This window comes from Lathyrus oleraceus, chromosome 6 (genome assembly GCF_024323335.1).
Source record: "Lathyrus oleraceus cultivar Zhongwan6 chromosome 6, CAAS_Psat_ZW6_1.0, whole genome shotgun sequence".
Classification (NCBI taxonomy): domain Eukaryota; kingdom Viridiplantae; phylum Streptophyta; class Magnoliopsida; order Fabales; family Fabaceae; genus Lathyrus; species Lathyrus oleraceus.
This window is the reverse complement of record NC_066584.1, coordinates 269711975-269784063: the sequence shown is the minus strand read 5'-3', so window position 1 is coordinate 269784063 and position 72089 is coordinate 269711975. Positions and strand designations below refer to the sequence as shown.

The window sequence follows — 72089 nt, the reverse complement described above, 5'->3', positions numbered from 1 at the left end:
AGAGTGAAAGACTACATTGTGGTAACTTGTTTGAGTTTAAATGATGCTCAGAACTACCTTGTCCAGATGGTGATCAGAATTTGATGAAGCTTGATCTGGTTAGAGCACTTCAGAAGGTCTCAGAGCTTGGGAATTATTGTAAAAGTTTTAGAGGATGTCGATGGAGCTAATGGAATCAAGAAATTGGATTGAAACAGGTTGAAACTCAAAACACTATAGTTGAATTTTCAGGAAAAATTTCAAGTTGCAGCAGGGGTTTCTTGGCTCTCCAAACCTTGCAAATGAAGGCAATAGCTTCCTCTATTTATAGGGAATGTGTTTGGATCCAAATATGTGTCAGATGATGCAGAATTCATGCAAAACGAATTTGATCAAAGTTTGTGAAAAGTGTGACTTGAAACTCATCAAAACTCTGTCAAATGATGTGTTTTAAGTGTCAATTAACTTCTGGAGACTTGTTAAAACATGTCTAGGACCAAAACACTTTCTAATTTGGCTTGGAATTAAGATTAATCATGATTAAATTTTGGGCAATGGTGATTTTTTCAGTTTCAAGTCACCATGTTCAACTCAATGGGGCATCCTACTCAAGAGGCTTTGTGATCACATTCTTTTTGCAATGTATTAACATCATAGCCAAGATTACAATGTGCCGAGAAAGGTTACATTTGGATGTTTGAGCATAAAGTTATGGCATGTTGAAGTTGACATGAAAAACTGGTTATGTAACTTAGAAAAATTTGATTGTTTCATGGTTGAAAATGACATATAATGTCCCAATGAATTCCATTACCTTCCATGCATATTCCTACCTTGGTCCTTGAAGAAAACTTGTAGAAGGTATCACCAATGGCATTATGCAAAAGGAATCAGCTTCATATGTTGAAAATTGAGGAAGTTATGATCCTTGAAAGTTAGGAAAAAGTTACTTAAAAATAGGTTAAATTTCACTAAGTCCACAAATGACCTATAATGTCTCCAAACTTTTTATGATCCTCCAAGCATAATTGGTTGTCATGTAAATATAAATTGTAGAGGATTTTGAGAAGAATCATATGTAAAAAGGGTCATTCAAAAATGTTGAGAATTGAAGGAGTTGTTATCTTTGGAACTTTGACTTCAAATTATTGACTTTTAGGTCTAACTTCTGGGAACAAGCTTGTGTATTTGTACTCTTCTTGCATTTCAAAGCACATGGGTAATCATATGAACTCAAAATAAGGTGTCCTTAATTTTATCTTAATTAAACTTCTTAAATCTAGAAGTTGCTTGTTGAAGAAGGCATGGAAATAAACACATGAACCTTTGACTTTCCTTGAGAAGTAAGAAACTAAACTTTTAGATGCTCTTGATTTGAAAATCGCTACCTTGAACAATAAACTTAAGGGAAATAAGACATATTTTTGGTATTTTGATTAGTGGTTAGATAAACAATGAATCAAATAAACACAAAGGTAAAACAAAGAGGTGATTGGTGATCCCTAAAAAAGAAAACCCAAAGATGGATAAGGGGAAGGACCAAAATGTGACCTTGCTTGTGTGAAAAAATGCAGATGACATGTGGGATCTTAGGGTTAAAAATTAGGGTATGACAGATAGCCATATTTAAGTTTCTTCAGTTTGGAGGTATGAAGGTTGAAATCTTCGTCTCAACAAGATTGAAGAGACTTAAATATCAAAGACCCGATTTTTGGCCCTAAGATACCGTAAGATGTCTATGATATGATATGAATGCAAACAAAGATCTATGTGTGGAATATAGAGCCATGAGAGACAAAGAACTGCTAGAGAAAAAAAGAGACTGAAATCTCGCAGGGGAAAGACAAATTCTAAAGGGGTATCTAGCTGGGTACATACAAAGTTATGCAGGGGGAAAAGGAAGAGCTCGAAAATAACCGATGCATGGTTAGAAAACGAACTAAAGATCCAACGGGAAAGACTTATCAAATCAAGACTTCACCAGGGAAAGGTAATCAACAAATGGGGAAAACTCCGACTCCGTTAGGAGAGGAATATCACCTAACTATCATCTGAGTGATAGATTAACAAAGGTAATAAATCAAGGAGAACGATCACCAACTACCAGCAAAGTGATAACTTAGCAAAGGTAACCATTCAAAGGTAAAAGGAATATTACCTACTATCATCCGAGTGATAGCTTAACAAAGGTAATAAATCAAGAAGATTTATTACCAACTACCAGCCAAGTGGTAACTTAAAAAAGGTAACCAATCAAAGGTAAAAGGAATGTTACCTACTATCAGCTGAGTGATAGCTTAACAAAGGTAATAAATAAAGGAGAATGATTACCAACTACCAGCCAAGTGATAACTTAAAAAAGGTAACCTATCAAAGGTAAAAGGAATATTACCTACTATTAGCCGAGTGATAGCTTAACAAAGGTGATAAACCAAAACATAATGATTACCAACTACCAGTCAAGTGATAGCTTAACAAAGGTAATCAGTCAAAGGGGTACCAAAGTTCAGACCAGGAATGAACTGGAGAGAAGCGGTCAAAGAGGACTCAATCCAAAGAGGTTATGAACTCAACTGGAGATTGATTTCGTCCAGATAATGAACTGGAGAGGAAAACTGAAACAAAAATCTTCCACGAGGATCAGGCTCCTCGGGGAATTATAAAGGATAAACTATTTCTACTTAAGGTCGACACTCTAGTGGAGAGAGGACGCACACACTCAGCAGGGAGAGAAGTTTTAGAGAGTGGTGAGGAATTATTGCAAAAATGAAAAACGCCCAAATAAACGCCATGATGTTATGCACAGGCGTATGTTATGCTGACAAAACAAAAGCAAAGGCGCGAGACTGATAACACAGTACAACCATATACTCGGCTAATCTCAACAAGATGAAGATGCTGGCAGAGATTCATTAGGGATCACACCGCTCTTGCAATATGATGTTGGGGTGACTGTTATAAAAAAAGATTTGGTCTGGGGAAGAACTGAACTCCGATCTTCATGATCTTACCATCCTTGGGATTGCCATTAACCTTCCTCTTTTATATTCATAAGTCGAGGAAAATACATATCTTTTTTTTTGTAAATTTTCAAAAATATGATTATTTAATTGTTTTTGTTTAAAAAGTTATCATAAAAAATAAATGAAATTTCATAGACTGGAACAAATATAAGAATAGCAAACAAATGGGTAAAAGGCTCAAATTTTATTGATAGAATGATAGTCCGCAAATGGAATGACTCCAGGGATCATTACAAAGTTGGAAAATGGTAAATACATGGAAACTGCTACATTGAAATATAATGACCATTATTCTCCCTAACAACTTTGAATTCCTCTATGCTCAAAACTTCGGTCGAGGATGACTGAATGAGAATCTTAGATAGACAGTTTTGCTTCAAACGATCATGTCTGGTCTGATGCACTTACCTGCTGTATTCCCTAAATTTTTCCTAGATTTCCTTTTCAAGTTTAATCTACCGGGATGATTGTTTTCTATTTTATGTCTTTAACTATTGCCTGGACCTTCCTTTCGGGTTTTCAATCCACTGAGACACTCAATTTTTCTTAAGTCTCCCTTTTGGGTTTCCAACTTAGCGAGCTGTTCTTTTATTTTTTTCTAGGCGAAGTATTTCTTGACTGCATCGGCATTCACATGATGAGGGAGCTCCTCACCATCCATAGTTGTAAGAATCACTGCACCACCATAGAAATCTCTCTTAAAAACATATGGGCTTTCATAATTAGGAGTCCAATTGCCCCTAGAATCAATGTTGAAAGACAAGATCAAGATCTTCAGGAGCTTAAGATCAACTTCTCTGAATACACGAGGTCTAACATTCTTGTCAAATTCTTTCTTCATTTTATTTTTATATAACTGACCATGACACAAGGTTGTCATTCTCTTCTCTTTAATCAAATTCAACTGATCATATATGCTCTGACACCATTCAGCCTCAGATAAACTAGATTCCATCAGGACTTACATTGATGGGATCTCAACCTCTACAGGGAGCACTGCCTCCATGCCATACACAAGAGAGAAAGGGGTTACCCCTATTGAAGTGAGAATTGACATACAGTACCGTACAAAGCAAATATAAGCATCTCATGCCAATCTTTATACGTCACAACCATATTATGAATGATCTTCTTAATGTTCTTATTTGCGGCTTTAACAACCTCATTCATCTTGGTTCTATAAGGAGAAGAGTTACGATGTTCAATCTTGAAGTCATCACGAATCTCTTTCATCATTTTGTTATTCAAGTTGGACCCATTATCAATAATAGTCTTACTTGGAACACCATATCGACAAATAATCTAATTCTTGATAAATCGGACTACAACCTGCTTGGTCACATTAGCATAAAATGTTGCTTCAATCCACTTGGTGAAGTAATCAATAGCCACCAAGATGAAACGATGTCCATTCGAAGCTCTGGGTTCAATCAAACCAATCAAATAAATTCCCCACATAGAGAAAGGCTCTGGAGATGAAATAATATTGAGAAGCGTCGGAGGCACATGAATCTTATCAGCATAAATCTGACATTTATGGAACTTCTTCACATATTTACAGAAATCAGATCCCATTGTCAACCAATAGTAACATATCCTTAACATATTTTTAGCCATTGCATGTCTATTGGCATGAGTACCAAAGGATCCTTCATGAACTTCTCGCATTAACATGTCAGCTTTGTGTCTATCCATGCATCTGAGCAAAACCATGTCTAAATTTCTCTTGTCATATCTTCATTGAGAAAGAAATTACCAGTCAGTCTTCTAAAAGTCTTCTTATCTTTGTTGGATGCCCCAAGCAGGTATTCTTGACTTTGGAGGAAACATTTAATATCACAATACCAGGGTTTATCATCTGTAACTTCTAATGTTGCAAACACATGAGCAGGTCTGTCAAGGCGCATAATTGTGATACTGGGCAAGTGATTCCAACAATTTACTTTATACTTAGAAGACAGAGTAGCTAGAGCGTACGCCATCAGATTCTCATCACGAGGTATATGATGAAACTTTATTTTGTTAAAGAGGCTTGACAACCTCCTTGCATAATCTTTGTAAGGAATCAGGCCAGGATGACGCGTATCCTATTCTCCTTTAATTTGATTAACCACCAAGGCTGAATCTTCGTACACATCTAGGATCTTAATTCTCAAATCAATGGCTTCTTCGAGACCCACGATACAAGCTTCATATTCTACCATATTATTCGTAAAATCAAACATCAACATTGTAGTAAAAGGGATATGAGAACCCTTAGGAGTAATAATGGTTTCCCCAATTCCATTATCATAAGCATTAATAGCTCCATCAAACACTAAACCCCATCGGGATCCAGGAACTAGTCCTTCTTCAGGCAATGGTTCATCATGATCTTTAGCTTTCAAGTACATAACATCTTCGCCAGGGAAGTCAAACCTAATGGATTGATAATCATCGATCGGCTATCGAGCCAAATGATCTGCGAGAATACTTCCTTTAATTGCTTTCTGAGAACGATACTCAATATCGTATTCAGATAATAACATCTACCAAAGAGAAATCCTTCTAGTTAAAGAAGGCTTTTCAAAGATATACTTGATTGGATCCATTTTAGATATCAACCAAGTGGTATGATTGATCATATAATGGCGTAAACGTTTGGCAACCCATGCTTAACCACAACAAGTCTTTTCAAGGATGGAGTACCGAGACTCACAGTCTATAAAGTTCTTACTCAGATAGTAGATGGCACACTCCTTTCTACCAGTTACATCTTGTTGTCCAAGCACACAACCCATGGACTCTTCTAATACGGTTAAATACATAATCAAAGGTCTTCCTTCCACTTGAGGATAAAAGATAGGAGGTTCAAGAAGATACTCCTTGATGTTGTCAATAGTTTTTTGGCAGTCCTTTATCCAAACAAAACCTTGATCTTTGTGGAGAAGTTTGAAAATTGGACCACATGTGGCAGTCATGTGAGATATGAATCTGGATATATAATTCAGACACCCAAGGAACCCGCTGACTTTGTTTTCTGTCTTTGGCGCAGACATTTCTTGAATAGCTCTAACTTTATCATGATCTACTTCAATACCTTTCTGGTTGACAATGAAACCCAACAACTTTCATGAACGGACACCAAAAGTACATTTATTAGGATTCAACCAGAGTTTAAACTTCCTCAACCGCTGAAACAGCTTCAACAAATATTCAACATGATCTTCTTTACTCTTCGACTTAAAAATCATATCATCAACATAAACTTATATCTCTTTGTGCATCATGTCATGGAAAAGAGTAGTCATGGCTCTTTGGTACGTTGCACCAGCATTCTTTAAACCTAAAGGTATTGCTCTATAGCAGAATGTTCCCCACGGTTTAATAAATGTTGTCTTTTCCATGTCTTCGAGCACCATCTTGATCTGATTATAATTGGAGAATCCATCCATGAAGGAGAACATATTGAACTTAGCCGTATTATCTACCAACATGTCAGGTGTGGCATAGGAAAATCAACATTCAAGATAGGTTTGTTTAAGTCTTTATAATCAACACACATCCAAACTTTATCATCTTTATTTGGAATGGGTAAAATGTTAGCCACCCACAGAGGATACTCAGGAGTAACAAGGAAACCAACATCAATCTGCTTTTGCACCTCTTCTTTATTCTTGACAGCTATATCAGGGTGAGTTCTTCTTAACTTCTGCTTAACCGGCGAACATTTTGCCTTCAACGACAAACGATGCTCTACAATATCAGTATCAAGACCTGGCATATCCTGATAAGACCAAGCAAACACATCCACATAATCTCTATGAAGCTCTACCATCCTCTTCTTAACATCAAGACAAACCAGTGCCCCAATCTTGAATTCTTTCTTGTTACCTTTAGAACCCAGATTAATCACTTCTGTAACACCCCAAAATTTGCCCTCCTTATTCACGCATTCAGTTTTAGGTCATTTAACATTAGATACATTGCATTTCATCATGTCAATCGGGATTAGCTCCAAGAAGCTTGAACATCATCCAGGACACTTTGTGGATTCTATTTAGATGATCAATCAACACAAGGGAAAGACTTGAGTTACTTCCAACAGGGGTCTATTCGTCAGTCAAAACGTTAATCTTGAAGGAGCAAAGGTTTGCTCATGAGTTGTCATGCTCGCTAGGCGAAGCCCACGTGTTATGCAAAAAAAAAAACAAAAAACGAAAAAGAAAAAAATTAAATAAATAAATAAATAAAAGAAAAAATCTCAGACTTGGACCTCTCTCAAAAGCCCACTAAGCTACTAATATTAGGCTATAAATACTAGAGTTTTCATTGAAACAAAACCTGGAGAGAAACTTAGACAGAGAGAATGAGAATTAATCTGCAGCAACCTCCAGGCAACTCTGAAAGGTTCATTCTGACTCACACACTTTCAACTCAAGCAAACCCTAACATTGGTTTGCAAATCCAGCCGTGCCATTTGATTTCAACCGATCTCTCCAATCAGGTTTGCCCTTATTCCCATTACCTTTGTGCTTTGAAGTTGAATACTCTGAATGTTTGAGGTATGATGGATGAATTTCATTAGGTTTTTGCCCACGGGTTCATAATTATGTATGAATGTATAAATAATGCCTTGAATGCTTAATCGTTTAATTTCTGAAGTGTATGCCACAGGGTTCGAGGTTTCTGAAACCATACTGTTATCCATGAAAAATCCAAAACCCGCAGGCTCTCGCTAGCACCTTCGCTAGGCGAGCACGCAGCGACGCTTCGCCAAGCCTTCGCTAGGCGAGATAGTAGCGGTCGTGATAGTAGCATTTGTTTTTTTTTCTGTTTTGCTCTAATCTGACTTACGTTTGTCATAACATGTTTTCTCCTAATCCTTATCGTGTTTCACTAACCCTTTTGTTGAGTTTTTGTGAAGGCTCACATGACTTTTGCAGGGATAGCTCGCTGGATATTCCCCTTTGCTTGTGGGATACCATTTGGGAGATTTATTCTGATTGCCTTGTTGGCACGTTTACTTTATACATGTTTGTTTTGTATGTGTTCGTATCCCCACAGGTAGCGCGGTTCCTTTGTCAAGGACTGCCTTTTTGCATGAGCATCCCTAACCCTACCAACTCATTGATTTTTCTTCTCCTGAGAACACGTTAACTCCTTCTACTACAGGCGAGTAAGTCTCCAAAGGTCGAGCATCCGGTAGATTGCGTAGTAACGTCATTCGTCCAAAACCCAATCCATAACCCCGTAGTTAGCCGAACTACGGCTTGCTCTGATTCTCATTCCATATGAGATACGTAGGCATAAGACGCGATGTCTTAGCGAGCACAATTACCCTTAACCCCTAGGTAGACGAGCTACGAAGACTCTGATTCTCATATTCAGATGAGATACGTATGCAGTGGATGCGACATCCATGCGAGTCATTTTCTTTTGACCCCTTTTTTTTAGTAAATAACACATTAGATAAACCCACACCCTTTAGACAAGAACTACAAAAGTGGATCCCGTAGAGTACTACGGATGCGTAGGGGTGCTAATACATTCCCTTCGCATAATCGACTCTCGAACCCAAGATTTGGTTGCGAGACCCTGTCTTGTTCTTTCCTTTTTCTAGGTTTACTTCGAGCGTTTCCTTTCCCTCCTTTGGGATAAATAACGCACGGTGGCGACTCTCCTGTCTTTCTTCGCCGGTTGTTTTTTTTTGCATTCCATTTTTCAAGTTGCGACAGCTGGCGACTCTGGTGGGGACCCGGTTTCCCTAAGCGAGTCCCTCCTAGCTTTTGTAGGTTATTTATTTATTGGGTGTTTATTCTTTTGTACAGTTATTTATCTTTCAGCATTTACCTGCTTTATTGCATTGTGTACATATGACTGTCGTATATGCTGGTTCTGTTTGTGAGATGAGTTCTATACTCGAACTCGAGTGCACTTAGGATAGGAGAATGGCATAGTCTTGTGACTTGTGTGGAGTTATTCCTTAGCAAGTTGACTTGCAAGCCCATTCACTTGGTGGAGGTCATGTTGGGATCAATAATGTCACACAAGTAAGTTGTGGTTAGACATTACTTTTTCCAATATAGACCTTAGAAGCCAAGGACCTTAGTTTACCAAACCCATCTTGGCCTATTCGTAGGACGTAGTGCGAAAGTCGTTCAAGTGTAAGATTTGATACGATTGTTATGCGATACTACACTCATAAGAGTCTCTCTTGAGAATATTTTTGGAATACGAGTAGTCGTTCCTCCGATAATATCCAAAAGATGGGATTATGACTATGGGAACCTTTTGTAGAACATGTTTGGCAGGTTTAAACCTTAGTACACTCCCTTTGGGTGGTTCTTAACCTAAACTCCATGCTCGTGACTTGCAACAAACCCTTGATTCATGGTTGATTCGTTCAGGTATCCTTAATATCAATGAAACTTGGGTGTTGATAAGGTGTAAACCATAATCCACCAAAAGTGGACGGTTGATATTAAGGATAACATGATCCATCCCATGACCTTTGTTTGGTGTGCTTTGCTTGATCCTCTTAATTTCCCTCCAGGCAGTGCAACCTGACAGATGTTCAAGCGGATCCAACAATTCTGATTGACATGCCATTGCATTGCATAACATCATCTGCATATTTGGATCTAACATCTCATGCTTATTCATTTGCAGGGTATTCCCTTTTTAATGGGGGGCCTTAAAATCGAATAAGCAGTGCATCGCATACCATACATACTAACCCTAGTTTGTTTTGCAGGTGTCACCGCAGTGTTTAATGTTTGTTCCCTGTTGCAGGAAGTTATTGGTCCCAAGCGAGTTCACAGGTACCCGACAAAGGAAAACCGTCCACGACTAGCAATGGACCAGATACAGAAAGAACTGGCTGATATGCGTGAAAGGATGGATCAGTTCATGACATTGATGACTGGTATGGCAGAAGGCCAGGCGAAGCTGAAGGAATTGGTTGAGCAACCGAGGCCCGATCCAGAGGTGGAAATACTAAGTGCTGAGGGGAACCCTGGTAACCCTGGGAACCCTGGTAACCCTGGGAATGCTGATAACCCTGTGAACACTGGAAACGTGGGTAACGCAAATGTTGATAGAAACCCGGGTAATGTTGGCAACACGGGAAATATTGGGAATGGTATTGGCGGAAGGTACAATGTGAATCAAGGGATTCGGATTAACGGGCGCCCCGTTACTGAAGATTGTCAGTATGATCAATTTTCTTTGCACGACGAGGCCCTCGAGACCACTCGCCGTATGGATGAGCTTGCTGAGAAGCTCAAATCTTTGGAGTCTCAAAATTCCTTAGGTTTCGATGTCACCAATCTTGGTCTGGTTCAGGGAGTAAGGATCCCTCACAAGTTCAAACCCCCTACTTTTGAGAAATACAGCGGGGCTTCTTGCCCAAGCACTCATCTCCAATCTTATCTGGGAAGGTTGGGAGCTCACACTGAAGATGAAAAGCTGTGGATGTACTATTTTGAAGACAGTTTAACTGGAGCTTCTCGTGAATGGTATTCTCATTTGTCTCGTACTACCATCAAGATCTGGAAAGACTTGGCAGAGGCTTTTGTCAAGCAATATCAATACAACTTGGACATGGCTCCAAATATGACCTTGTTGCAAGGAATGTCTCAGACTGTCAAGGAAACCTTTAGAGAATATGCTCAGCGTTGGAGACAGATTGCTGCATCCGTCCAACCCCCTATGTCTGAAAGGGAGATGGCGGACATGTTCATGAACACTCTTCAAGGAAATTATATCGAGAGATTGGCTGCTTGCCCGTCAATCAGCTTTGCAGAGATAGTGATTGCTGGAGAAAGCATCGAGAGTCTGTTGAAGATGCGTCGAATTCAAGACAACAATGCTTCCAACTCATCAGTTCCCAAGAAACCGTTTGTTGGTAACGGTCAGCGAAGAATTGAAGGTGAGACGAGCGTTGTATATGCCAGTAGAGGCAGGGGCAGAGGACGCCCTAATTATTATCAAGATCAAATGGCCGCAGTCACTATTCCAACACCTGTTCCTCAACCGCAGTATCATCCTCAACAGCAACCCAGGTACAACAATCAACAACAAGGAGGTAATCCGGGTCAGCAGAGACCCTATCAACAACGTCCAAGGCAGGCGAACCGGGTCATTGAGCCAATCCCAATGCCTTATTCTGTATTACTTCCCAAGCTGATTGACATGAATCTGGTTACGTTGAGAACTCTGGCCCCACCGGTCGATCCCAATAATCTGCCTAGAGGTTATGATGTCAACGCCAGATGTGCTTTTCACTCCAACGCACCTGGCCATACTACAGATAATTGCAAGGCTCTCCAGCTAAAGGTACAAGTTTGAGAGATGCCCAGGCCATCAATTTTTCTCCAGTGCCTAATGTTATCCAAAACCCGATGCCAGCTCACGACGGGCAGAGGATTAATGTTGTTGATAGTGGGGAAACTTTGAATTTGGTTTATGATGTGACTAAAGTGAAGACTTCGCTATCGGTGGTCAAAGATCGACTCTTGAAAGGACGGATTTTCCCAGGTTGTGGGGAAGAGTGCAAAAATTGTCAAGACACCGAGAACGGATGTGATAGTTTGAGAAGGGGTATTCAGCAACTAATAAATGAAGGTTGTCTTCAGTTCGATCAAACTCGTCCAGTGAAGAATGATGTGTCGACAGTAACGTTTTATTTCACTCCTGAAGAAATATATGTTCCCGAGAGAACTGCTCCGACAACAATATATTTCCCAGAAAGTCCAGCACCAATTTACTCTGACAACCCTCAACCGACTTTGATTGGTCTGGTCACCATCACGGTACCAGGACCTGTTCCGTATGAGAAAGTCAGTGCTATCCCGTGCCACTATGGGGCTGATATCTACTGCTAGGGGCAGAAAGTTAACGAAGAAGACATTGACATTGGTAGCTCCGCTGTAGACAATGTTGGAGGAATTGGTGGCTTCACTCGCAGTGGACGCCTATTTGCACCATCAACATTGCACACGAATGCTGAAGCTGAGGCAGCTGCCAAGGCTAAAGGAAAACAGGTATCCACCGAAGAGGTTACTACCGAGGAAGCTCCTCCTAAGACCGCATTTGAGAAGGAAGTGGATGAGTTTATGAGGATTTTCAAGAAAAGTGACTACAAGGTAGTCGACCAGCTAAATCAGACACCCTCAAAGATCTCCATTCTCTCACTATTGATGTGCTCTAAGGCACACAGAGCAGCCTTGTTGAAAGTACTGAATATGGCTTATGTTCCCCCAGAGATAACTGTTGACCAGCTGGAGTCGGTAGTTTCGAATGTACACACTAGCCATGCGCTAGGTTTCACCGATCATGACCTAACATCTGAGGGCAGGAATCACAACAAAGCCTTGCATATCACAATGGAATGCAAAGGGACGGTGCTTTCGCATGTTTTGGTTGATACAGGTTCTTCTCTGAATGTTCTCCCAAAGAAAGCCTTAACGAAGTTGGATTGCGATGACGCCATCCTGAGGCCGAGTAATTTAGCTGTAAGGGCTTTTGATGGCTCTAAGCGAGCTGTTTGTGGCGAAGTTGAGTTGCCAGTTAAGATTGTACCACAGGTATTCAAGAGTACCTTTTATGTGATGGATATCCAGCCTGCCTATAGCGGTCTGCTAGGTCGACCCTGGATTCATGTTGTCGGTGCTGTTACTTCTACTCTCCACCAGAAGCTCAAATATGGACTAGAAGGTCAGATCGTCACCGTCTGTGGTGAAGAGGATATTTTTGTTAGCCACCTGTCTACATTTAAGTATGTGGAGATGGATGGCGAGATGCATGAGATGCTGTGTCAGGGCTTCGAAGCCATAAACATTAGTGAGGTCGCGCCCGAAACTGTCTTTTCACCTGAGTATGAGAAGGTCGGGACTTCTATCTCTTCATACAAGCAAGCTGTTGAAGTGGTTAAGGCTGGTAATGCCCAAGGCTGGGGCAAATTTGTGGAGCCAATCATAAAAGAAGACAAGTTTGGATTGGGGTATACTCCGGGGTCTCAGAAGAATGAAGTCGGTACTTTCTCCAGCGGGGGTTTGGTTTCTCCCCACACCGTCAATGCTGCAGATGAAGACAAGGCTGACAGCGACTGTGACTTAGATAGCTGGATTCGCCCGTGTGTCCCAGGAGAAAAGCTCGACAATTGGTCGTCTGAAAAAGTCGTTCGGTTTACTCTATTGAAGGAGTAATTTTTATTGTTTTCCTTTTATCACATGCATAACAAAGTCTTACACTTTGACCAAGGTGTAATGACTCATCTGTAGGGCCATCCATTTAGTTACATTTCGCAATTATTTTAATCATCAATAAAGGACAGCTTTTGCAAACAATTTTGTCTTCTCTTTCTTTCAATTATTTTTACTTTTACAAAAACGGCAATGTTTCTTTTTCATGTTTCTTTTTCGTTTTTCTTTCCAAAAAATACCTCGTAAAACTGATCACCCGGATCTCACTGCTAACGACACTGCTATGGCCAAGTATGACTTCGACAATCCTATCTATCAAGCCGAAGAAGGGGTTGAGGAAGATTTTGAATTGCCTGAGGAGTTAGCCAGGTCGTTGAAACAGGAGGACCGAGCTATCACACCTTATCAGGAGGTGGTTGAGACCATCAACATTGGTACCGAAGACGACAAGAAAGAGATCAAGATCGGGGCCAGTCTACAGGCCGAGAGGAAAAGACCGTTGATCATGTACTTGACTATGTTAGAAAGGTCAATGGGTTGTGTGCTCGGTCAGCATGACGAGTCAGGTCGAAAAGAGCATGCAATATACTACCTTAGCAAAATGTTTACCGACTGTGAACAAAGATACTCACTGCTCGAGAAAACTTGCCGCGCTTTGGCATGGGCTGCTCGCCGACTAAGATAGTATATGTTGACTCACACGACTCTATTGATATCAAAGATGGATCAAGTCAAGTATATTTTTGAAAAGCCAGCAGGGTTGCTAGGTGGCAAATGATGCTGATAGAGTATGACATCCAATACACTTCACAAAAAGCCATCAAAGGAAGTGTCTTGTCAGACTATCTCACCGCACAACCGATTGATGATTACCAACCTATGAGGTTTGACTTTCCTGATGAGGACATCATGTTTCTCAAATCGAAAGATTGCGAGGAACCACTCCCGGAGGAGGGGCCTGACCCTGAATCCAAATGGATTATGATGTTTGATGGGGCGGTCAACGTCAATGGTCGCGGAGTTGGTGCAGTGTTGATCACACCGGAGGGGGTTCATATGCCATTTTGTGCCAAAATAACTTTTCCCTGCACCAACAATGAAGCCGGACGAAGCAGAATGGGTCCGTTCTCGATACAATCAACTAAGCCTAGTTGAGGAAAAGAGACTAGTAGCTATATGCCATGGCCAGCTATATCAGAGACGGACGAAGAGAGCGTTTGATCAGAAAGTGCGCCCTCGGGAGTATCGAGTCAGTGAGTTGGTACTCAAAAGAATTCTTCCTCCCAACACAGATCACAAGGGCAAATGGACACCGAACAACGAGGGTCCATACATGGTTAAAAGAGTTTTCTCTGGCAGAGCTCTGATGCTAACAACCATGGATGGCGAAGACTTCCCGTCCCCTGTCAACTCAGACGCAGTTAAAAAATACTTCGCATAAAATAGACCCGCTGGACAGTAAAAAGAATAGTCCAGGCAAAAAAGGGGCATCCCGACGAACCAAAAAAAGAATGAAGAGGTTTGGGCAAAAATTAGGGATATAAAAATCAAAAAAATGTACACCCGGTGAGTCGAAAACCTGAAAGGGCGGCTCGGGCAAAAAAGGGTATCCCGGTGGATTGAAAACCCAAAAGGGCGGTCCACGCAAAAGTTAGGGAATAAGCGAATAACTGCGATCTGAGTTCATCCGTGTTATATCACTGTTTCATTCAATCCGGAAATCTTCGAAGGTAAAAGATTGACTAATCATCCACTTCAGAAAGCAAGATGAGCAGAGCGTCTTGAGGACATACGAGCCATAGCAGAGTCGAAACTCGGTGGGACCCCGTTTCCACATTTCCATTAGGATAGTTTCTCTTGTTCAATTTATAGCGATCGCCTCTTTCCAGGGATCAGCTTCCTGATGTACTCGCCTATTCCTGGCACAAATTTTTCAACCAACAAAAGTCGAATAATTCAGTTAAAAAGCCTCTTTACTTTTCATTTATCAGTTTGTTTGCAAAAGATGTCTGAATTCTTGAGGAAACATATTGCATCTGAATGTAATGGTGGCTTTTTCAGATGACTTGTGCAGAAAAACAGTCAAAATTGCTTTGAATGTGCTTAATCACGGACGGTGAATTCAAACCGAGTAATTCCCCGGGGCATACGTGTATATTTTGGTTACAGGTCACAGGAACCGGATGCCAAGTCATGAATCCTCACCCCCAAGCGGTTGAAAAAGCCTCTCCTCTGCAGAGCAGATTCCCCAGTAGAGTTGACAGTATCCAGACTGTATATCCCCAGCGGAGTCGACAGTGCCAGACCGTATCTTCCGAGCAACAGCGGAGTAGTCGCATACCCAACAGACAAGAGGGTGGTGTTCTCAGTGTTCATCTCGTCCCCAGCAGATTATTTTTTTTAACAGATTTGTTTTAATCCCCAGCCTGAGAACGATTAGCAACTTCATATCCCCAGCAAAGGTCGATTCCTACGACATTTCCCCAGGAAGTGCTTTCCTCACAGACTCTCCTCGCAGAGCCTCGCCAAGCAAAGTTTCCATAGTTGATACTTCCCCAGCAAGGTCAACTTTTCCAAAAAGGCCGATTTATTTTCGGTGGCTCCCCGGTCCCGGCAGACGGATCGTTCCCCATAGAGCATTCAAGGATTGATACAGCGATCTGCTCCCTGTCAGAGTTGCTTCCCCAAGCAGATTTCTTTTTTCTTTTGCACCATGCATAACATTTGCATTTGCATTTGCATGCATATCAAACATACACATAAGCTGATAAACAGGTTCTTCAAAGCAGACTGAAAAATTACTTTACAACAAAAGTCATGAGATTCGGCCAGAGGATCAAGTGTGTGTGTGACCCAGCATGAGGCTCATTTCGAAGATTCAGCCTGAGAATCGTTTTCCAGAGATCCATCCTGAGGGTCATTTCGAAGATTCAGCCAGAGAGTCGACTACGAGCATTATTTCCCCAGCAAGCCAGCTGGAGGAATAGATTGACAACTCAACAGAAAATCAACCTACAAGAGGATCCAGCCCGCGGATCGCATTTAAAAAACAAAGTCGTTATAACATGTTCTAGCCTGAAGAATATGTACGAAGCCCAAAAGTGGGATATTCTCGAAGCTGCATATCTAACATGAAGACTGTAGATTTCAAAAGAGGGTCAACCAGCGCATGCCCCAGATGCGAGATCCTGATGATGGGAATTTATCATCAAAACAATCCAGATCTAGCCAGAAGATCAAAGTCAGGTCTAGCCCGAAGATCGAAAAATAGATAGATTCAGCCAGAGAATCAAAGAAAATAGATTCAGCCAGAGAATCGAAACAAAGGAGATCTAGCCAGAAGATCGAAATAGATTCAGCCAGAGAATCGAAACAATTCAGATCTAGCCAGAAGATCGAAGAAGATCTAGCCAGAAGATCGAAGTCAAGTCTAGCCCGAAGACCGGAAATAGATTCAGCCAGAGAATCGAAACAATTCAGATCTAGCCAGAAGATCGAAGTAGATTCAGCCAGAGAATCAAAGAAAATATATTCAGCCAGAGAATCGAAACAAAGGAGATCTAGCCAGAAGATCGAAGAAGATCTAGCCAGAAGATCGAAGTCAGGTCTAGCCCGAAGACCGGAAATAGATTCAGCCAGAGAATCGAAACAATTCAGATCTAGCCAGAAGATCGAAGTAGATTCAACCAGAGAATCAAAGAAAATAGATTCAGCCAGAGAATCGAAACAAAGGAGATCTAGCCAGAAGATCGAAGAAGACCTAGCCAGAAGATCGAAGAAGATCTAGCCAGAAGATTGAAATCGTATCCAGCCCGAGGATCAAAATTAACATCCAACCAGAGGACTAAATTGAGTATAGATTCAGCCAGAGGATCGAAACTCCAGATTAAGTCAGAAGACTGATTCAGATTTAGCCAGAGGATCGGAAGAGAAATAAACAGCGCGGCGTATTTCAGCATTTTTGTGGTGTTCTCGGAGCGCAAATTTTCGGTTTGTCTTTGGTATTCAATCACAGCTCACCCTGTTTGTCTGATAAGTTGTTCGCTTTCATCCTGCTCGGGTTAGCTGATGACTGAATAGGGGCAGCTGTAACACCCCAAAATTTGCCCTCCATATTCACGCATTCATTTTTAGGTCATTTAACATTAGATACATTGCATTTCATCATGTCAAACGGGATTAGCTCCAAGAAGCTTGAACATCATCCATGACACTTTGTGGGTTCTATTTAGATGATCAGTCAACACAAGGGAAAGACTTGAGTTACTTCCAACAGGGGTCTATTCGTCAGTCAAAATGTTAATCTTGAAGGAGCAAAGGTTTGTTCATGAGCTGTCATACTCGCTAGACAAAGCCCACGTGTTATGCAAAAAATAAATAAATTAAATAAATAAATAAATAAATAAATAAATCAAAGAAAAAATCTCAGACTTGGACCTCTCTCAAAAGCCCACTAAGCTACCAATATTAGGCTATAAATACTAGAGTTTTCATTGAAACAAAACCCTGGACAAAACCTGGAGAGAAACCTAGACAGAGAGAGTGAAAATTAATCTGCAGTAACCTCCAGGCAACTCTGAAAGGTTCATTCTGACTCAGACACTTTCAGGTCAAGCAAACCATAACATTGGTTTGCAAATCCAGCCGTGCCATTTGATTTCAACCGATCTCTCCAATCAGGTTTGCCCTTATTCCCATTACCTTTGTGCTTTGAAGTTGAATACTCTGAATGTTTGAGGTATGATGGATGAATTTCATTAGGTTTTTTCCCACGGGTTCATAATTATGTATGAATGTATAAATAATGCCTTGAATGCTTAATCGTTTAATTTCTGAAGTGTATGCCACAGGGTTCGAGGTTTCTGAAACCATACTGTTATCCATGAAAAATCCATAACCCGCAGGCGCTCGCTAGCACCTTCGCTAGGCGAGCACGCAACGACGCTTCGCCAAGCCTTCGCTAGGCGAGACAGTAGCGATCGCGATAGTAGCATTTGCTTTTTTCTGTTTTGCTCTAATCTGACTTACGTTTGTCATAGCATGTTTTCTCCTAATCCTTATCGTGTTTCACTAACCCTTTTGTTGAGTTTTTGTGAAGGCTCACATGACTTTTGCAGGGATAGCTCGCTGGATATTCCCCTTTTCTTGTGGGATGCCATTTGGGAGATTTATTTTGATTGCCTTGTTGGCACGTTTACTTTATACATGTTTGTTTTGTATGTGTTCGTATCCCCACAGGTAGCGCGGTTCCTTCGTCAAGGACTGCCTTTTTGCATGAGCATCCCTAACCCTACCAACTCATTGATTTTTCTTCTCCTAAGAACACGTTAACTCCTTCTACTACAGGCGAGTAAGTCTATAAAGGTCGAGCATCCGGTAGATTGCGTAGTAACGTCGTTCGTCTAAAACCCAATCCATAACCCCGTAGTTAGCCGAACTACGACTTGCTTTGATTCTCATTCCAGATGAGATACATAGGCATAAGACGCGATGTCTTAGCGAGCACAATTACCCTTAACCCCTAGGTAGCCGAGCTACGAAGACTCTGATTCTCATATTCAGATGAGATACGTATGCAGTGGATGCGACATCCGTGCGAGTCATTTTCTTTTGACCCCTTTAGACAAGAACTACAAATGTGAATCCCGTAGAGTACTACGGATGCGTAGGGGTGCTAATACCTTCCCTTCGCATAATCGACTCCCGAACCCAAGATTTGGTTGCGAGACCATGTCTTGTCCTTTCCTCTTTCCAGGTTTACTTCGAGCGTTTCCTTTCCCTTCTTTGGGATAAATAACGCACGGTGGCGACTCTCCTGTCTTTCTTCGCCGGTTGTTTTTTTTCGCATTCCATTTTTTCAGGTTGCGACAACTTCCAACGGTTCTTTATGAGGCTGAATGGCCTTCTCTTCATGCTCAAGCAATTGAGAAATATCATTAGGAATCTCTTCGTCATCCTCTTCTTCCATTTTGAACATAGGAAATTCAAAGTTGGGAGAGGGCATATGGTCATTGTTTTCAATGGGTTTAACAATGAATTTGCACAATAATTTTATGCTTGATTTTAGAATATGAACAAATAAGCGCACATTGTGATGCAAATATAAAACTGATTATTATCTTGTTTTTTTATGTTACCATTTTTCCATAAAAAGGAAAAAGGAGAAAGGAGAGACATAATATGGATACACGAAATAACATTTTATTAATGACAATGAAATTTGAAACAAAACCCACATAGATTCACTTTCACCTTGGGCATAGTGAAAGGATTTTGAAAATAACAAAACAAACAAACATATTGCTTCGACAAGTGAAAAACAGAAGGAAAATCAACAAATTCCAATTTTGGCACATTGATCCATGTGTCACAAAGTCTGGCACTTGTTATTCTTCATCGTCTTCTAAGATTGCAGTAAAAACTTGATCCTTAGATTGAATAAAGTCAACACTATGAAACACTTCTGGAATTTGCTTTAGATCTCTTCGGGTTGCACCCGGTGAAAAACCCAAACCACCTTTGTTCTTGTTCTCCGCAAGCTCAACAATCTGTCCCTACTTGGCAAATTGACCATTCTCCGCCACAAACTGGGCATCTTTTAAGGATGACATGGATTCACCATCCTTTTTAACAGTAATATTATCAACAAAAATAGCTTGAAATGATGTTCCCTCAGATTCTTCAGTATCAATGTACGAAAATAAAGAGAGATGACTCACCAACATGGATTGCTCGCCACCCATGATGACTAACTTCCATTCTTCACGAACTTCAATTTTTGGTGTAGAGTTGATATACCTTACCCAACCTCATGAATCCACGGGCGTCCTAAGAGATAACTGTAGGCGGGATGAATATACATCACTTGAAAAGTGACCTGAAATAAGCACGAACCTATCTTTATTGGGAGATCAACCTCCCCAATTACAGTCTTCCCCAAGCCATCGAAGGCCTTCACAATAACTCCACTGAATATCATCGGAGCACCTTGGTAAGAAAGTTTAGACAATGTAGACTTAGGCAGAATATTCAAAGAGGATCCAGTATCCACCAACATAATGGACAAGGCATCTTCTTGACAATTCATAGAGATATACAAGGCCAAATTGTGATTCCTCCCCTGCTCGGGAAGTTCTTCATCACTGAAGCTCAAATTGTTACATGCGGTAATATTGACCACAATACCATCAAATTGATCAATTGTCACGTCATGGTCCACATAGGATTGCTTTAGGACCTTCTTCAAAGCCTATCGATATGCCTTCGAACTCATAAATAGGGATAACACAGATATCTTGGACGTAGTGTGCAACAACTGGTCCACCACATTGAAATCACTCTTCTTGATTACTTTCATCACTTCATCTTGATCAACATTCTAATTCACAATACTGGATTGGCCAGTTTGTATAACAAGAGTTTTCTCTAAACTTGATTTCTCTCTCACCATATCTTCAGTCCTCTTAGGAGTTGCAGCAACAAATACCCAACCGCTTCGGGTCACACCATATACATTGGCGATATTCAAAATGGATGGAAAAGAAGGAATAAGTACTTATTTGTCGTCTTCTATCATAGTAGCATTATACTTGTAAGACACGGCCTTATCAGACTCGTAAGGACTAGAACCCGCCAAACGAATAACCAATAGAGAAACAACAGTCTTCTGACCATCATATGCAATCACAACCAGATATGGGAGATTATAACTAGGAATTAATACGTTCCCCTCATGCTTATCTTCATTTCTATCCCTCATAACTTGAATAAGATTTTGATCCAGCATCTCTTGTAAGTCCCTTTTCACAACAGCACATCCTCGGGAATCTCCGAAACAAACTTGACAAGAAGCATGGTCATTCTTATAATAGCTCAATTCACATAAACTAACATACATTTCAACCAACGATCTTCTAATTAGATTGACATCAAAGACTCGGTACTTCCCAGGATATCCTTCGACCATATTCACAGTTGCATTTCCATGTTTGGGCAGTAGATTAGCTTTTACATTGGGATTGTAATCTTCAAATGACAAAATACCACTCTGCATTAACCTTCTTACCTCAACCTTCAAAGCGAAACAATTCTCAATATCATGGTCAGGTTCCCCTTGGTGGAATGCACAATGTTGGTCAGCTTTATACCACCATAGAAGCTCTTTTGGAACAGTTTGTAGAGTTCTTGTTTGCACCATTTCTTTCTGAATTAAAGCAGGAAACAACTTTGTATAAGTCATTGGAATCGGGTCAAATTATACAGCTCTCTGGTCATGATTATGTTGATTCACACGTTGCTGGAAACGCGGTTGATAACACGGTGTTGCTTGAAAAACTAGAGCAGAATTAATAACTAGAGTAACTGACGCCACGTGTTGATGATTTTGATTGTTACCCAGAATCCTTCTACGTCTCTCTTGTGAGATAGTGTTTTCATCGCGTTCCTTCTTCTTGGGTAAACTATTCCCATACTTTTTGGAACCATCAGATGAACTACCTTCTTTCAACCGTCCTTCACGGACACCCTCTTATAACCTCAAGCCCATATTCACCATTTCAGTAAAGTCACTTGGCGCACTTGCTACCATCCGGTCGTAATAAAACCGACTCAACGTCTTCAAAAATAACTTTGTCATTTCCTTTTCCTCCAACGGAGGACTAACCTGTGCAGCAATCTCGCGCCACCTCTAGGCGTATTCCTTGAAGGTTTCCTTATCTTTGGGAGACATAGCACGAAGTTGATCTCTGTCTTGTGCCATGTCAACATTATATTTGTACTGGCGAACAAAAGCCTCAACTAGGTCATTGAATGTTCAAATCTGAGTAATATCTAGCCCCATATACCATTTCAGAGCAGTCCCAGTCAAATTATCTTGAAAATAGTGGATCAACAATTGATGATTGTCAGTTTGATTCGATATCTTACGAGCATACATCACCAGATGACTCAGAGGACAGGAGTTTCCTTTGTACTTTTCAAAATCCAGAACCTTGAACTTGTGCAGAATCTTCACATTAGGAACCAAACCCAAATCACGAGCATTCTTCTTGAACAAATCTTTCCCCCTCAAAGCTTGAATCTCTCTCTGCATAGCCTGAAATTGATCTTGGAACTCATCCATTCTTTCATAAACAACAACGGTTTTTCTTCTGAAGACAAGCTTCTCAATTTTTTTGATGAAGACATGCTCAACATATATGCATTGCAAAAAGAATGACTCAAGACTCAAGCTCAAGCGTTTCCTTTCAAATCATTTCAAAGTCTTGATGATTGCTATTGATTCAATCAAAGTGTTAAGGTATTAAGTTCTCATTCTCTCTATGACAAGCCAAGTGCTCTAGTTTTTATCATTCATTCATGTGTTGGCTGCTTAAGTCTCTTAAACTTTTCTCTTGTGGCAGTCACCTTCATTTGAAATGGAATTCTGCCATTCTGCTGTGTGATAATCAGTTACCACCATTAAGGTAATCGATTACCAGCTATGCGTGTTGCTATGCAAGGAAATTTTTACAACAAGTAATCGATTACACCCTTTTGGTAATCGATTACACAGTTCATTTTTTCAAATATTGTAACTGTGGCTCAGGTGTAACCTATTACACCATATTGGATAATCGATTACCACTGAACCAGTGGCAGAAAACATTGCATTTTTTTCATGAAAATTTTCTATGGAGTGTTTTCTTGAATCTGCAGAATTTGAACACACCTCCTTTCTCACAAAATATTTTCAAACAATCTTCTTCATTCATCTTTTCAAATTTATTTCAAGTGTTCTTGATCAAATTTTATGGTAAAACTATTTACAGCAGTTTGATTACTTTAAAGGAGAAGTTCAATAGTTTCATCCATATCACCATTAGAGAACTTGTTTGTCATAAAGAAGTTTGATTATTTTAAAGGAGAATGTCAATCATTAGATTGATAGATTATTTTCACTTGTCATAAACTTATAAAAAAACTCATATTGTGGCTTTGTCCTTGTTGTCCAGGATTGTTGGATACAAGAGGTTCATTAAAAGGGAGGGTTGTTCTCTTTTTGAACTTAGTGAAAAATACAAGAGGATTGTTCTTAGTTTGATTGTTAGTGTCTTCATAGAAATACTAGGAATAGTCTTGTAAAAGTCCTAACAATAGTAAAATCTCTTTCATGTTGAAAGGGGACTGGAGTACTCTCGATCTTTGAGGGGAACCAGGATATCTCTTTGTGTTCTTTACCTTTCTGCACTTTACCGTTAATTGCTTAACCTAACCAGAAAAGAAAGAACAAAGTTTTTCATAAAACCGGAAAAAGTTTTAAAGAACCTAATTCACCCTCACCCCTCTTAGGCACTACTCAACTAACAATTAGCATCAGAGCAGGTTATTGGCAACTTTCTCCTCTGATTCAGAAGATGGCTTCCGCAAGCGTAAACCCGGTTTTTAAATATGGCGGTAATATCAACAAACCACCCCTATTTTCTGGATAATATTTTGACTTCTGGAAAATCTGCATGAAAACACATTTAGAAGCACAAGGAGATGACATATGGGAAACCGTTGAAAATGGTCTGCATAATCCTATGAGTGTGGACAATGGTGTTGGCACTCCGAAGGTTAAAAGTTCATATGATGAAGACGATAAGAAAATAATACTTAATGAAAAAAAGCTATCAATATTCTTCAAAGTGAATTAAGTATGGATGAGTTCTTCCTCATATCTCAATGTAAATCGACAAAAGAAATATGGGACACTTTGGTGGAGACTCACGAAGGAACCACTGAAGTTAAAAGATCCAGATTAAACACATTGAGTCAAGAATATGAAATGTTCAGAATGCAGCCCGGAGAATCCATTGTTGCATTACAGAAAATATTTTTTCACTTGACGAATCATTTAATTGCTCTTGGAAAAACATTTACAAATGATGATCTCAACCTTAAAGTGCTAAGATCCTTGACTAGAGAATGGCAACAATGGTCATATCGGAGAATAAAAGTCTTTACACTATAACGTCCACATCATTATTCGGAAAACTCCAAGAACATGAACTTGAACTTGGAATACTTGAAAAGAATGAAAGTCAAGAGAACAAATCCACAGGAATTGCTTTAAAAGTAGATTCAAAGGAAGATAAAGATGATGGCGCACCGGAGGAATATGAAAAATTCATGCTCCTTGTTAAAGGTCTTGGTAAGTTTTTTGGTAAAAATGACAAACCCTTTCATGCAAAAAGAAATAAACATTTCAGGAAAAGGGAGGCTTCCACATCTACGCAAGATGTCACATGTTATGAATATGGAAAGCAAGGTCATATAAAGCCGGATTGTCCGAAACTCTCCAAGAAAGGTGGCTTTAAAGGCGAGAAGGATTTCAAGAATAAAAAGGCGTATGTTGCATGGGAAGATAATGAGATAATTTCTTCATTCGGATTGGAAAGAGACGAATGTGCAAATCTAGCATTAATGGCTTCACACCTGTAAGACCCCAATTTTGACCCTAAGATCCCTCATGATATCTCATCATATGCATTGACTTTGAGATCACACATTGGCATCCTCCTTACCCCTTATTCCTTGGGTTTGAATTAGGAGAGATTACCAAGCACATTTTATCGTGTCATACTTTGTTTTTTATTATTTACTAACCAAAATGCCAAAAATATGTCTATGTATAACTTTGTTTCTTTTGTAGGTAGTGTGTGCATCCACCAATGCCTCATCAAGCTCACAACTAGGGTTTGAGATCCTCAATGCAAGGAGATCAATCAATAGATGGTTTACATTGGTTCTAGACATCATATATGGGTCCCCGTGATCTTTATTTATCATTTTGATCAAGAATTCATCAAGAGTTTGAAGATTGTTTGCCTTGGAAGCCCTAATTCATTTGGGTATCTTGTGTGACTTCCTCAACATGTTTCTTCAACATTTGATCAAAATATTTCAAGGTATACTTCATTATACATAATATTATGCATGTATTATCCTCCATGAGTCCAAAAGATCAATAGAACTTCAAGTTTGCAAGTTGGTTCAAAGAAGTTGACCAGAGAAAGTCAATTGATCAAAACTGGGGTTCACTAGACCCTATCTCCTACACTTTTTGTGAAATGAAAATGACTCAAAGAGAAAGGTTACTACTTTTGACATTCCAAACAACTTTCATGTTGATGTCAAAAGCTAGTTTTTCTTGGAAAGTCACTTTTTATGGTGAAAGATTATAGGTCATTTTGTGTGTGCCCTAGTTAGGAGGTTAACTTCTAAGGACCATAACTTGCTCACTTTTTATGATATGAAGGCCATATAAGTTTCATGATCAATTTCAATATGCCCTCTCCAACTTTTATTCTGAGAAATGTAAAATTCTACTTACAATGGTGTAGCGGGAAATTCATGATCATCAAGTTATGGATAAGCTAGAGATCAAATAACAAGAGTCGCCACCGCGCTTCTATTGTTTCCAAGGGAAAAGGGAAAAAGTAAGAACAAAACCCAACAGTAAGAAGTTTTCAAATTAAAACTAATAAAAAGTCAGAGATTACAGGTAAGGGGGTTGGTTACACAGAGGGAAGGTGTTAGCACCCCAAGTGTCCTAGGTACTCCTAGGGAGCCCTTCTTGTGTGCATATGTATTTGATATAAAGTGATGTTTACAAACAAATAGAATGGGGAGATGAGAAAAGAACTCATTAACTATATTTTTGTGTTTGACAAGACCTTCGATCTTGTGCCTACGTACCAACATAAAAATGAGGGATCAAAACCTCGAGGTTCGTGATACAAATTTCAAAGTGGATGCATTGTTTTTAGTAAAAATTAAGTTTGAAAGGCACAAAGGCCAAAAAATTGTTTAAATGTGTTAGTTATTTTTGGATTTTTGAAAGTTTAAGTCAAGTATATTTAAGTCTATTTACAAGTTTGATTTAAGAAAAGAAGTTTGAAAATGCAATGGCATAAGGCCAAAGTTTCTATCTTTTTGCAAAATGGTCAAAGTTTAGAACATAAATAGTTCACACAAAGAATATTTTGAAAAATGGAGGGAGAGATTTTGATATTAAATAAATGGGGAGAAGATGAAGAGACTATCCTATGTACAAAATTAAAAGTTTAGAGTTGAAAAGATTTGACCAAATGGGTAGCAATCCAATAGACAAGAATGTCAATAGAAACCCAGAATTCCCTTAGACTTTTAGAATCAATCAATACACAAATGCACAATTATATTATCTTGAAGAGAAAGGCATCAAATAAATATGGCCACATCCAAGCTTATCCATTCCATGATCTTCTTCATAGTAGCCCATGTAACAGATGAATTCCACAAGTCACAGGTTCAAAATAACAGCTTCACAATGATCATGTTGCAGATGAACTCATAAGGATCTTGAATAATGTATCAGATGAAGTTTCAAATTTCAAGCACTTGGTTCTTCAACAAGTTGGCATTGGCCAAGTCCATTAGCATAGGAAGGTTGCCTAGATTCTAAGTCCATTTGTCCAAGATCAAGCCAACAGTCCACACAAAAGTTTTTTAGGGTTTTTGTTGTTATTATGTACATTAATGGTTAGAGACCACACAAACAAACAACGTATACACAAACAAAATATATGACACAATATGGTCCAAATGGACAAAGTAAAAATTTCATTATCATAAACAATTAGAATGATATGGATAATGGAAAATGAATAGAAACAAAAATTAAATGACATTAAAGTAAATGACTTGAAGTTAAAAGTTAGTAGTTAATAGGTTAGAAGTTAATATTGTTTTGCTTTTGCTTTTCATTTTAAGACATTCTTTGGAGAACACTCAACCCACTTATCACAAGCATGAATCCTTGAGCCAAAACATCTTCCAAAGGAAGGAAAGAAGGCCAAGTTTCCACACAATACCATGAAGGAGCCGAGACTTACAATCTCAATGACTAGAATGCTTATGCCTTTTATGTCACAAATTTAGCGCTATGTTAAGCAAACGTAATTGGACTTATGTAGAAGTCACAACTATTTGAAGTCGGGCAATAAAATTTTGGTGTTAATGCATGTTAGAGACATAGTATAATGGACTATGCTCATGAAACATACCACACACACAAAAAAAAAGAATATGCAAAAGGTATGGCCTAATCTTATCCATACTCATGTCAATTTTTCAATCAACTAGCCTTAGTATTATGAGATATCATAGGCCAAATGGAATGAATGAATGAAGAAAGGGAATAAGATGAAGTGGGAGGGGAATGGATCAAAACACAAATTGGTCAAAGGAGGACTTTTACCAAATTAATATCACGCATTTATTTTGGGAGATGGAATGTACATTCCATCAATCCCCTAAATCCAATGATATTAATTTGACAAAGTCAAATCAACCTTGACCAAGGCCCAACAACAAGAGTCAAACATAAAAAAGTCATCACAATTGGTCAACAAATTTATTTGGCATTTAATCAAATTAAAATACTAAAATAGTGCATTTAAATTAAATATGGTTTGTCCAATTCCTAAAATCTCATCAAAACACCAAAGAAATGGTCATGAGATTTATCATAGGTCAAACAAGGTCAAAGGACCTTGGAGAAAAATTTTCATAATTTTTGGACATTTAAAAATATTTTTAAACAATTAAAAACAAATGAAAAATCAATTAATTCATGAAAAATATTAATAATGATCCAAAAACTAATTTTAATTCAGAATATGAAAGAAAATATAAATTGAAATTTTTTGGTGAAAGTCCCATATTTTTTGGATCAATATTGAATTTAATATGAATTATTGAAAATAATACAATTAAAATTAAAATTAAAATATCAGGAAAAAAACGTCGACCACTTGATCTCCCTCATTAATTGAGATGGCAGATCAAGTGGCCAGAAAAGCGCTATCCACGATGGACTCAAGTCAGCGTGCCACACAGTTGGTAATCACAATGGACGCGTGAGATTAAAATAAAATAACAAGATCATGTGGCTGTGAGACATGCCAGTGCATGGGCGGAGCTGTAGCTCCGGTCTTCTTCTCCCGTGGACCTCACCGGACTGGTCCACCTTCAACCATCACCAAAATTAAAAACAAGGACATGATTTCAAAGTAAAAATGGCACTGAGTTCGAATGTGGCCTCAATTCACTCTAACTCAAGATATATTGAGAGATACATGGAGTTGAAATTTGAGGTACATGAACTGAGTCGCTTCGATTTGGCCTCAAAGCAACTCAATCTTCTTGCCTACATTGGTAGATACATAGAATTGAACAAGAATTAGAGCGAATCGAAGAGACCAAAATTTCTGGAAAATACCTTCAATGGAGGTCTGGATTCAACTGATCTTGCTCTTGCTCGTGCTTGATCTCACTCCAAATGCTTGCAGAGGAAGGATTGAATGCTCAAAAGGCTGTGGATTCCTGGAGGTTTGAATTTCAAAACCGCGGAAATTCAACCTCAAATTTAAATGAATTTCTTAGGTTTATCCTTTGCAACGTGAGGGTTAGAGATGAGGGATCAAAGCTGGCGCGAATGTCTGTGAAATGCTGAGCATATGAGGCTCTATTTATAGCTGAATCCATTGCTTTTTGCACACTTGAATTCACTTTCCAAATTTGGTCATTGATGATGCATGGATGCATGGACGCGCATACGCCCATAAAATCATTGCCATAAGTCCACGAATGAGTGTGAGATCATCTGAATTCAGCTTGGATTGCAAGGCAAGTGTACATTTTGATTTGAAGTTTGATCCTTGCCAAGTGATGACACCATGTTCATGCCATGCGCAGCCTATGCATTCCTTGTCCAAAATGAATGAATTTGAGCTCTTTGGAAAGGTGATATCAAGAGGAACAACTTTCATGTTCAACACTTTTCCATTTGAAGTTTGTAACTTGTAGAAATTTGAGGTGGAAGTTTGGAAATTTTTTACATATGAAAATTTTTCTATGTCAAGCCATATGTCTCAATATTCCACCTTGCTTAACTTTTTATATTTCCTTCAAATGAGAAAAGTGTCTTCATCAAAGTTGTATATATATCAAAGACCTTAAAATTTGTCACCTATTTCATGTCATTCGGATTTGAAATTATAGAATTATGCATTTTTGAAGTTTGGAAAAATCACTTGATCAATGGTATAGGTCAAAAGTGACCTATAATGTAACCTCATATCACATGCTCAAAAAAGTTGAACTAGCTCCCACTCCTAACATAAAAGTTGAAATAGACACATTGAATGTGATTGTGCAACTTGGAAATCTTTAATCTCATAAAAATTGAGCAAGTTATGGCCTTGGGAATTTAACTTTCCAATTAGGGTTTAGACAAAATAACCTATAATGTTTCAACATAGAAAATAATTTTTCAAGAAAAACTAGCTCTAGGTCTAAACATGAAAGTTGTTTGGAATGTAATTTAGAGTAAGTTTTCTCTTGGAATCATTTTCATATGGTGAAAATTGTAGGATATAGGGTCCAGGGAGACACAGTTTTGATCAGATGAATCCACATGGCCAACCACCATCAACCAACTTGCTAACTTCCAATTCTATTAACTTTCTTGGCACATGGTTGATTATATATACATAATATGATTAAATTTGAAGTGTCCCTTGAGAAATTTGATCAATTGGTGAGATAACTTGTTGGAGAAGTTACTCAAGATACCTAGTCAAATTAGGGTTTCCAAGGAAAATCACCCTCAAAATCTTGAAGAAAACTTGATCAATATAACATGTAGAGAACATTGGGACTCATATATGATGCTCATTACCATTCTTGGATCAGTTCTTGGTTGTGCTCTTTGTTCATGAGGGTCTTAAACCCTAGGTGTGAACTTGATAGATCAATCGAGATCATGCCCTTCCTACAAAAGAGTTAGACAAATGCAACGCATATTTTTGGTATTTTGGTTAGTAAAATGGTAATATACAAGTATGATATAATCACATAATGCTTGGTGATCTCTCCCAAAACAAACCCAATGAAGGAGGGGTAAGGAGGATGTCAAGGTATGATCCCAAAGTTAATGCATATGATGAAGTTACATGAGGGATCTTAGGGTCAAAATTGGGGTCTTTCAGCTGCCCCTATTCAAGGACATTCTAACTGAGGAGGTGAAGATTAAAATCTTCGGTTTGACTCAGTAGCATGGGCTTAAATAACAAAATAGCGAAACAAATTTTGGTCCCTAAGAGACCTCATGATGCATATGACATGAATGCAAAACTTAATGCTCTGTGAGGAAATATTGCCACAAAGGAAAAAGAAATCAGAGAGACCCAAGATCCACAGGAGCACAATGTCTTCCTTAAGGAATACTCACTAGGGAGACAGAGATTCTTGGGGGGGGGGGGGGGGGGGGGGGGTAAAGCGGGGTTATGCGTAGGCCAGGCTACAACTTAAAACTTCTGGGGGACTCAAGGAATTCCATATAAAATGGAAGACTCGGCCAGGGAACAAACAACATCTGTAGGGGACATGAGTAAGTCAGGATAAAATTGAGGTACTCGAATCATGTAGGGGAAAAATGATTTCACTAAGGAAATGCTCACTCAACTCAACTAGGGAAGATAAACTTTAACACAGGAGGAACATAAATCTATTATCTACTACCTGTTACTGGGTAAGGAGATAATAATGATTCGACAGAGAGAACATCCGTCATCGGTTAAGATGAACATATCAAGGATGACTCACTAAGGATTCCAGGAGAGGAAATTCATTACCGGATACTGGGTAAGAATAACCTTGTTGGGGAAATTGCAGAAAAGATAGGATTTACAACTACCAGTTACTGGGCAGAAGACCAAGGGTGAGAGTATCCGTCATCGGTTAGGATTAACATATCAAGGATAAACTCAACAGGGAAGAAAATCCGTCAGCGGTTAAGATGAAAATATCAAGGATAGACTTGCCTGGAAATGCCAAGGAGGATACCCGTCATCGGTTAGGATGAACATATCAAGGATATACCAACTGAACAAAAGGGTAGGAATTACATCTATCGAAAGCTGGATAGAAAACCGTCGGAGAGAAAATCCGTCACCGGTTAGGATGAACATATCAAGGATAGACTCTGAGAGGGGACAAAGTAGGATTTACAACTACCGGTTACTAGGTAGAAAACCACAAGGAGAAGAAAACCCGTCATCGGTTAAGATGAATATATCAAGGATTAACTCTCTAGGGAACAAAATAGGGATTACAACTACCTTTTTACTGGGTAGAATACCAAAAATGAGAATATCCGTCACTGGTTAATGTGAACATATCAAGGATAGACTCAGGCAGGGGAAAGAAAGATATCTGTCACCGGTTAGGATGAAGATATCAAGGATATACTTCCTAGGGAATAGATCCACTGGGGATTCTACTGAGGAGAAAAATAAGGGTACTCTTGCCGGGTATTGGGCAAGAAGTAAAAAACTGCAAACTAAGAAGAATATTACCGGTTACTGGGTAATAGACTCTTAGGGGACCAAAGTATCTATCTAGGTAAGAGCTAGAAAGAAAACAGTCAATCAAGACTCAACCCAATGAGGACATAACTCAAGAGGAGTAATTCCATCCAGAAAATCCACTGGAGAGGAAACTGAAATAACAACCATCCACGAGGAAACAAACTCAGTGGGGAAACGGAGAAAGGTTAAAGTCTTTCTTCTTAAGGAGCTGACACTCTACAATTGAAGGAGGACAGACACCAGATTTGGTATGGGGATAAAATACCGTCATAACAGAGAATAAGAATCTCAAACAAATCAAATATGAAGATGCAGGATATGCAAATTATGAAATTATATGAATGTATATGTATATGTATATATGATGATTATGCTGACAAAATGATCCCAAAGGATACAAAGGTGTCGCAAAGAATTTGAACCACCGGTACAATCTTGGTCAATCCACAAAATATGGAGACAACTGCTGGAGAACAGAGAGATCAACATCCCAAAGGCTCAACCCTAGCTGGGGAAGGAGGAGATCTGCTGAGGAAAGAACATCAAATCTATGGGGAATTTTAGGTCAACACCATAAAAATGGGAGACAACCCTACAGAGAGAAAATCATAAAAGTTGCTCAGAAACCAGGAGGAAACTCTGACTGGGAGCAAGGTGAATGAGGATTTATGGGGAAACCAAAGCGATCCACTGGGGGAAAACCAACCATCTCTGAAGATCAACCTTGCCTAGGAAATACAAACTTCGCTGGGGAAGGCAGAAACTCTGTCGGGGAAAACAACACGCCGCAGGGTATCTGAATCAACCAAATCAGCTGGGGACAAGGAAAGAAATTCCACTAGGGATCAAACACTCCGCCGAGGAACTAAATCAACATAAACATCTAGGGATACCCGAAGGATTAACTGCTCGGGGAACCTCTGATGTTTCGCACTTAAGGACTTGCTATCCATTGAAATGCGGTTGATATTCCTTTTAATTGCTTTGGAAAAATTCTTGCTTTTGTTTATTTAAGAAAAGACTTGATTTTGATTTTAAAAATTTAATTTCAAAATGATCATAATAAAATTTAAAACTATTGGCTGAAGTAAATAAGAGTAGAAATAATTGGATAAAAGCGCAACTTTATTTAATGGAATGGTAGTCTGTAAATGACAGGACTCCATGGATTTTACAAAGTTTAAAATGGTTATTTACAATGGAAAAGGGTTACATTGAATACAAATGATCCTTAATCCTTCTACCAACTCTCGATATCCACTATGCTCTTGACCGCTGCTCGGGACGAACTGATGTCAACCCTTGTGCTCAAACAAGCCTCCAAAATCCGAAGATCAGAAGAATGCAGTTACTTGCCATAATCCCTAATTTTTGCATAAGTTACCCCAAGGTGGGGTACTTAACTTATCGGGAAATTCTCTCTGTTTTATGTCTTTAATTTTTGCCTGGATCGCCCTTTCGGGTTTTCAATCCACCGAGACGCTCATTTTTGCCTAAGCCGCCCTTTCGGGTTTTCAACTTAGCAAGTTGTTCTTTTATTTTTCTAGGTGAAGTATTTCTTGACTGCATCTGCATTCACAGGACGAGAGAACTCTTCACCATCCATAGTTGTAAGAATCAATGCACCGCTTGAAAAGGCTCTCTTAATAACGTATGAGCCTTCATAATTAGGAGTCCGTTTTCCTATGGAATATGGCTTGAACGATAAAATATTCTTGAGCACAAGGTCACCTTCTCTGAACACTCGAGGTCTGACCTTCTTATCTAAAGCTTTCTTCATTCTCTGCTGATATAGCTGACCACGACACATGGCATTCACTCTCTTCTCTTCAATCAAATTCAACTGATCAAACCTGGTCTGACACCATTCAGCCTCAGTCAACTTGGCTTCCATGAGCACACGCAATGAAGGAATCTCAACCTCTACGGGGAGTACTTCTTCCATACCATAAACAAGAGAGAAAGGGGTTGCCCCTGTTGAAGTGCGGATGGATGTACGATACCCATGCAAAGCAAAAGGGAGTGTCTCATGCCAATCCTTATACGTGACAACCATCTTCTGGATAATCTTCTTAATGTTCTTATTTGAGGCTTCAACAGCCCCATTCATCTTGGGTCTGTAGGGAGAAGAATTATGATGTGCAATCTTGAAGTCTTTGCAAAGAGCTTCAACCATATTGTTATTCAAGTTCGATCCATTCAGTAATGATCTTACTTGGCACACCATAACGACATATGATCTGATTCTTGATAAACCTTACAACAACTTGTTTGGTCACATTTGCATACGATGCCGCTTCAATCCATTTTGTGAAGTAGTCAATTGCCACCAAAATGAAACGATGTCCATTCGAATCTTTGGGCTCAATCATCCCAATCATATTAGTTCCCCACATGGAGAAGGGCCATGGGGAAGAGATAACATTCAATAGTGTCGGAGGAACATGAATCTTATCAGCATAAATTTGACACTTGTAGCATTTCTTCACAAATTTGCAACAGTCAAATTCCATTGTCAGCCAATAGTAACCTGCTCGCAACATCTTCTTCGCCATTGCATGTCCATTGGAATGAGTACCAAAGGAACCTTCATGCACTCCAGTCATCAACAAGTCTGCTTCATGTCTATCCACGCATCTGAGCAAAACCATGTCGAAGTTTCTCTTGTACAGTACATCACCATTCAAGTAGAAATTACCGGCTAATCTTCTCAAAGTCTTCTTATCTTTCAAAGACGCCCTAGGAGGGTAAATCTGAATTTGGAAGAAACATTTGATGTCGTAATACCACGGCTTTTCATCTTTAATCTCTTCAACAGCAAACACATGAGCTGGCCTATCAAGGCACATCACAGATAAATTAGGAACTTCTTTCCAATATTTTACTACAATCATTGACGGCAACATTGCAAGAGCATCTGCCATCCGGTTTTCATCTCGAGGGATATGATGGAACTCAACCTTTGTAGAGAAAGTTGAAATCCTCCTTGCATAATCTCTATATGGTATCAAAACCGGGTTGATTTGTCTCCCATTCACCTTTGATCTGATTCACAACCAAAGCGGAATCTCCAAATACATCTAAATACTTGATTTTGAGATTCATGGTGTAACACCCCGAATTAAATAAGAGGATTATTTAATTTAAGTTAATAATATATTTAATAATTTAATTAAATAAATTGAATTATTGGATGATTATTATTATTATTATTTGGAATAATAATTATTTGGAAAATATATAAGTTGGAATAAGGAAAAAGAGTTTTCATTTTGTAAAAGGGTTTTACGTGAAAACGGAGAAGCTGCAGAGAAGAGGAGAAAAGGGCAAAGAGGAAGAGCTAGAGAGCAAAGGTTGAAGAACGGAAAAGCTCGAAGCTTAGAGATTGCCGGATTATCTCAGGTAAGGGGGGTTTATCGTCGTTTAATGGGTATTATAGATTAACATGTCGTGGGTAGTGATAAACCGTTGAATTGATCCTAATTGGGATTTAGGATGCTGAGAAAATTGTGATGAATAAGTTGTAGAAAAACTGAAATTGAATCGGTAATTGTATGTGTCGTGATTTTCCGATAACGTAGCTTTTTACGGAAGTTGAATCGGAGGTCCGGAAGTCCTCCAACGGCGGAAAATGCGGAAACTCTGCATTCTGCCTTGTGTTAGCGCAGGAACTGCTGTTTCGCCTGCGTTAACCGGTTAACCCAGGGTGTTAACCGGTTAACACTGTTATAAATTGTGAAAAATGTTGAGTTTTGCCTGCGTTAACCGGTTAACCTATAGCGTTAACCGGTTAACACTGTTGCGTTTTGCCTGGAAGTGTAATTTTTCCTGCGTTAACCGGTTAACCTATAGCGTTAACCGGTTAACACTGTTGCAGTATGTAAAAATGGTTGATTTTTATGATGTAAGTGTAATTGGTGATTGGCCTATTGTATCCAATTGTGATAAATAAATTCGTGGAGTCTATGTTGCGAAATGTTGATGCAAATATGTTGATAAGTTGTCTTTGTGGAAAATATTAAGTTGTAGGCTGATGAGCCAAAGTTGAATATGAGTTGTTTTGTTGAAAATGCTGAGTTGTAGGCTGATGAGCCAAAGTTGATTTTTAAGTTGTTGTTGCTGAAAAAGCTGTTATGTTGTCGTTGTTATTATGTTGTTGAACTTTCAAGTCGTACATGCCATATACATTCATATGCATTAAGTCGGGGCTTTTGCTCACACCACGTTGGCCTGGATTGGCAAAAATTATGGGGCTTTTGCTCACACCACGTTGGCCTGGATTGGCAAAAATTTTAAGTTGAAAGTTGAAGGCTTATGCCTTGATGCCCACTAAACTGGCAATGATTTTAAGTTGGGAGTTTTACTCCAAATGGTACCACATGCATGAAGAGCCGAGTCTCATTTGAGTTGCATTTACGTTGTGTTTGAATATGATGTTGAGTTGAATATGCTGCTACCGAATGCATGATATGATGTGGGTGATTAACGTGTAAAGTTACTTAACATAACATGATGATTTATAATATTTGTTATATCGATTGAGGAACTCACCCTTACAGTTATATTTTTCAGGTAACGAGCAGTGAGTTGAGTAGAAGCTAGTGCTTGAAGTCTAGAGTGGTTTTAGTGGGTCATGCTCTGATAGATGTAACATCGGGACGGGATGTTTTATTTGTTGAATAAATGTTAATTTTAAGATATTACAGATGTTGAATGTTTCTATCCGCTGCGAATTTTTAAAGAAGTGTTTATGTTGGATTAAATAATGAGCATGACTGATTTTTACGGTGAATTATGTGAAGTATTATGTGACACCCTTGGTGCATGATTACTCTGATATTGATTTATATGTTGTTGTTTTAATTAAATATTTGGGGTATAAAGAAGGGTGTTACATTAGTGGTATCAGAGCAGGTCGGTCTGTCCGGCCAGTTGTCGTGTCATTACTGTCTAACAATTAGGTATTGTTACCAATCTAACGTTAAGTTGTGTTGTATTGATAAGTTGAAATGGCTGGAAGGAATGACGCTGCAATGGCTGCCGCAATGCAAGCAATGGCACAAGCGGTGCAGAACTTGCCAAATGCTGGTGGTGATGCTGGGTCACGTAGCTTGGCGACTTTTCAGAGAGAGAATCCGCCGGTGTTTAAAGGGAAGCATGATCCAGATGCAGCCTTGGGATGGTTGAAAGAGATTGAGAGAATCTTCCGTGTTATGGATTGCACTCCAGCTCAGAAGGTTCGGTATGGTACTCACATGCTAGCAGTCGAAGCTGATGACTGGTGGCTAGAGACTCACGAGAGGTTGACCGTGGCAGGTGAAGTCATTACTTGGGATGTATTCCGTAGGGAATTTCTGAGGAAGTATTATCCAGAGGATGTCCGTGGTAAGAAGGAAATTGAGTTCCTTGAGCTGAAGCAAGGAAACATGTCTGTCACTGATTATGCTGCGAAATTTGTGGAGCTGTCCAAATTTTATCCTCATTACACTGGTGCTGGTGCTGAATTTTCAAAGTGCATCAAGTTTGAAAACGGATTGCGCTCTGAAATTAAGAAGGCTGTTGGGTATCAGAAGATACGCATTTTCACTGAATTGGTTGATAGCTGCAGGATATTTGAAGAGGACAATAATGCTCATTACAAGATTGTCAGTGATCGCAGAGGCAAGCAACATCAAAACCGTGGCAAGCCGTATGATGTTCCAGCTGGAAAAGGGAAGCAAAGAGCTGCTCCGGCTCAGAGAGCTAGTGGGGGAGGTGCTCCTGCTGGTATAGTTTGCTTCAAATGTGGTCAAGCTGGTCATAAGAGTAATGTATGCACTGCTGAAGTAAAGAGGTGTTTTCGCTGTGGTAAGATTGGCCATGCAATAGCTGATTGCAAGCACAAGGAAGTGATTTGTTTTAATTGCGGAGAAGAAGGGCATATTGGAAGTCAGTGTCAGAAGCCGAAGAAAGGGAATCAGTCAGGAGGCAAGGTCTTTGCTTTATCGGGTTCTGAGACTTCTGCAGATGATCGTTTGATCCGAGGTACGTGTTATATTAATGGCTTTCCTCTTGTAGCTATTATTGACACAGGTGCGACTCATTCCTTTATATCTTTGGGTTGTGCTGTGAAACTTAAGTTAGAGATATCTGAGATGTTTGGTAGTATGGTAATTGATACTCCTGCGAAGGGTTCAGTGACTACTACTTCGGTTTGTTTAAATTGTCCTTTGAGCATTTTTGGTAGAGACTTTGGGATGGACCTAGTGTGTCTTCCACTAGTGCAGATTGATGTTATTCTGGGTATGAACTGGTTGGTATTTAACCGAGTTTCTATCAATTGTTTTGATAAGACTGTGATATTTCCTGAGAGTGAGGAAGGAAAGAGTTTGTTTCTATCAGCGAGACAAGTGAATGAAGAAGTAGCTGATGGGGCAGAGTTGTTTATGCTGTTAGCGACTTTGGAGGCTAAAGATAAACTGGTGATTGGCAATCTAGCCGTGGTGTGTGATTTTCCTGATGTGTTTCCGGAAGAAGTGAATGAATTGCCGCCAGAGCGTGAAGTGGAGTTCTCTATTGACTTGGTACCTGGTACTAGGCCGATATCGATGGCTCCGTACCGTATGTCTGCTGTTGAGTTGGCTGAATTGAAGAGTCAGTTGGAAGACCTGTTGGATAAGAAATTTATTCGTCCGAGTGTGTCACCGTGGGGTGCACCAGTGCTATTGGTTAAGAAGAAAGAAGGTACTATGAGGTTGTGCGTGGACTACAGGCAACTGAATAAAGTGACGATCAAGAATCGGTATCCTTTGCCGAGGATTGATGATTTGATGGATCAGTTGGTTGGTGCAAGTGTGTTCAGCAAAATAGATCTGAGATCTGGGTATCATCAGATACGTGTGAAAACAGAGGATATTCAGAAGACTGCTTTCAGAACAAGGTATGGACATTATGAGTATTCTGTAATGCCTTTTGGTGTGACTAATGCACCTGGAGTATTTATGGAGTATATGAATAGGATTTTCCATCCGTATCTAGACAAGTTTGTTGTGGTGTTTATTGATGACATTTTGGTGTATTCGAAATCTGAAGAAGAGCATGCTGAGCATTTGAAAGTGGTTTTAGAAGTTCTACGAGAAAAGAAGTTATTTGCTAAACTGTCTAAATGTGAATTTTGGTTAGAAGAGGTGAGTTTTCTTGGTCATGTGATTTCAAGAGGTGGCGTTGCTGTTGATCCTTCTAAGATAGAAGCGGTATCTAAGTGGGAAGCTCCGAAGTCTGTTGCTGAGATTCGAAGTTTCCTTGGTTTGGCTGGTTATTATAGGAAGTTCATTGAGGGATTTTCTAAGTTGGCGTTACCGTTGACGATGTTGACTAGAAAGGGGCAAGCGTTTGTTTGGGACTCAAAATGTGAAGAAGGTTTCCAAGAGCTAAAGAGAAGGTTGACTACTGCTCCTATTCTGATATTACCGAGTTCGTCGGAATCATTTGAAGTTTATTGCGATGCTTCATTGTTGGGTTTGGGTGGTGTGTTGATGCAGAATAAGCAGGTTATAGCTTATGCTTCAAGACAGCTGAGGGTTCATGAGAGGAACTATCCGACGCATGATTTAGAGTTGGCAGCTGTGGTTTTTGTTCTGAAGTTGTGGAGGCATTACTTGTACGGGTCAAGATTTGAGGTTTTCAGTGACCATAAAAGTTTAAAGTATTTGTTTGATCAGAAAGAGCTGAATATGAGACAGAGAAGATGGTTAGAGTTTCTGAAGGATTATGACTTTGGTTTGAATTACCATCCGGGTAAAGCAAACGTAGTGGCTGATGCATTGAGTCGGAAATCATTACATATGTCTATGTTAATGGTTAAGGAATTGGATTTGATTGAGCAGTTTAGAGACTTGAGTTTGGTGTGTGAGAGTACTCACAATAGTGTTAAATTGGGAATGTTGAAGTTGACAAGTGGTATTCTGGATGAGATCAGAGAGGGTCAGAAATCTGATATGCTTTTGGTTGATAAGTTGACTCTAGTGAATCAAGGTCAAGGTGGCGAATTCAGAGTTGATGAGAATGGTGTTTTGAAATTTGGTAATCGGGTGTGCATTCCGAATGTTACCGAACTTAAGAAGAGTATTCTTGAGGAAGGACATCGTAGTGGTCTGAGTATTCATCCTGGAGCTACGAAGATGTATCATGATTTGAAGAGGTTATTTTGGTGGCCGGGAATGAAAAGAGAAATTGCGAGTTTTGTTTATTCTTGTTTGACTTGTCAGAAGTCAAAGATTGAGCATCAGAAGCCGTCTGGGCTAATGCAACCGTTGGCTATTCCAGAGTGGAAGTGGGATAGTATCAGTATGGATTTTGTTTCTGGTTTACCGAGGACAATTAAGAATTTTGAAGCCATTTGGGTGATTGTTGACAGGTTGACAAAGTCGGCTCATTTCATTCCGATTAGAATGGATTATCCGTTAGAGAAATTGGCTGAGTTGTATATTGAGAAGATTGTAAGTTTGCATGGTATTCCATCTAATATTGTTTCGGACAGAGATCCTAGATTTACATCGAAATTCTGGGAAGGTTTGCAGAAGGCTTTGGGAACTAAGCTGAGATTGAGTTCTGCATATCATCCGCAGACTGATGGTCAGACTGAGAGGACGATTCAGTCATTAGAGGATCTTTTGAGAGCTTGTGTTTTGGAGAAGGGAGGTGCTTGGGATTGTTATTTACCTTTGATTGAGTTTACCTACAACAATAGTTTTCATTCGAGTATTGGTATGGCACCGTTTGAAGCTTTGTATGGTAGGAGATGTCGGACACCTTTATGTTGGTATGAGTCCGGTGAGAGTGCTGTGGTTGGACCGGAGATTGTTCAGCAGACTACAGAAAAGATTAAGATGATTCAGGAGAAGATGAGGATTGCTCAGAGTCGTCAGAAGAGTTATCATGATAAGAGGAGGAAGTCATTTGAGTTTCAAGAGGGAGATCACGTGTTTCTTCGTGTTACTCCGATAACTGGTGTTGGTCGAGCTTTGAAGTCAAAGAAGTTGACACCTCGATTTATTGGTCCTTATCAGATTTTGGAGAGGATAGGAGAGGTAGCCTATCGTATCGCTTTACCGCCGTCACTTGCGAATTTGCATGAGGTTTTTCATGTGTCTCAGTTGAGGAGGTACATTCATGATCCGTCGCATGTAGTCCAAGTAGATGATGTACAGGTGAGAGATAACCTGACTGTTGAAACATCACCTATGAGGATCGAGGATCGAGAGTTGAAGCAGTTGCGGGGTAAAGAAATTGCCTTGGTGAAGGTAGCTTGGGGAGGACCAGCAGGTGGCAATGTGACTTGGGAACCGGAGAGTCAGATGAAGGAGTCTTATCCGGAGTTATTTGCTTGAGGTATGTTTTCGAGGACGAAAACTCTTTTAGTGGGGGAGAGTTGTAACACCCCGAATTAAATAAGAGGATTATTTAATTTAAGTTAATAATATATTTAATAATTTAATTAAATAAATTGAATTATTGGATGATTATTATTATTATTATTATTTGGAATAATAATTATTTGGAAAATATATAAGTTGGAATAAGGAAAAAGAGTTTTCATTTTGTAAAAGGGTTTTACGTGAAAACGGAGAAGCTGCAGAGAAGAGGAGAAAAGGGCAAAGAGGAAGAGCTAGAGAGCAAAGGTTGAAGAACGGAAAAGCTCGAAGCTTAGAGATTGCCGGATTATCTCAGGTAAGGGGGGTTTATCGTCGTTTAATGGGTATTATAGATTAACATGTCGTGGGTAGTGATAAACCGTTGAATTGATCCTAATTGGGATTTAGGATGCTGAGAAAATTGTGATGAATAAGTTGTAGAAAAACTGAAATTGAATCGGTAATTGTATGTGTCGTGATTTTCCGATAACGTAGCTTTTTACGGAAGTTGAATCGGAGGTCCGGAAGTCCTCCAACGGCGGAAAATGCGGAAACTCTGCATTCTGCCTTGTGTTAGCGCAGGAACTGCTGTTTCGCCTGCGTTAACCGGTTAACCCAGGGTGTTAACCGGTTAACACTGTTATAAATTGTGAAAAATGTTGAGTTTTGCCTGCGTTAACCGGTTAACCTATAGCGTTAACCGGTTAACACTGTTGCGTTTTGCCTGGAAGTGTAATTTTTCCTGCGTTAACCGGTTAACCTATAGCGTTAACCGGTTAACACTGTTGCAGTATGTAAAAATGGTTGATTTTTATGATGTAAGTGTAATTGGTGATTGGCCTATTGTATCCAATTGTGATAAATAAATTCGTGGAGTCTATGTTGCGAAATGTTGATGCAAATATGTTGATAAGTTGTCTTTGTGGAAAATATTAAGTTGTAGGCTGATGAGCCAAAGTTGAATATGAGTTGTTTTGTTGAAAATGCTGAGTTGTAGGCTGATGAGCCAAAGTTGATTTTTAAGTTGTTGTTGCTGAAAAAGCTGTTATGTTGTCGTTGTTATTATGTTGTTGAACTTTCAAGTCGTACATGCCATATACATTCATATGCATTAAGTCGGGGCTTTTGCTCACACCACGTTGGCCTGGATTGGCAAAACTTATGGGGCTTTTGCTCACACCACGTTGGCCTGGATTGGCAAAAATTTTAAGTTGAAAGTTGAAGGCTTATGCCTTGATGCCCACTAAACTGGCAATGATTTTAAGTTGGGAGTTTTACTCCAAATGGTACCACATGCATGAAGAGCCGAGTCTCATTTGAGTTGCATTTACGTTGTGTTTGAATATGATGTTGAGTTGAATATGCTGCTACCGAATGCATGATATGATGTGGGTGATTAACGTGTAAAGTTACTTAACATAACATGATGATTTATAATATTTGTTATATCGATTGAGGAACTCACCCTTACAGTTATATTTTTCAGGTAACGAGCAGTGAGTTGAGTAGAAGCTAGTGCTTGAAGTCTAGAGTGGTTTTAGTGGGTCATGCTCTGATAGATGTAACATCGGGACGGGATGTTTTATTTGTTGAATAAATGTTAATTTTAAGATATTACAGATGTTGAATGTTTCTATCCGCTGCGAATTTTTAAAGAAGTGTTTATGTTGGATTAAATAATGAGCATGACTGATTTTTACGGTGAATTATGTGAAGTATTATGTGACACCCTTGGTGCATGATTACTCTGATATTGATTTATATGCTGTTGTTTTAATTAAATATTTGGGGTATAAAGAAGGGTGTTACACATGGCCTTTTCAAGCCCCATAATACAAGCTTCATATTCTGCCATGTTGTTTGTACACTTGAAAGTAAATCTAGATGTAAATGGTAGATGTGTGCCTTGGGGAGTAATAATCACTTCCCCAATGCCATTTCCATATTAATTAATAGCTTCATCAAATACCATGCCCCAACGGGAACCAGGTTCTGGCCCTTCTTCAAGCAATGGTTCATCACAATCTTTCATTTTCAAGTAAAAAATCTCTTCATTAGGAAAATCATACTGCACTGATTGATAATCTTCAATTGGTTGGTGAGCCAAATGGTCATCCAAGATAATCCCTTTGATCGCTTTCTGAGATCAGTATTCGATATCATACTCTAACAACAACATCTGCCAACGGAAAATCCTCCTAGTTAAAGAAGGGGAGACAAAATCAGAGGTTCAAGCAAATATTCTTTGATACTGTCAAAAGCTTTCTGGCAGTCTTCGGTCCAATCACAAGACTGATCTTTCCGAAGAAGCTTGAATATAGGTGCACATGTGACAGTCATGTGGGAAATGAATCTGGAAATATAATTCAAGCGGCCGAGGAAACCTCTGACTTGCTTCTCAGTTTTGGGGGCAAGCATTTCTTGTATTGCTTTGACCTTGGCAGGATCAACTTCAATACTCTTCTCGCTGACAATAAAGCCCAACAACTTACCAGAACGAACACCAAAAGTACACTTATTGGGATTCAAGCGGAGTTTATACTTCCTCAAACACTGGAATAGCTTCAACAAATGCTCAACATGTTCCTCTTCATCAATTGATTTAGCAATCATGTCATCGACATATACTTCAATCTCTTTATGCATCATATCATGAAAAAGAGTAGTCATTGCTCTCTGGTAAGTTGCACCAGCATTCTTTAGACTAAAAGGCAACACTCTATAACAGAATGTCCCCCAGGGTGTATTGAATGTGGTCTTCTCCATATCTTCGGGTGCCATCTTGATCTGATTATATCCAGAAAACCCATCCATTAACAAAAAGACTTTGAATTTAGCAGTATTGTCTACCGACATATCAATGTGTGGCAGAGGGAAATCATCTTTCGGACTGGCTTTATTCAAATCTCTATAATCGACACACATGCGTACCTTTCCATCTTTCTTAGGCACATGCACAATATTGGCCACCCATTGCGGATACTCAGCGGTTACAAGGAAACCGACATCAATCTGCTTCTGCACTTCCTCTTTGATCTTCACAGCCATATCAGAATGTGTTCTTCTCAACTTCTGCTTGACTGGCGGGCATTCTAGCTTCAACAACAATCTATGCTCCACAATCTCAGAATCCAAACCACACATGTCTTGATAGGACCAAGTAAACACATTTGAATACTCTCGAAGAAGATCAATCAACCCCTTCTTGACATTTGGACACAGTCGAGACGCAATCTTGACTTCCTTCACATCATCTTCGGAACCCAAGTTGACTAGCTCAATCTGTTCTTCAAACGGCTGAATAATCTTTTCATCTTGCTCAAGAAGATGAGACAATTCATACTCATTTCTACATCACTTTCCTCCTCGGCCTCAAACACAGGGAATTCAAAATTTGGAGATGGAGAAGGATCATTGTATTCAATGGGGTTAGGAACCAACCTGCATAATGATTTGATATTTTGATTTTAGAGAAGTGAATTTGTGACCAAATATTATGAAGATGGACAATTATATTATTTATTTATGTTTTTTGTGATTACCATTTTCAGAATAAAGCAAAAAGAAAAATAAACATCAAAGATGTGGATGAGTAGAATTAATTTTATTGATGATCAATTCAAAATGCCCAAACAATGTTCACTTCTCCCTTAGGCATAGGAGAAGGATTTAAAAATACAAAAGCAATTACTTAGATCGATGCAAAATAACAGGAATATCAACAGTAGTCCAATTGTTGCACGTCTTTCCATGCGTAACAAAGTTGGTGCAGTCTTCCTCTTCGCTATCCTCTAGCACAGCAGATGAGTGTTGTTCATTGCCATGAATGAACCCTCCGCTACGGAAGCTGAGTTGCATATCTTCAGATCTTGCAATTGATGAGCCTTTCTGGAACCCCAAATCGGTTCTTCCTTTGTTGTCGGAGACCTCTACCATGTGCCCCCACTGATCAACAGTACCTTCTTCAACAATATTCTGAGCATTTTTCAACGAAGACATAGGTGCCCCAACTCTCTTTTCAGCAGCAATAGACAAGGCTTTGAACGGAGTTCCAACCTCATCCTCAGCTTTAACATAAGAGAAAGATGATAGGTGGCTAACCAACAATGCTTTGTCTCCTCCAACAATCACAAGCTTGCCATTCTTGACAAATTCCAATTTCTAATACAGAGTGGAGGTAACAACTCCTGCCTCATGAATCCATGGCCTTCCGAATAAACAGGTGTAGGCCGGGTAGATATCAATTACTTGAAAAGTAATATGAAAACCACTCGGACCTATCTTGACTGGAAGGTCCACTTCACCAATTACTGTCTTGTGCGAACCATTAAAGGCTTTGACGATTACACCGTTATACCTCATAGGCGCTCCTTGGTAAGATAGTTTTGACAAAGTTGACTTTGAAAGCACATTCAGCGACGAACCGGTGTCAACAAGCACATTTGACAAAGCATCTTCCTTACAATTCATTGAAATATGCAAAGCCAGGTTATGATTTCTTCCCTCCTCAAGGAGTTCTTCATCGCAGAAGCTCAGATGATTGCATAAAGTGATGTTAGCCACGATGTGATCAATGTGCATGCATGAAGTGATGTTCATCCATCATACATTGGATGTCCCTTTTCACTACATCACACCCTCTTGGGTTCATACTATAAATAACACAACCATCATAGTCATGTTCACAGTCACTCACCATACAGATATCCTTGTGCATCTGCACCAAGGATCTTCGGATAAACTGGACGTCATAAACCTTGAATTCTCCAAGACAACCGTCCATCATATTCACTGAAGATTTCCCATGAGCGGGCAAAGGGTTCGCTTTCACATTTGGCGTGCGGTCCTCAAAGGACACCATACCACTCTTCATAAGCTTTTGAACCTCATACTTCAATGGATAGCAGTTTTCAATATCGTGTCCGGGTGCTCCCTGGTGAAAAGCACAACGGAGCTCAGGTTTATACCACCAGGGAAGCGGTTTTGGGATCTGCGGTGGGTTCCTCGGTTGAATTAAGTTCTTGAGAACTAGCGAAGGATACAGCTCTGCATACGATATAGGAATTGGGTCAAAAGAGATCTTCTTCCTCTCAAAGTTCTGCTGATAATGATCGTTGTTGGTATTGTTGTTGTTGTAGGTGTTCGTTCTTTGTTGCGGTTGTTGTTGTTGACGTTGATGTTGTTGTTGTTGTTGAATTGGTGTTGCTTGCTGATTAGAAAATATCGGAATTACTGATGAAACTTGATGATGATGATATTGACGGGGTGGTGGATTTCTTCTGATCTGAGGCCTCCTCTGCCTCCCACTGATTACTGCGTTGGTCTCACTATCCTTCTTCTTACCAAAGTTGCTACTATATCTCTTGCTTGTTGACTCCTCATCTCTTGACAACCGTCCCTCACGGACTCCTTCCTCAAGTCTCATCCCCATGTTTACCATTTCGGTAAAATCACTGGGGGCACTAGCAATCATGCGTTCATAATAAAATGAACTCAAAGTTTTCAAGAATTTTTTTGTCATTTCTTTCTCCTCCAAAGGAGGAGTGATTTGGGCAGCCAACTCCCTCCATCTTTGCGCGTATTCTTTAAATGTCTCTTTGTCCTTCTGAGACATAGACCTCAACTGGTCTCTATCCGGCGCCATGTCCACATTATACTTGTATTGCTTCACAAAAGCTTCTCCCAAGTCGTTGAAAGTGCAAATTCTTGCACTATCAAACCCCATGTACCAATGGAGTGCAGCACTAGTCAGACTATCTTGGAAGTAGTGAATAAGCAATTGATCATTGTCGGTCTGAGTAGACATCTTGCGGGCATACATCACAAGATGACTGAGCGGACAAGAGTTCCCCTTATACTTCTCAAAGTCAGGCACTTTGAACTTCACCGGGATTTTGACGTTGGGCACTAAGCACAATTCAGCAACACTCTTTCCAAACAAGTCTTTACCTCCCAGCGTCTTCAATTCCTTGCGTAACTCAAGAAACTGATCTTTCATCTCGTCCATCTTCTCATAAACATCCAGACCCTCAGACGGCTCGAAATGATAAATGGTATCCTCTACGCGAGGCAAAGTGTGCACAACGGGAGGTGGCACGGACATGACCGGGCTAGATGCCGGCATGGAAGCAAATGTAGGCGCAAAGCCTTCGGGCACAAAGTTGGGCGGCATTCCCCATGGGAATTCGGCAGGCATATTTGGCGCGAAATGGGCGGTAACAACATGCATGGTAGAGGTAGCCACTTCTGAAGTAACAGTCCTCGCGGGAGGAGTTGCAGGTGTTGGAGAAGCTTGGTTCTGAGTAGCGAGAACTGACTCTATCATGGCAGTCAGGAGGATGATCTCGTCCTTCATCTCTCTATTCTCTTGCTCCAAATGTTCCATGATTTTCAGATGATTGGCTCGGGTATTATACCGGTGAGTCAGCTTAGCTAAAGCACATAAGTAACACCAAGCAGACATCTGGCGAAAACCTGTTTATGAAAATGATGCATGAAATGTAATGCTTGATTATTTTTATTTTCAAGGAACTTACTATATCATTTGTAAATATATCATATTTAAATGGAAATTGCAACAATTTAATATGACCAAAAATCTCTTTTTATTTATATAAATTGGAAGGATTATACTGAGTACAATTTTAGAAACCAAAATAAAAAGATACAAGAGAAGAGGAGACTAGTCATCCTAAGGATCCCTAACAACAATGTCAGAAGATCTGGCTGAAGGCGTGTACTTCCTTCGAATGCAATGGATCTCGGTCTGAAAAGAAGCCTTCATCTGAGTCTTCTCGAGGACAAGCTGATTAACAATCTTCTTCCAAGCAACGGAAGGCTGAGGCATGCTATAAGATGAAACCTCTGGCTCTCTCTGTCTCTTCGTCACTCGGTCTTCAAGTAGCTCAATAAGTGCATCTTTATCCTTAGACTCCAACTGCAACTCTTCATGCTTCTTTCTCAAAGCATGGAAACACTCTTCCCACATATCCTTCTCTTGCTTCATCTTGAAGAGCGCGTCTTCTAACTCCTCTACATCTTGGTTAGGGAGAGTTAATGGCTCAACCACAACCATAGACATAGGTCTTTCGCAAGGATAAGGCATCTTCAACTCCATAGCTCTCTTCTTCACCCAAAGAGTGTAAGGTTCCAAAGCTACACAATTGCATGGACCAAGCTCGGATCTTCCTTTCCTATGCACATTATGCCAAGCATGCACAATCTTTTGCTTCAAATGTTGGGAATCTTTACCCTCTTGATATAAAAGACCTTCTAACAACATGTTATTGGGTTTGTCTCTCAAGGGGAACCCAAGTTAACGACGAGCCAAAGTAGGGTTGTAATTAATTCCTCCTTGTGTACCAATGAGAGGCACATTAGAGAATTCACCACAACTATCAATAATCTTCAAACTGCTTAAAGATGGGTCATACCAAACTATATCATCATTAGTGAGAGACATAAGTCTCTGAGACCACCTTAGACATTGTTTGTTCTCCACAAAAGCAGGTGTCTGAGGCAAGTGCAAAATAAACCACTTGTACATAAGAGAAATACAACAGAGAATCGTTCCACCACCCTTAGAATTCCTTATATGTAAAGAGAAATACATATCACCCAACAAAGTAGGCACAGGATTCCCAATCAAGAAAAGTCTAATGGCGTTAACATCAACAAAATCGTCAATGTTAGGGAACAAAGTTAATCCATAGATGAGCAACACAAAGATAGCTTCAAAAGCATCCACACTAACAGCTTGAGAAAAAGTAGTAGCTTCCTTGATGAGGAAAATAGATGGCAACCCAAATAACCCTCCTTTCTTCACCCAATGAGCCTCTATCTCAGACTTCTTCAAGTGAAGAGCTTCAGCAATAATACTAGATCGGGGAATCTCCTCAAATCCACTAAAAGGCACTCTACTAGAAATAGGTATCCCTACAAGATGAGAATACTCCTCCAAGGTAGGCACAAGCTGAAAATATGGGAAAGTGAAATAACGGTAGAGAGGATCATAGAACTGCACTAGCACAGTCAAGAGTCCTTCAACCACATCATTAGATAAGATGGACAAAAGCTTCCCATGACGTTGTTTGAAGTCCAAGGGATCTAATACAAAAGATGATAGCTTCCTTAACTCTTTCAAGTCGGGACATTTGAAACTGTACTTCTTTGTGTTCCTTCGTCCATAATCCATGGTCTGAAAATATTTGCAAATGACACCTTTGTTCCTTGAAATTTTCGTGTGATGAATGTTATGATACGCATGAATGCATGAATGCAACAATCACAAATAAGGGATCACACACAAGGCAAACAAAGGTCAAGGGATGAATCAAGTCATTGTCAAGATCAATCATCAATTTTGGTGGATTATGGTTTACACCTTATCAACACCCAAGTTCCATTGATATTGACAAGACTTGATTGGATTAACCAAGAATCAAGGGTTCGTTGCAAGTCACGAGCATGGAGTTTGGGTAAGAACCATCCCAAAGGAGTGAACTAAGGATAAAAACCTGTAGATCATGTTCTAAAAATTTCCCAGAGTCTTAATTCCATCTATCGGATATTACAGGTTAAGATGACTGACTCATCGACCCATAATATTCTTAAGAGAAACTCGTCTGAGTGTAGTATCGCGTAGCAACTGTTATCAAGTCTACACTTGAACAGTTTCCGCACTACGCCCAAAGTAGGCCAAGATGGGTTAAATGTTCTAAGGTCCTCAGCTTCTCAGACCCAATTAGAAATAGTAATGCCTAACCACAAATACTTGTGTGACATTTCCAAATCCAAAGGAGTCTCCACTGAGCGGATGGATCTCAAGCCAACTTATTAAGGACTACTCTACACAAGTCGAACATGACTATACCATTCTCCTATCTTAATTGCACTCAAGTTTGGGTTAGAACTTATCTCACCACTCAGAGATCACTAAGCACAACAAGAAAATTATATCACACATACATATATACAAACATCACATATATACAAATATATACACACAAAAAGTAGGCTAAACCCATTGGAGACTACCCCCCAGCAGAGTCGCCACTAAATTTTTGTAGCGGGAAATTCATGATCATCAAGCTATGGATAAGCTAAAGATCAAATAACAAGAGTCGTCACCGCACTTTTATTGTTTCCAATGGAAAAGGGTAAAAGTACGAACAAAACCCAACAGTAAGAAGTTTTCAAATCAAAACTAATAAAAAGTCAGAGATTACAAGTAAGGGGGTTGGTTACACAGAGGGAAGGTGTTAGCACCCAAAGTGTCCTAGGTACTCCTAGGGAGCCCTTTTTGTGTGCATATGTATTTGATACAAAGTGATGTTTACAAACAAATAGAATGGGGAGATGAGAAAATAATTCATTAATTATATTTTTGTGTTTGACAAGACATTCGGTCTTGTGCCTACGTACCAACATAAAAATGAGGGATCAAAACCTCGTAGTTCGTGATACAAATTTCAAAGTGGATGCATTGTTTTTAGCAAAAATTAAGTTTGAAAGGCACAAAGGCCTAAAAATGGTTTGAATGAGTTAGTTCTTTTTGGCTTTTTGAAAGTTTAAGTCAAGTATAGTTAAGTCTATTTACAAGTTTGATTTAAGAAAAGAAGTTTGAAAATGCAATGGCAATAAGGCCAAAGTTTCTATCTTTTTGCAAAGTGGTCAAAGTTTAGAACATAAATAGTTCACAGAAATAAGATTTTGAAAGATGGAGGGAGAGATTTTGAAATTAAAGAAATGGGGAGAAGATGAAGAGACTATCCTATGTACAAAATTAAAAGTTTAGAGTTGAAAAGATCTGACCAAATGGGTAACAATCCAATAGACAAGAATGTCAATAGAAACCCAGAATTCCCTTGGACTTTTAGAATCAATCAATACAGAAATGCAAAATTATATTATCTTGAAGAGAAAGACATCAAATAAATACGGCCACATCCAAGCTTATCCATTCCATGATCTTCTTCATAGTAGCCCATGTAACAGATAAATTCCATAAGTCACAGGTTCAAAATAACAGCCTCACAATGATCATGTTGCAGATGAACTCAGAAGGATATTGAATGATGTATTAGATGAAGCCAACAGTCCATTAGCATAGGAAGGTTTCCTATATTCTAAGTCCATTTGTCTAAGATCAAGCCAACAATCCACACAAAAGTTTTTTAGGGTTTTTGTTGTTATTATGTACATTAATGGTTAAAGACCACACAAACAAACAAAGTATACACAAACAAAATATATCACACAGTATGGTCCAAATGGACAAAGTAAAAATTGCATTATCATAAACAATTAGAATGATATGGACAACGACAAATGAATAGAAACAAAAATTAAATGACATTAAAGTAAAGGACTTGAAGTTAAAAGTTAGTAGTTGTCATACCCAGATTTTGGTCCTGAATTTTTTTTCATTTTTTCATTTTTTATTTGGCACGTGGCCTAAAGTTCATTTGCATACATTCATGACCAAAGGCAACCGTCCATTCCCAAATCCATATTTTTTTTGATCAACATTGGTCATTATCTAGTTTTTTTTATCATGGTGTTTTTTGATTATAAAATGGATTCTAATTATTTGACTTTTTAATTTTCAATTTGATTTTAATTTCAAATCAAGTCTAATTCCAAATTTCAATTTAATCTTAATTGTGTTTTTTTACTAATGATTCAAACTCTAATTGATTTTAATTTCCGAATAAATGTTAGAATTGATATCAATTTTTTTTAACAAATTATAGATTAATTTGATTTTAATTGGTTTTATCGGTTTTTTTATTTTAATTTGACATTTAGATTAGTCTTGGATTATTTCTAAAATCCATATCCATTTTTATAACCAAATATCCATTTCCATAAACCAAGTTACAGCCATTCTTATTACATTTTTACAAACACTTCAACCAAGTTCAAAGTATAATCACAAATTCATTTCAAAATTCCATACCATTTAACCAAATTCAAATCAAATCAAGTTTCAACCAAATTTTCATTCATTCATTAATACCATACATTCAAGATCATATTCAACCATACATTCATATCTAGGCCATTACATAACCATGAACCAAATTGCAACATACATATCTACATAAACCATGACATTACACAAGCATTACAACATTTCCATGAATTACAAAGTCATGTTCCAAATTACATTTCACAACATTTTCTTACAAGTCCATACATTACAATATCAAAGTCCACAACAACCCTTCAGTTTCGAGAAAACACTTTGGCTAATGGCAGTATGTCATTATGCCCTCCAGGATGTCAAATTTCACGGGGAGTTAAGTATATACATAATCTTCCGTAACAGGTAAACCATTTGCCTACTATGGGGGATTCTTCTTACGGCACGCGTGAATTGCCCACATCCAATGCATTCCCAGAATCACCTATTCCTTCAGAGGTTGGGAAACCACCTAGGCGGGCCAAACGACCAAAGGAAAGTAAGTCTGTTTCACCCAACAAGAAGACTCCATAAACTACTAGAAAGGTCAAGAAGGAGGTTGAAGATTTAAACAAGACAATGATTACCAACAACAAAGCACTTGAATGGAAGTGTAGTCAGGAAATTATAAATGAAAGTGATGAACTTACCAAGCAGTTAGCGGTCTCAAAGGCTGATTGGAAACCCCAGGACTTGGCACTGAATCAAGTTGCATACGAAGATTCAACCACGCCAGCACCAGTGTGCTCTTGCACCGGCATTCTCAGACAGTGCTACAACTGGGGTAATGGAGGTTGGCAATCTGCTTGTTGTACAACCACTTTATCGGTGTATCCTCTTCCAGCAGTGCCCAACAAAAGGCATGCACGAGTAGGCGGTAGGAAAATGAGTGGAAGTGCTTTTAATAAAATGCTTAGCCGGCTTGCAGCTGAAGGACATGATCTCTCACACCCAGTTGACCTTAAAGACCATTGGGCCAAGCATGGTACAGATCGATATATCATAATAAAGTAGATCACCCGATGTTTTTCTTTGAGAGAAGCAGTAAGACGGTTAGCATATCATTGTCTCTTTCAACTGAGTCGCCCGCGAATATGATTGTGAACCTGCAGAACAACAATTGACGGCATTAAAGAACTATGATAGGCAAAAACAGCAAAAGCAACTCTGTTACCACAAGGAACATCTTCAACAGTCCACCCTGCATTACCGTCCAAGTCAAAAGTCCACAAGCTAAACAAACATGCCTTATAGTTTGTTTTGAGGAATCAGACCTGCAACCAGAGGATTGAACCAAGTGATTTATAAAGGGACTTACAAATAAACACAAAAGGCCAAGTTCCATAAGTCCATACAATGCAGTAACACTTCAAGCAGTTTAGCAACAAGTAAAACAGTCTGCACATAAAAAGAGAAAAAACAAAAAGAAGACTTCACTTTCAAAAATCTTCAATCAACATATAACTGACCCAACTCTCTCATAAACAGAACTTGGATCATTCAATTCGGTCCTGAATGCTTCAAATACCTTTCTGAATCCATAGGAACAGGAAGTCCAACATGAGGCAAAGATTCTCGGCATATACCGGGTTTTTTCAAAGTACCTTCTATGATGCTAAAGATGTATTCGACGGATTTGAATTCCAACGCAATATGAGACAAGTTGTCCAAGCATCTAACAGCATTCGAACAGAACATTGTCGAAACATCCTATGTTGTTACCTGCAAAGCATAACAAGAAAATTCAAGACCATGTTACATTTTGATTGAAACCATGCTTTAAGTGATTAGGCAAGACAAGCTTGGAAGTTTCCATTACCAATGAAAGTAATCAATCGCTTCTCGGGTACCGCTTGTGCATAGCCAAGAGTTGCACCAACAGACTATCCAATTGAGCCATATTCCATTTGGAACTCGTACCTGTCACCAAAATTCTATCAGCAACTACACTGAAACCAGAAAATTCATTTTGCAAGAGATGTTCTTGTTGTATATGTCATGGTTATGACAATAACAAGGATCCTAGTCTGTGGTTGACCTGCACCTCTGATAAACCGAATAAAGAGTCATGTGGAATGTCGCGTCATTTGCAATATGCTTTGAGCAATCAAGTGTCGTGCATTCTGAAGGGAAGTCATGGTTTAACTTTGGATGGAAAACTTCTATTGTGTTTCTTGTGAAAAAATAAATGAACTAATGAGGACATGAAGAAAGCAATTATTGATTGCCAAAGAAGCAAGAAGAGTGGATATACTCTCTGTACGAATTTCCTTAGCCTATAGAATTCTCACATGAACCAAAGTATACACAGAAATGCATAAGATCGTAGAAAGGATTCAAATTGGAAAAAACTCACACCTTCAACTGAGTACTCTTGCAAGGCCTCTATATTAAGTAACACGGGAATTTTGGGTGCAGCAGAAGCTAAAGGGACGACGCCTTGTGAACCACCATCAAAGCTTGTTACAAATTGAAAACCGTTCTTCAACTCTGAACGTATATGCACAAGGACTTGCACTCGCCGTAAAGCGACGTCGAACCTTAAAGTCACAAGATTTCACTGCAGTAAAACACGAGTAATTAGCAAGGCTGTAGAAAATTCAGAAAAATACCCGGAATGGAATTGAGACAAAGTATAGTAAGAAAGTGCGTAGATAGTATTACCGTTTCCAGATCGTAGTATCAAATGAGACAGACCAAAGTCTGAGCGCCTTAAAGCAACACAGAAGATACCCCTTTGGATCTCTTTGGGACAACTAAAAAGCCCTAACATAGTGAGTATAAGAGAGGAGGGGCGGATACAGTGAGGGCGGCCGCGATTTCGAGAGAAGAAGGAACCCTAAATTCGGAGACCATGAAAACCTGAAAGCTAGCGAAGGGAGGCAGTTGCAAGCTCGTCATTATCGCCGCCGAAGGTGAGTTTTTGCTTGAATCTCTCTGAAGTGTTTGATTTCTGGAGTGAGAGCGAAAGGTTGAGGATGAGTGAAAGTGAGACGGAGAGAGGAACGATTAAGGCTAGTGTGAGCGATTGAGAGAGAGGGTTTTGATGAATGATGGAGAGATTGAGAGAGACACGAGGTTGAGAGAGCGATTTTGGGAGTGAGCGATTGAGAGAGGTGAGTAAGATTGAGAGAGATTGAGGACGATGAACCTTTTTGAGTTCTGTTACAGTACTTCTCACTTTTTTTTCCTTTTATTTATTTCTTTTTATTTGTTAACAAAACAAACATTTAAACCATAAAGAAAAATTAACGTTTAGTATTCATTTGTTTTTTCATTAAAAAGTGTGTATTAATGTATTACTTTTTGTTTTCCCAATCCATATTCCTTTGGAAACCCAACAGCCAGGCGGCTAGGGTATATTTTCTTCGTTTCTTCCACTTGATAGTCCAACAGACTATTTTATTTTAGCTTTTATTTTTTAATTTTAATTTCAATCTGTTCTGGTTTATATATCCAAGTTGTTATTGTAAATAATAACTTATCATAAGTGGTCTACTGGAGAGAGAGTAGTCTCGTTGTCTTTAGTGGAGTGGGTTTGATACTTGGGGTTAGCAAATCTTTGTGTTTATATTTATGTTATGCTTACCATTTTACTTAATTTCTTTTTCTATATAGTATCTTGCTATTTTATTTTATTTTTACTTTTATTAATTTAATTCGATTGTTATTTAGTGGTTTGTATTTTTTAGATTTAGTTAGTGGTTGAATTTCCGATATTATTTTATTCGATTAGTCGACTTTTGTGTGTTAACTAATTTAGTTGGGTTATTAGTACCCATATCCATACTTTTACACGTGTAAATAACCATACTCAAATTTCACTCGATTTCAAAATCAATTTCAACTTTCCTCAATTTCAAAATACTTTCCAAAAATAAATGTGAATCATTTCAAGATCATTTCACAAATCAAACATAATATTCAAACCCTTTTCTAAAGCGTGAAGAAAAAGATTATCCTGGATGGAATATCTAGTTATAATCCCGAATATTAGGCTCAAGCTGTAAGAGCTTGCAAGCCGTAAATATTCGTCTTCTCTCCAAAATATTTATAAATATTTAAACCATTTTCTTAATAAAGTTGGAAGAAAAAGATTACCTGGATGGAATATCCAGTCGTAATCCCGAATATTAGGTTTAAGCTGTAAGAGCTTGCAAGCCATAAATATTTGTCTTCCCTTCCACACTCTAATATTCAAATCGTTTTCTAATTAAAACATGTAGAAAAAGATTGTCCTGGATGGAATATCCAGTTATAATCCCGAGTATTAGGCTCAAGCTGTAAGAGCTTGCAAGCCATAAATATTCGTCTTCCTTCCAAAACATTCGTAAATATTAGAATCATTTTCTTAGCAATATTGGAAAGAAACAGACTGCCTGGGTGGAATGTCCAGACGTAGTCCCGAGTGTTAGACCCAAGCTGTAAGAGCTTGCAAGTCATAAGTACTCGTTCTTCATACTCCAAAATACTTAATTCCTATCTTAACCTCTTTCAATAAAGATGGAAATGGAACATGGTGTATACCGTGCACTCCTGAGATTAAGATTCGAGGCGGATGCCTCGCCAATCTTAACTCTCGCCATCGTCTAAAATTGTCAATGCGGTTTCTTCAAACCCTTTCTCAATCAAACCTAAAAATACTTAATCTCTATTAAATACTTTTGCCAATGAAGATGGAAATGGAACACGGTGTATACCGTGCACTCCTGAGGCTAGGATTCGAGATGGATATCTCGCTCATCCAAGTTCTCGCCATTACTCAAAATACATCCAACCAATCAAACTTTTTCTCGCCGCCGTGCGATTAATCAAAAACCATTTTCATAAATGAAAGATATATTGTCTTAAAGTGATACAAAACAATGTTTCGGCCACGATTGTTGAGTCGAGATAAGTGACGCTTTTTCGAATGTAGATTTATAAATCTGTTCGATGTGTGGTATGCGTCCACTCCTCATCTGTTTTGGGTAAAACAATGTTTTCGTCGATTAATACAGTATAGCTTTCGCTAAAATCGACCAACAAACAAACATTTTCTACCCAAAACTACGTAAGCCTTGATTTCTCTTTTGAGATACGTAGGAGCAGGATTTGTAAATCTTGTCAGGCCCACTAATAAAAAAGTTAGGTTTAGTCCTTCGTCAAAAAAATCCAAAAACATTCTCTTCTCATCCTTTCTTTCTTTCCCATCTAATAATTCGAAAATCCTAATATTTCAACTAACACTAACGCACACAATTAACCTAATGGTTCCCGTTGAGTACAACGGACGTGAGGGATGCTAATACCTTCCCCTTGCGTAATCGACTCCCGAACCCTGATTTGGTTGCGACGACCAATAATCATTGTCGTTTTGTCTTGGGTTTTATCGATATTTCCCCTTTCCTTTTTAGGAATAAATAAAGTTCGATGGCGACTCTATTCAGTCCATCATTGCGAGCGTGCGATTGCGCTTCGCTTTAAAGTCGTATCCCCATTTTTCGAGGTGCGACAGATGGCGACTCTATTGTGGATTACAAATCCCTAAGCGAGTCAAGCCTAGTTAGGTCATTTGTGTGCCTTTGTTTGTTTACCTATGTGGTTTTTCTTTATTATTTTTACTATCTCTATTGTCATATTGATATGAATCTGTTGTATTGGTTCGATTGTGGTTTGGTACTTGGATACTCTGATTGCAAACCTTGTGGGAAAGACTTTTTACCCGAGTCTCGAGTAAAAACATAAGATAGGACGAGGTTGAGTAGTGCGGGTCCGTGAGATGTATTTCTCGTTGGGTTGGTACGAGAACCTTACTTAGAGTAGATTCTTGAGAGGATGTTGTCGCTCGGCAAGTAAGTTGTCGTAAGCTTCGATGTTTTCTTTAGGATCCATGACTCTGAGAACCACTTGTAGAACCTTAGTTCTTTGTCCAACTAGGAAAGATGGTTGCGTAGTGTGGGTCTGCGAGATGAATTTCTCGTTGGATCGATGCCAGAACCTCACTTAGAGTAGATTCTTTGGATGGAGTTGATGCCCGACAAGTAAGTTGCCGCAGGTAGCAAACAGTCTAATGGATCCATGACTCTAGGAACCTTTGTAACCCTAGACCATACCCGGTGAGAACCTGTTCTTGGAGAGCAATTTGATTCATCAGTACCTCAAACTTTTGAACCCGTGTATTGAAAAAAAAAACAAATATGCATGGCTTGCATTGCATTCATTCACATTTCAGGTCATATATGAACCTGTTGTTCAATACTATTCAGGTCATATATGAACCTGTTGTTGAGCTTTATTCCATTGTTAGGTCATATATGAACCTGTTGTTCAGTGCTATTCAGGTCATATATGAACCTGTTGTTGAACTTTATTTCATTATCAGGTCAAATATGAACTTGTTTGTTCAATACTATTCAGGTCATATATGAACCTTTTGTTGAGCTTTATTCCAGTGTCAGGTCATATATGAACCTGTTGTTGAGCTTTATTCAGGTCATATATGAACCTGTTGTTGAGCTTTATTCCAGTGTCAGGTCATCTATGAACCTGTTCTGAAGAGTCTCTCTCTACGATTGTTTCAGTGTTGTCAGGTCATATATGAACCTGCTGTTGAGCTTTCATTCCAGTATTACCAGGTCGTATATGAACCTGTTGATACACTCTTCTTGAATTTTTATGAGTTTGTTAGGTCATATCTGAACCTGTTGTCAGAACTTCTTGATATTCCCCAGCATTGTCAGGTCATATATGAACATGTTGTTGTGTTTTATTCCAGTATTGCCAGGTCATATATGAACCTGTTGTAGCATTTTTTCTTTTCCTTGTTCGGGTTTAGTAAGTCATATGTGAACTTACTACCGAAATCCCTTGTATTCTAAGTATCGTTTATCAAATTTCACTTTGAGTACTCCCTAGTGTGTGTGATTCTCCAGCAGGTTTGTTTTCCCCAGCAAAGTTGTTTTTTTACCATTTGTCTGTCTCCCTGTGGGTCATCAGCATTCCCCACAGATTGGTCCGCCTAGTAGCATCTCCTGTTAAGGGTTCACCATATCCCTAGCAGATAAAAATTACAAAAAAAGAGAATCTCGCATCAGCACATATCATGTCATGTCATATCATATCATATCATATCATATCATATCATATCATATCATATCATATCATATCATATCATGTCATATCATATCATATCATATCATATCATATCATGTCATAAGGATTCGGGATCAAAATCCGGGTCTTCTTAGTATTTAACCATCTCCCACTATGATCATATGAAGAGCGTCCTGCTTCATATTCTATAGTTGAAGACGCTTAAATAGGGGCAACTGTCATACCCCGATTTTAGTCCTGAATTTTTTTCATTTTTTTATTTTTTATTTGGCACATGGCCTAAAGTTCATTTGCATACATTCATGACCAAAGGCAACCGTCCATTCCCAAATCCATATTTTTTTTATCAACATTGGTCATTATCTAGTTTTTTTGATCATGGTGTTTTTTGATTATAAAATGGATTCTAATTATTTGACTTTTTAATTTTCAATTTGATTTTAATTTCAAATCAAGTCTAATTCCAAATTTCAATTTAATCTTAATTTTGCTTTTTTACTAATGATTCAAACTCTAATTGATTTTAATTTCCAAATAAATGTTAGAATTGATATCAATTTTTTTTTAACAAATTATAGATTAATTTGATTTTAATTGGTTTTATTGGTTTTTTTATTTTAATTTGACATTTATATTAGTCTTGGATTATTTCTAAAATCCATATCCATTTTTATAACCAAATATCCATTTCCATAAACCAAGTTACAACCATTCTTATTACATTTTTACAAACACTTCAACCAAGTTCAAAGTACAATCACAAATTCATTTCAAAATTCCATACCATTTAACCAAATTCAAATCAAATCAAGTTTCAACCAAATTTTCATTCATTCATTAATACCATACATTCAAGATCATATTCAACCATACATTCATATCTAGGCCATTACATAACCATGAACCAAATTGCAACATACATATCTACATAAACCATGACATTACACAAGCATTACAACATTTCCATGAATTATAAAGTCATGTTCCAAATTACATTTCACAGTATTTTCTTACAAGTCCATACATTACAATATCAAAGTCCACAACAACCCTTCAGTTTCGAGAAAACACTTTGGCTAATGGCAGTATGTCATCATGCCCTCCAGGATGTCAAATTTCACGGGGAGTTAAGTATATACATCATCTTCCGCAACAGGTAAACCATTTGCCTACTATGGGGGATTCTTCTTACGGCACGCGTGAATTGCCCACATCCAATGCATTCCCAGAATCACCTATTCCTTCAGAGGTTGGGAATCCACCTAGGCGGGCCAAACGACCAAAGGAAAGTAAGTCTGTTTCACCCAACAAGAAGACTCCATAAACTACTAGAAAGGTCAAGTAGGAGGTTGAATATTTAAACAAGACAATGATTGCCAACAACAAAGCACTTGAATGGAAGAGTAGTCAGGAAATTATAAACGAAAGTGATGAACTTACCAAGCAGTTAGCGGTCTCAAAGGCTGATTGGAAACCCCAGGACTTGGCACTGAATCAAGTTGCATACGACGATTCAACCACGCCAGCACCAGTGTGCTCTTGCACCGGCATTCTCAGATAGTGCTACAAATTATCTTAAAGTGATACAAAACAATGTTTCGGACACGATTGTTGAGTCGAGATAAGTGACGCTTTTCCGAATGTAGATTTATAAATCCGTTCGATGTGTGGTATGCGTTCACTCCTCATCTGTTTTGGGTAAAACAATGTTTTCGTCGATTAATACAGTATAGCTTTCGCTAAAATCGACCAACAAACAAACATTTTCTACCCAGAACTACGTAAGCCTTGACTTCTCTTTTGAGATACGTAGGAGCAGGATTTGTAAATCTTGTCAGGCCCACTAATAAAAAACTTAGGTTTAGTCCTTCGTCAAAAAAATCCAAAAACATTCTCTTCTCATCCTTTCTTTCTTTCCCATCTAATAATTCGAAAAGCCTAATATTTCAACTAACACTAACGCACACAATTAACCTAATGGTTCCCGTTGAGTACAAAGGACGTGAGGGATGCTAATACCTTTCCCTTGCGTAATCGACTCCCGAACCCTGATTTGGTTGCGACGACCAATAATCATTGTCGTTTTGTCTTGGGTTTTATCGATATTTCCCCTTTCCTTTTTAGGAATAAATAAAGTTCGGTGGCGACTCTATTCAATCCATCATTGCGAGCGTGCGATTGCGCTTCGCTTTAAAGTCGTATCCCCATTTTTCGAGGTGCGACAGTAGTTAATAGGTTAGAAGTTAGTATTGTTTTGCTTTTGCTTTTCATTTTAAGACATTCTTTGGAGAACACTCAACCCACTTATCACAAGCATGAATCCTTGAGCCAAAACATCTTCCAAAGGAAGGAAAGACAGCCAAGTTTCCACACAATACCATGAAGGAAGGGAGACTTACAATCTCACTAACTAGAATGCTTATGCCTTTTATGTAGAATTCACAACTATTTGAGGTCGGGCAATAAAATTTTGGTGTTAATGCATGTTAGAAACATAGTATAATGGACTATGCTCATGAAACATACCACACACAAAAAAAAGAATATGCAAAAGGTGTGGCCTAATCTCATCCATATTCATGTCAATTTTTCAATCAAATAGCCTTAGGATTATGAGATATCATAGACCAAATGGAATGAATGAATGAAGAAAGGGAATAAGATGAAGTGGGAGGGGAATGGATCAAAACACAAATTGGTCAAAGGAGGACTTTTACCAAATTAATATCATGCATTCATTTTGGGAGATGGAATCTACATTCCATCAATTCCCTAAATCCAATGATATTAATTTGATAAAGTCAAATCAACCTTGACTAAGGCCCAACAACAAGAGTCAAACATAAACAAGTCATCACAGTTGGTCAACAAATTTATTTGGCATTTAATCAAATTAAAATACTAAAATAGTGCAATTAAATTAAATATGGTTTGTCCAATTCCTAAAATCTCATCAAAACACCAAAGAAATGGCCATGAGATTTATCATAGGTCAAACAAGGTCAAAGGACCTTGGAGAAAAAATTTCATAATTTTTGGACATTTAAAAATATTTTTAAACAATTAAAAACAAATGAAAAATCAATTAATTCATGAAAAATATTAATAATGATCCAAAAAATAATTTTAATTTAGAATATGAAAGAAAAAACAAAATTTGAAATTTTTTGTTGAAAGTCCCATATTTTTTGGATCAATATTGAATTTAATATGAATTATTGAAAATAATGCAATTAAAATGAAAATTAAAATATCATAAAAAAATGTGGACCACTTGATCTCCCTCATTAATTGAGGTGGCAGATCAAGTGGCCAGAAACATGCTATCCACGATGGACTCAAGTCAGCGTGCCACACAGTTGGTAATCACAATGGACGCGTGAGATTAAAATAAAATAACAAGATCATGTGGCTGTGAGACATGCCAGCGCATGGCCGGAGCTGTAGCTCCGGTCTTCTTCTCCGGTGGACCTCACCGGACTGGTCCATCTTTAACCATCACCAAAATTAAAAACAAGGACATGATTTCAAAGTAAAAATGGCACTGAGTTCGAATCTGGCCTCAATTCACTCTAACTCCAAGTATATTGAGAGATACATGGAGTTGAAATTTGAGATACATGAACTGAGTTGCTTTGATTTGGCCTCAAAGCAACTTATTATTCTTGCTTACATTGGTAGGACTTTAGATAACCAAAGAATCAATAGAATTGAGCAAGAATTAGAGCGAATCGAAGAGATCAAAATTTCTAGAAAATAACTTCAATGGAGGTCTGGATTCAACTAATCTTGCTCTTGCTCGTGCTTGATCTCACTCCAAATGCTTGCAGAGGAAGGATTTAATGCTTAAAAGGCTGTGGATTCCTGGAGATTTGAATTTCAAAACAGTGGAAATTCAACCTCAAATTCAAATGAATTCCTCAGGTTTATCCTTTGCAATGTGAGGGTTAGAGATGGGGCATCAAAGCTGGCGCGAATGTGTGTGAAATGCTGAGCATATGAGGATCTATTTATAGTTGAATCCATTGCTTTTTGCACACTTGAATTCACTTTCCAAATTTGGTCATTGATGATGCATGGGCGCATGGGCGCGCATAGGCCCATAAAATAATTGCCATAAGTCCACAAATGAGTGTGAGATGATCTCAATTCAGCTTGGATTGCAAGGCAAGTGTACATTTTGATTTGAAGTTTGATCCTTGCCAAGTGATGACACCATGTTCATGCCATGCGCAACCTATGCATTCCTTGTCCAAAATGAATGCATTTGAGCTCTTTGGAAAGGTAAGATCAAGAGGAGCAACTTTCATGTTCAACACTTTTCCATTTGGAGTTTGTAACTTGAAGAAATTTGAGATGGAAATTTGAAAATTTTTGACATATCAAATTTTTTCTAAGTGTCAAGCCATATGTCTCAATATTCCACCTTGCTTAACTTTTTATATGAGCTTCAAATGAGAAAAGTGTCTTCATCAAAGTTGTAGCTATCTCAAATACCTTAAAAATGGTCAAAAATTTCATGTCATTTGGATTTGAAATGATAGAGTTATGCATTTTTGAAGTTTGGAAAAATCACTTGATCAATGGTATAGGTCAAAAGTGACCTATAATGTAACCTCATATTACATGCTCAAAAAAGTTGAACTAGATCCCACTCCAAATATATAAGTTGAAGTAGGAACATTGAATTTGATTGTGCAACTTGTAAATATTTAATCTCATAAAAATTGAGCAAGTTATGGCCTTGGGAAGTTAACTTTCCAATTAGGGTTTAGACAAAATGACCTATAATGTTTCAACGTAGAAAATGATTTTCCAAGAAAAACTAGCTCTAGGTCTTAACATGAACGTTTTTTGGAATGTCATTTAGAGTAAGTTTTCTCTTGGAATAATTTTCATATGGTGAAAATTATAGGAGATAGGGTCTAGGGAGACCCAGTTTTGATCAGATGAATCCATCTGGCCAACCACCATCAACCAACTTGCTAACTTCCAATTCTCTTAACTTTCTTGGATCATGGTAGATCATATATGCATAATATGATGAAATTTGAAGTGTCCCTTGAGAAATTTGATCAATTGGTGAGATAGCTTATTGTAGAAGTTACTCAAGATACCTAGTCAAACTAGGGTTTCCAAGGCAAATCACCCTCAAACTCTTGAAGAAAACTTGATCAATATAACATGTAGAGAATATTGGGACTCATATATGATTATCATGACCATTCTTGGATCAATTCTTGGTTGTGCTCTTTGTTCATGAGGGTCTTAAATCCTAGGTGTGAACTTGATATATCAATGGAGATCATGCCCTTCCTACAAAAGAGTTAGACAAATGCAAAGACATATTTTTGGTATTTTGGTTAGTAAAATGATAATATACAAGTATGATATAATCACATAATGCTTGGTGATCTCTCTCAAAACAAACCCAATGAAGGAGGGGTAATGAGGATTTCAAGGTATGATCCAAATGTTAATGCATATGATGAGGTTACATTAGGGATCTTAGGGTCAAAATTGGGGTCTTACAAATGGCATGTCCCAAGAGGAAACATTATAGGTCATTTTGGGCCATTACCATTGTACAAGCAATTTTCCTCAACTTCTAAACTGCATAACACCTTCATGCCGAATCGAAACGAGGTCAAATTTGTGACCAATTTCAATAGGTTTGAAAGATATACAACTTTTATGAAGGAACTTTTTCCATTTGAAGCCCATATCCAAAGTTATTCAAGGTGGAAGAAGTGAACATTTGACTTGGTACTTAGAAAAAATTTAGTTATGTTTGATTTTCTAAACTTCCACCTCAAAATGCATCATGATCCAAGCTTCAAATGGAAAAGTGTTCAACATGAAAGTTGTTCCCCTTGATATCACCTTTCCAAAAAGTCCAAAATCACTTAATTTGGCCAATGTTTGAATGACTTGAGCATGGCTTTTCTTCAAGGTTCCATTTGGATGAATTTCATGACCACTTCTCAATTCCAAATGGCTGGCTTCATATCACACTTTCAGCATCATTCATGATCAACTTTTGACCTTTTGGCATCACTTTATGGGCCTATCCCACACCCATTCATCCATGAAAGTGAGAATTGCTATGTTTGGCATTTGAATGAAAGTGTATGGAAATCAATTGCCTGGCCTATAAATACATTGCCTCATGCTCAGAATTATGGACACCTAGCCCAAGCTTTGCTTCTGCAATCTTTCCTTCACCATTAGAGGATAAGCTTGAAGGTTTTCAATTGAAAATCGAGTTTCAATTTCACTTCTGTTTGGAAGTTGAAACTCGAAGAATCTAAGCCCTTCTTTGATCTAATTCACTTCCTGCAAGCTTCTGAAGTCAAGCCAAGGCCAATTGGAAGCAAGATTCAAGCTCCTCGAAGGTGATTTTTTAGAAACTTTCTATCTTCGATTCTCTCTCAATTCTTCACCATTCTCTTTTATTTTTTGTAGGATGAAGTCCTACTAATGTAGGCAACAAGATTCAGTTTCTTTGAGGTAAAATTGAAGCAACTCAGTTCGTGATCCTTAAAATTCAAATCCTTGTATCCTTTAATATACTTGGAATTGGAGAAAATTGAGGCCAAATTCGAGCTCCTGAGCATTTTTTCTTTATAATCATGTCCTTGTTTTTCATTTTAGTGAAGGTTGATGGTGGACCTGTCCGGTGAGGTCCACCGGAGAAGAAGACTGAAGCCCTAGCTCCGGTGATGTGTTGACACCCTCCCATCCCTTTGATCATGTTTAAATGTTTTAATTTCATCCCTTGGTTATGATTACCACGCGTGTGATACATTGACTAAAGTCCACCATAGATAGCACGCGTGTGACCTTCAGATCTGCCACCTCAATTAATGAGGGAGATCTGATGTCCCTTGTTTTTTTGCTTTTTTATTTTAATTTCTGATTTTCTTTTAATTGCTCCTACTTTATTTAATTCATATAAATTTCATTTTTAATCCAAAAAATATGGGACTTTCACCAAAAGTCTTTAAATATTTTTCTCTTCTATATTCTGAATTAAAATTATTTTTTGGATTAATTTTGATATTTTTCATGAATTAAATGTTTTTGTGCATATTTTTAATTGATTAAAAATACTTATGACTTTTCAAAAATAGTGAATTTTTTTGTCTAAGGTCCTTTGACCTTGTTTGACCTAGGATAAATCCCTTGGCCATTTATTTGGTGTTTTGAAAGGATTTTAGGTTTTTCCCAAATTAAAATGTATTTTAATTCATTTTTAAATGGATTTTTAATTGATTAAATGTTTAAAAATACTGTTGAGCCATTTTTATGGTCTTTTGATGTTTGACTTTCTATTTGGGCCTTGGTCAAGGTTGATTTGACTTTTGTTGGATCAAAACCATTGGATTTAGGGGATTGATGAAATGTACATTTCATCTCCCAAAACGAATGAATGGTTTTGATTTGATGAAGTTCCTCCCATGATCAATTTGTGTTTCTATCTTCCCATCCCTCTTCATCTTCATTCCTATTCTTTCCCATTCCCTCATTTGACCAATGAAATCTCTAATGTCTAAAGGCTAATTGGTTCATCAATGACCTTGTGTCAGATGAATCAATACAAGTGTGACTGAGATAGGTCCCCCCCCCCCCCTTGATCTTTTCTTTTAGTGTGTGGTATGTTTAAGGAGTTTGGTTCTTCATACCAAATCCCTAACATGCATTAACACCTATATTTTTATTGCCCAGGCTCAGATAGTTGTGACTTCTACATAAGTCCACTTATGATTGTTTAACATAGAGATAACTTTGACCCTCAAGGCATAACATTCTAGTAAGTGAGATTGTAAGTCTCCCATTCTTCATGGAATTGTGTGGAGACTTGACTTTTTTTCCTTTCATGGGAGCTATTGGCATACTTGTTGAATTATCCAAGTTGGAACCCTTCTCATGGAAGATGTCTTGGTTTAAGGATTCATACTTGTGAATGAATGGTTGAGTGTTCTCCAAAGAATGACTTAATAAATTAAAAAACACCATTAATAATTGACTAACTTTTGACTAAAATTTGACTAACTCTTATTAATATTGCTTTACTTTCAAGTCATTTACCTTATGCAATTTAAATTTCAGTCATTTATCATTCATTGCCATTTACATTTAATATAACTTGTTTACCTTTATGTCATTTTCACTTTGCTCATTTGAGCCATATCTTGTGTTTGTATATATTTGTTTGTGTGTTTTGATTTTGTTTATGGTCTTAGGACCTTAAAATACCTAATAATAACAAAAACCCTAAAAAATATCTGGTGGACTGTTGAACTTGATCTGAACTTTTGGACTTAGAATTAGACAACATTCCCTGTGCAAAAAGGACTTGGCCAATGCCAACATTCTGAGACTGGGCTATTGTGAAATGTGTCTTCATCTGATGCAAGACTTGAGAATTTCTTGGGTTCATTTGCTACTCTGTCTCCGTGCTTAATTGTTATTTTGATCTTGTGTCTGATGTTTTATTCTCAGTTGATCAAGGAATATTTCATCTGATACATGGGAAGACAATGAAGACTGCTAGTTATTGGAGTGCTTGCTTGGATGGGGCCAACTTTATTTGATGTGTTGATCTTCATGATGTCTGGATATTGCTCATTGCTTGATTAAAGTCCAAAGGAAAATGGGTTTCTATATGACATTCTTGTATGTTGGATTGCATCCCATTGCTCAAATCTTTTCAACTCTTAACTTTTAAAAAATTTCTTAGGATAGCCTCTTCATCTCCTTCCACTTCTTAAATTTCAAAATTTCTCCCCCTTTTCAAAAACTTATTTGCTTGTGAGTTCAAACTTAGACTTTGTTTTAATGATTAGAAACTTTGGCCTTATGCCATTGAATTTTTTTGAACTTCTTTTCTTAAATCAAATTTGTAAATAAACTTAATCATATTGACTTAAAATTTCAAAAGACAAAAAGAACTAACAACTCCACTCAAACTTTTGGCCCTTTGTGCCTTTCTTATTAAACTTTGGTTAAAAACAATTCACCAACTACTTTGAAATTTTTACCTCGAAATAAGAGGTTTTGATCCCTTATTTTATGTTGGTACGTAGTCACAAGTCCGAAGATCTTGTCAAACACAAAAATAAAATCAATGAATTCTTTTCTCACCCCCACACTCTATTTTTCTCAAACATCTTTTATACCAAACACATATGCACACATAAAAAAAGGCTCCCTAGGAGTACCTAGGACACTTTGGGTGCTAACATCTTCCCTTTGTGTAACCAACCCCCTTACCTATAATCTCTGGCATTTTATTAGTTTTGATTTGAAAACTTCTTATCTTTGAGCTTTGTTCGTACTTTTCCATTTTCCCTTGGAAACAATAAAAGCGTGGTGTCGACTCTGGTTTTATTGATGTTAAGCTTATCCATAGCTTGATGGTCATGAATTTACCGCTACAACACCATTCCAAGGATGAAGAAGATGAGGTTAGTAGCGATTTCTCTCTTTTCGATAGTGATGCATAAGGTGTTATAAATGAACTTCTTAAAGAATGCAAAATTATGTATAAAATAATATCATCTCAAAAGAAAATAATTTCATCTCTAAAAGAAAAAGTTGTGATAATTGAAAAAGATGTTGATGATGAAAAATAAAAGATGATTAGTGAAAAACAGAAATTTGTATGTAAAAATTGTGAATCACTTTCTTTCCAAATTGTCCAATTAAAAAGGGTTCTTGAAAGGTATGAGAAAGGACAAATTGGGTTGGAAGGTGTCTTAGCCAACAAAGATATTCCAATGACAAAAGTGGACTTGGTTATTCAAAGTTTTCCAAACCAAGTTCTAGTAAAACTATCTTTGTTAAATCTAATGACCAACCAACTAAAGAGAAAGTGAACAAGGAAAAATATGTTCATCACTATCCTAAAAGAAAAATATTTTCTAAAAAGAATTCTTATGTTCCTAGATATAAAAGCAATTTTGAACCTACTTGTTTTTATTACGATATAATTGGCCATACACCTAATGCATGCTATGTTAGAAATTTTAGCGTAGCAAGTGGGAATTACATGTGGGTAAAGAAAGGCACTAATTATGAAGGATCCAAAGCAATTTGGGTACCTAGCAAAACATAATTTTGTTTTGTAGGTATGCTTGAAAAATACATCAAACCTTGGGTATCTTGATAGTGGATGTTCCAAGCATATGACGAAACACATTAACAAATTTTCAAATCTAGAATTGAAGGCCAAGGGTTATGTCACATATGGTGATAACAACAAAGGGAGAGTTCTTGGTATAGGAAAAGTTGGAGCACCACCTTTCACATCCATTGAAGATATCCTTTATGTCGAAGGACTAAAGCACAATCTTCTAAGTATTAGCCAACTTTGCGACAAGGGCTTCAAAATCAAGTTCACCAAGGATGAATGCTTGATTTAAGATGAAGTCTCTCATGAGGTAAAACTCAAAGTTACTAGAATTAATAACATATTTATGATTTCCCTTGATGATTTGTCTTTCAAGGTAAAATTTCTTATGGTGAACAATAATGAGTCATGGCTTTGGCATAAAAGATTCGTACATATTCATATGGAACATTTGAATAAACTTATAAAGCATGATCTTGTTATTGAAGGTAGAGAAAAACAATAAAGGGGGGTTTGAATTTTTTTTACTGATAATAAAAACTTTTGCAATCACCACACACACGAAAGATAAAGAAAACAACACTGGAGTTCATCCTGGTTCGCTTGAAATTCAAAGCTACTTCAGTCCACCCGGCCAAGGTGATTTCGCCTTTAATAAGGACTTAATCCAATAATCTAGAAAGATTATAACAAAAACGTCTAAGACAACAATGATCTCTTATCCGTCTCAAGTCTACAAACTTCACAAGTCACTTGAGGAAATATTCAACAACTATTTAAAAATTACAAGGAAGTGTTTAGTGCTTCTAGGTAAGCAATTTTAACATAGTAAGAATAGTAAAAATTCACACTAAGAGAAACAACTCGTGTGAACAGATTTGAACAAGAATTAATGAAAATATAGAATTGAGTTTGCAGTATTCTTGTGAAATTTCTTCGTGCTTTGTAAGATGATGATTTTGCCTTTATATAGTGCTTCAAATATGAAGTCGTTGGCTGAAACATTGAAGTGATATCTTGTCAATGATGAGACATAATTGACATTAAGTTCATTGTGCTTTCCATAGCAATTTGGGAGAGTATTTATTCTTTTCCAAATACATATTCATACCAAATATGGAATACTTTGTTACTAAGTCTTGAGGTTGATAGGTTAGGCATGAATCAGTGTAGCAGTAAATTCATGGCCATCAAGTTATAAATAAGCTTGTCTTCAATATAACCGGAGTCGCCACCGCGCTTTTATTGTTTCCAAAGGAAAAGGGAAAATTACGAACAAAACCCAAAGATAAGAAGTTTTCAAATCAAAACTAATAAAATGCCAGAGATTACAGGTAAGGGGGTTGGTTAGACAGAGGGAAGGTGTTAGCACCTAGAGTGTCCTAGGTATTCCTAGGGAGCCCTTTTTTATGTGTGTATGTGTTTTTGGTATAAAATAGTTTGAGAAAAATAGAGTGTGGGGATGATAAAAGAATTCATTGATTATGTTTTTGTGTTTGACAAGACCTTCGGACTCGTGCCTACGTACCAACATGAAAATGAGGGATCAAAACCTCATAGTTCGTGGTAACAATTTCAAAATGAGAAAATTGCTTTTAATCAGAAGTTTAATTGAGAAGGGCATAAAGGCCAAAAAAAATTGAATGAAGTTGTTAGTTCTTTTTGTCTTTTGAAATTTTAAGTCAATATGATTAAGTTTATTTACAATTTTGATTTAAGAAAGGGTTTGAAAATTCAATGGCATAAGGCCAAAGTTTCTAATTATTAAACACAGTCTAAGTTTGAAATCACAAGCAAAGAAAGTTTTTGAAAAGGGGGGGAAATTTTAAAATTTAAGAAGTGGGAGAAGATGAAGAGGTTACCCTAAGCCTAAAATTAAAAGTTAAGAGTTGAATAGATCTGACCAATGGGATGCAATCCAACATACAAGAATGTCATATAGAAAACCCATTTTCCCTTTGGACTTTGAATCAAGCATCAAAAAATCAAGCAATTAGCAATATCAGACATCATGAAGATCAAGGCATCAAATAAAGATAGCCACATCCAAGCAAGCAAATCCCATAGCTAGCAGTCTTCTTTGTCTTCCCATATATCAGATGAAATACTCCTTGATAAACTCATAATACAATATCAAAATAACAGTTTGCATCAAGACAGTATAGCAAATGAATTCAAATAAATCCCAAGACTTGAATTAGATGAAGGCTCAATTCACAATAACTTGGTCTCAGAGTGTTGGCATTGGCCAAGTCCTTTTTGCATAGGGAATGTTGCCTAGTTCTAAGTCCAAAAGTTCAGATTAAGCTCAACAGTTCACCAAACATTTTTTTAGGGTTTTTGTTATTTATTAAGTATTTTAAGGTCCTAAGACCACAAGCACAATCAAAGTTCACAAACAATATATACAATCACAAGATATGGCTCAAATGAGCAAAATGAAAATGGCATAAACATAAAAAAGTTTAATAAAATGTAAATAGAAATGAATGATAAATGACAAGAAATTAAATTGCATAAAGTAAATGACTTGGAAGTAAAGCAATATTAACAATAGTTAGTCAAATGTTAGTGGTGTTTTGCTTTTTAATTGGTTAAGTCATTCTTTGGATAACACTCAACCATTCATTCACAAGCATGGATCCTTGAACCAATACATCTTCCATAGGAAGGAAAAAATGCCAAGTTTCCACACAATACCATGAAGGATGGGAGACTTACAATCTCACTTACTAGAATGCTATGCCTTTAGGGTCAAATTTAGCTCTATGTTAAGCAATCGTAATTGGACTTATGTAGACGTCACAACTATATGAGGCCAGGCAATAAAAATTTAGATGTTAATGCATGTTAGAGATTTGGTATAATCAACCAA

The 72089-nt window shown here is 38.1% G+C and overlaps 2 pseudogenes; both read left to right on the top strand.

Moving 5' to 3' along the window:
* The first annotated feature begins 22386 nt into the window (after positions 1 to 22386).
* LOC127095117 (protein BASIC PENTACYSTEINE6-like) lies at positions 22387 to 52998 on the top strand (annotated as a pseudogene).
* An 807-nt stretch (positions 52999 to 53805) lies between these two features.
* On the top strand, positions 53806 to 60658 carry LOC127095116 (protein BASIC PENTACYSTEINE6-like; annotated as a pseudogene).
* Positions 60659 to 72089: the final 11431 nt, after the last annotated feature.